At 34.7% G+C, this 72,089-nt stretch overlaps 4 protein-coding genes and 1 non-coding gene across 5 annotated transcripts; 3 read left to right on the forward strand and 2 right to left on the reverse strand.

The window, feature by feature from the left end:
- The first annotated feature begins 20,052 nt into the window (after positions 1 to 20,052).
- Positions 20,053 to 20,156, forward strand: LOC130947913 (small nucleolar RNA R71). Its single transcript, XR_009072860.1, has one exon. It is a non-coding gene; the product is annotated as a small nucleolar RNA R71 (small nucleolar RNA).
- Positions 20,157 to 30,499: 10,343 nt separating this feature from the next.
- LOC130963544 (nudix hydrolase 14, chloroplastic-like) lies at positions 30,500 to 35,200 on the forward strand. The gene is made up of 7 exons (XM_057889651.1): positions 30,500 to 30,801; positions 32,973 to 33,078; positions 33,241 to 33,318; positions 33,862 to 33,954; positions 34,050 to 34,142; positions 34,215 to 34,313; positions 34,787 to 35,200. Exons 1-7 carry the CDS (start codon positions 30,584 to 30,586, stop codon positions 35,021 to 35,023), a joined length of 924 nt encoding a protein of 307 aa, XP_057745634.1. The 5' UTR covers positions 30,500 to 30,583; the 3' UTR covers positions 35,024 to 35,200.
- On the forward strand, positions 30,913 to 33,311 carry LOC130963529 (pentatricopeptide repeat-containing protein At5g56310). The gene is made up of 3 exons (XM_057889633.1): positions 30,913 to 32,661; positions 32,973 to 33,078; positions 33,241 to 33,311. The coding sequence occupies exon 1, from the start codon at positions 30,956 to 30,958 to the stop codon at positions 32,585 to 32,587; it is 1,632 nt and encodes a 543-aa protein (XP_057745616.1). The 5' UTR covers positions 30,913 to 30,955; the 3' UTR covers positions 32,588 to 32,661; positions 32,973 to 33,078; positions 33,241 to 33,311.
- An 819-nt stretch (positions 35,201 to 36,019) lies between the features above and the next one.
- On the reverse strand, positions 36,020 to 39,317 carry LOC130963536 (copper chaperone for superoxide dismutase, chloroplastic/cytosolic). Its single transcript, XM_057889643.1, has 6 exons — positions 38,982 to 39,317; positions 38,867 to 38,896; positions 38,586 to 38,658; positions 38,201 to 38,335; positions 36,616 to 36,839; positions 36,020 to 36,484 (listed from the first exon to the last, which is right to left on the reverse strand). The coding sequence occupies exons 1-6, from the start codon at positions 39,216 to 39,218 to the stop codon at positions 36,221 to 36,223; spliced, it is 963 nt and encodes a 320-aa protein (XP_057745626.1). The 5' UTR covers positions 39,219 to 39,317; the 3' UTR covers positions 36,020 to 36,220.
- Positions 39,318 to 49,194: 9,877 nt separating this feature from the next.
- Positions 49,195 to 51,689, reverse strand: LOC130971007 (non-specific lipid transfer protein GPI-anchored 7-like). Its single transcript, XM_057897083.1, has 3 exons — positions 51,235 to 51,689; positions 50,688 to 50,732; positions 49,195 to 49,554 (listed from the first exon to the last, which is right to left on the reverse strand). The coding sequence occupies exons 1-3, from the start codon at positions 51,563 to 51,565 to the stop codon at positions 49,460 to 49,462; spliced, it is 471 nt and encodes a 156-aa protein (XP_057753066.1). The 5' UTR covers positions 51,566 to 51,689; the 3' UTR covers positions 49,195 to 49,459.
- Between the last annotated feature and the right edge of the window lie 20,400 nt (positions 51,690 to 72,089).

Consider the following 72,089-nt stretch of genomic DNA (forward strand, 5'->3'; position numbering starts at 1 on the left):
ATAGAAAGCTTTTTGGTTTTACAAAATAATATATACATCTAACTTTTTACAGATTTAAATATTCGCAGGAGAACTAGAAACAAAAATTAAAATTCTTAATTATTACTCTTTTTGTCAAAGATTTAAAAAAATTGTAATATTTGTTATTGGTTTTGCAAATTAAACTAATTTATAATTTCCTCCGAAAGTTTAAGTTGCATAAATAGATCTAGATCATTGTAACCATTAATAAAATTATGTAGTACTCTCTAATGTAAATAAAAATTTTACTATCGAACTGGATAACTCTATGGCATAAACGATACTTCAACATTCTTATAATAAAATTTAAATTTTAGTATTTTCGTACCTAGATTAACTCTTTCTTATTTAAAATGAAGTAAATTGATACTTTATTATTTTTTATAGAGAAATATTATTTTTAATGCCTAACACCATCAAGAACAATATGAATTATTTATACGACTCTTTATCCCTTCATCTTATTTTGCATAAAGTTAATATATAGATGTGATTATCTTATTATAAAAAATAGTTATAGGGAATTAATATCTTGTTATTATGTTATAATATGATTTATTTATCGTATTAGGTAGAATAGCGTTAAACTAAAAAGTTAACCATAAATTATGATAATCGTAAAAAAATTATATCGTACTAAAAAAGAGTATTAGTCGACAGCTTTTGGATAGACTTATAAATATCTTTTTTTTCAACTATTAGTTACAAATAATTGTAGTACTAAGAGTTGATTCAATTTTAAAAATCATCTAATAACTCAGTTAAAAACTACAACGAAAACCTTTTTGTCAGTCTTCATCTAAAAACAAACATGTTTGGGATTAAAAAATAAAATACAAAATAACTTATTATTCATAACCTATTTTTTATATCAGTCCTTATGTCTTAAAGTTTTTTTTATTGAACAGCGTAATTAAATTATTTATCCGTACTTTCCCGTAAAACTACCCAAAAAAAATACAATATGAAAAATATTCTTAAAAAATGGCAAAAAAATTAAACATTATTTCAAAAACTAACACTGAAATTTAATATTATTTTCTTTTCAATAATTATGTATCTAAAATTGATTTTAACTAATATTATCGAATAATATTTATTTTATCAAAGTGAACTTAGCATACATTGTTAAAAACATTCTATACAGTAACATTCTACAAACACGAGTAAATATAACATCTGTAAATATGGTAAATTCTATTATCGTACATAAATGTAAATACAAGATATATTCACGGTAAATTTTACAACTTTTTTTAGTTTTCTCTAACTTGTTTAAATATTTTGTAATAAATCGTACAATCAAATTTTTAGTCATCCTCAACTCTAACACTGTTTATCTATACTAGTTCTATTCAATTCAAACTTTACAACTTTTATTTTTACTTTTCTCTAATAACTTTGTAAAATTTTTCAAATAAATATCTATTTATATTATTCTTTCTGTTATTCATAATGTTATTCATTGTGCTAAATTCTATTATTATTTATCAGTACCACTTATAAAGAAAACAACTTTTACAAGTTTTGTTGTCTTATGTCTAACATCTATGAACATTTTGTAATAAAATAATTTTTTCTATTTCTGTTGCCATTGGCAAAGACAAATCCGAATCAATTGAAGTATTTATTAAATTATTGGCAATTAGTTGCTAAATTATACTGTTTAACTATATTTTCGTTTAAGTAGTATTGTTAATTAATTAAAACTCAATTTACATTTGCTTGCTGCTATGCGGTTAGATCTGAATTCATTACATTTGTTTTTTAAATAACACTAATTTTTGCCGGACAATTAGTTTAGTTCAAATCTTTAATAAAATTATTTCAAAAATTAAGCATTTTGTATTTTTAAATGGCGCATCTTTAGGCGTATAGTTTAACTATGTTATTCGTTTACATTTCCGCTAATTTAATTTAGACTTTCTTATTCACAAATCACCTTGTGCTAAAGTTAATGTTAACCATTCAAATTCGGTGAAAACTAAATGCTAGCAACCGTACTTTTAGTGGCTTACTACTAGGAAAGAAAAGCTCAAGTTCACGCCTTTATGATATCCAATTAATTACTACAAAATATATCAGATCGCACCACCTCTCCCCTTAATGAATGTCTTTACAAATCCAATGTCACTATGTCAGCCGGAAGCCATAATACAATCATTAATTACTCCTTTAAGGAGACACAATCCTATGTCCTCTTCAATGAGCGCGCCGCAACAACCTAACTGCTGCCCCTATGATCTTAAAGTAATGCCATTTCATACTTCAATAACTCCTTCCTAATCCTTACTACAATTTCCTATTAATCATGCTGTAATTCAAGATCAGGCCACGTGATAAACAACTTAACCCTACTTCGTTCATGCGCAAGGCCCTTCAACGAATACTTCCTAAAACTCCATACCCTTTAGTATAATCATTCAACCGATCCAACTTGGCGATAAGGGAATCGGATTCCCCTGCAAAGCTGTACATGCTAGACTCAGTGTTGCACCTATTTCAGTCCTTTGTCAACTTTGGCACTTTGACCAACTCATTCATCCACTCCAAGCACGTATATAGACCATATCACATATGACACTCAACACCACCCAAACCACCACAACCTACTCAGACATGGACGATAGAATTTCACCATATTATTACTGTGTCTACCAGGATGGGTGCTTGGGATATACACCTCCCATGAAGACTTCCTTGAACAAACACATAAGCACCAGTACTGCAGCTGGCAGAGGCATGACAATCTAGAAAAGGCTTTGGACGCATGGCTAGTCTACTTCGGAGGAAGGAACAGGGATGTTGGGAAAAAGCACATCGACGACGGCGAGGCGCCGGACCCCGTATAGCCAGATGATCGGTGTGAAAAAGAAAAGAATGCCTTGAGAGCCCTCCAGGCTAGGTACCATCAAGAGGAGATGGTTAGCCCACAACATACGGGATGTAAGTAGTGCATTGCATTTTTTATCATCAACATACTCAAATCCAGGCACATGTTATTTCTTATTTTTTCTTGATAACGTATAACCTAGCGCCTCCTCCTCTACACATGTCATGCAGTTGTTCCGAACAAGCCGCTTAAGGATCCTCTAATATACGCCGGGATCAGATCCTGGCTCGACAAGGTTTGCGACAAGCTTGACATACCGAACCCTATTTATAGGTGCCTAATGCAGACAAACCATGATGGACGCAGATGCTACCGTCACATTGTCTCTATCGTTCCCCCACCATCTTATGTGCCGTTGGTCATGGCTAGCCAGATCGCTTTCGATCTGGCTATAAGTTGGAAGGACGCTGCCCATTAGACAACTCTGTTCTCTCCTGGATACCTACGTTCACGATTATAACTATGACATTGTCAACAAATGGAGGGCCAAATACATAGACGTTGCAAGGCAAGTAACCACTTTGGAAGCTAGGGTCAAGCATCTCACCGACTGCAATGACGCCCTTGAAGAGAGGTTTTACTTGTAGAGGCAGGGAAGCCGAGGTAGGGGTTCTCGTGCCAAATCAACTAGTCGACGTGGCCGCTAGCGGGTAACTTTGCATCCATCATGTATCACACACGTTCCAGCTTTCTTCTCACTACCATTTTAACCATACTCTCTCTTATTACTTATGCCTTCTTCATCAGTCTTTACTCTTTACTTTCATTTTTGAGTAAACCACTGTACGAAAACATATGTAATTCTGTAACCAGGTAAGCCTTAAAAGGCCGCAAACTATCCATTACTTCCCTTCTTCCTGCTTGCTCATAGAATCCAAAACAAGAGTCAATGATCCGCTTACTCGTAAACTAATAAACAAAAAATCATTAGTATAGTGTCTAACTTATAGAATGAAACTAACCAAACCCGTATCATATCAACGTTACCTAAATTTTATCTTCCATTTCTTAGCGAATAAAATATCAAAACGAATTATAGTACATTATAAGCCAAAACCATTACACACTATATTTTTTCAGGTGAAAACTCTCTTTTCACTATAGTTTTTTCTTAAAAAAAAATTATACTTATGCCCTGAAATTTAATACTCTTTTAATCTTTTTTTTTCAGTACTCATTTTTTAGTACTTTACTTTTTATTTAATTTGGTCTTTTTGATGGATTCAATAATTCATATCATAAAAATTTAAGAACGATAAACGAAGTACACTTTAATTCAAGAACTCAAAATAAAATTTATACAACATCAAATAAAAATTATACAAAATCAAATAAAAATAACAAGAAAATGTTTCTTAAAAAATGTGTATTAGTAAAAATGATTGAAAATTTAATATAATATACGACTACTAAAAAGTCCATAAGAAGACAATACTATATATCACATAAGGATGCAAGACAAAATTCGCAAAAATAAAATAGATTCTTTATTTCACTTTTCCAACCATCACTATCGAATGCGCCACAATTTTTGGCTTCGATTAAGCCAGAGTTTAACGCATACAACCACTTTTGGGTTTACAAATAAAAAATAAAGCCAAACAACAAATTTAGATTTGCTACACAATTGAACGTGTAATTTTTAATTCAAACACTAAACTAATTACATCAATAATATTCAACTTCGTTGGTCAAAATATAGGAACAAAGACTTAGGCATTTGCTGAAATAGAGTTATTCTTTCCGATTAAATTACGTTCTACACCAAAGAGTGGTTAATAATTAAAAGTGTACATAAAAATAACCATACAAAAAATAGCACTAACCACATTTTAGCATACACATTCACAATCTAAATCATAATTTAGATTATCAAACAAAATTAACATTTTACCATTCAATTGATAAATCTTTTTTGTTTTCTTTGGTTTGGCAAAGGCCCACGTTTTTCACTTACAGACTGGTGGACGAAATTGTGATTCATACTCAAATTGTTGTTCGAAATTGATTCCCAGATAATGGCCCCAAAAACTTGGTGCTCAATACCATGGTCTAAACATAATTTCACAACTTCACTCAACTAATCAGCAAGTGTACTGGGTCGTCCAAGTAATAAACCTTACGTGAGTAAGGGTCGATCCCACAGAGATTGTTGGTATGAAGCAAGTTATGGTCATCTTGTAAATCTCAGTCAAGCGGATAATAAATGGTTATGGAGTTTTCAAATAATAATAATAAATAAACTAAAAATAAAGATAGAAATACTTATGTAGATCATCGATGGGAATTTCAGATAGGCGTATGAAGATGCTGTGCTCCTTCTGAATCTCTGCTTTTCTACTGCCTTCATCCAATCCTTCTTACTCCTTTCCATGGCAAGCTGTATGTAGGGCATCACCATTGTCAATGGCTACATCCCATCCTCTCAGTGAAAAAGGTCCAAATCCTCTATCATGGCACCGCTAATCATCTGTCGGTTCTCGATCATGTCGGAATAGAATCCCTTGACTCTTTTGCGTTTGTCATCATGCCCAACAATCACGAGTTTGAAGCTCGTCACAGTCATTCAATCCCAGAATCCTACTCGGAATACCACAGACAAGGTTTAGACTTTCCGAATTCTCATGAATGCCGCCATCAATTCTAGCTTATACCACAAAGACTCTGATCTCACGGAATGGAAGGCTCGGTTGTCAGGCGAGGGCAACCATGCGTCGTGCATCAGGAATCCAAGAGATACACACTCTAGCTTTCGCTTGTAGAACGGAAGTGGTTGCAGGCACGCGTTCATAGGGACGGATGATGATGAGTGTCACGGATCATCACATCCATCAGGTTGAAGTACGAATGGTATCTTAGAACAGGAATAAATCGAATTGAATAGAAAATAGTAGTAATTGCATTAAAACTTGAGGTACAGCAGAGCTCCACACCCTTAATCTATGGTGTGTAGAGACTCCACCGTTGAAAATACATAAGTGAAGGTCCAGGCATGGTCGAATGGCCAGCCCCCAAAATATGATATGAATTTGAAAATAGGGAGAAGGACCTATAGTCAAAAGACCGAATGGTCAAAGACACCGAATACAACAGTAAAAAGTCCTATTTATACTAGACTAGCTACTAGGGTTTGCAGAAGTAAGTAATTGATGCAGAAATCCACTTCCAGGGCCCACTTGGTGTATGCTTGGGCTGAGCTTGAACTTTACACGAGCTGAGGCTTCTTTTGGAGTTGAACACCAAGTTGTAACATGTTTTTGGCTTTCAACTCTGGTTCGTGACGTGTTTCTGGCATTTGACTCCAGAATGCAGCATGGAACTGGCGTTGAGTGCTAGTTTACATCGTCTAATCACGAATAAAGTATGGACTATTATATATTATTGGAAAGCTCTGGATTTCTACTTTCCAACGCCGTGGATAGCGCGCCATTTGGAGTTCTGTAACTCCAGAAAATCCATTTCGAGTGCAGAGAGGTCAGAATCCAACAGCATCAGCAGTCCTTTGTTAGCCTTTTATCAGAGTTTTGCTCAGGTCCCTCAATTTCAGCCAGAAATTACCTGAAATCACAAAAAAATACACAAACTCATAGTAAAGTCCAGAAATATGAATTTAGCATAAAAACTAATGAAAACATCCCTAAAAGTAACTAGATTATACTAAAAACTATCTAAAAACGATGCCAAAAAGCGTATAAATTATCCGCTGATCACAACACCAAACTTAAATTGTTGCTTGTCCCCAAGCAACTGAAAATCAATTAGGATAAAAAGAAGAGAATATACTATAAATCCCAAAATATCAATGAATATTAATTCTAATTAGATGAGCGGGACTTGTAGTTTTTTTGCTTCTGAACAGTTTTGGCATCTCACTTTCTCCTTTGAAGTTCAGAATGATTGGCATCTATAGGAACTTAGAATTTCAGATAGTGTTATTGATTCTCCTAGTTAAGTTTGTTGATTCTTGAACACAGCTACTTTTATGAGTCTTGGCCATGGCCCTAAGCATTTTGTTTTCCAGTATTACCACCGGATACATAAATGCCACAGACACATAGCTGGGTGAACCTTTTCAAATTGTGACTCAGCTTTGCTAAAGTCCCCAGTTAGAGGTGTCCAGAGTTCTTAAGCACACTCTTTTTTCTTTGGATCACGACTTTAACCACTCAGTCTCAAGCTTTTCACTTGGACCTGCATGCCACAAGCACATAGTTAGGGACAGCTTGATTTAGCCGCTTAGGCCTGGATTTTATTTCCTTGGGCCCTCCTATCCATTGATGCTCAAAGCCTTGGATCCTTTTTACCCTTGCCTTTTGGTTTTAAGGGCTATTGACTTTTTCTGCTTGCTTTTTCATTTTCTTTCTAAATTTTTTTTTGCCTTTTTTTTTCGCAAGCTTTTGCTTTTCCACTGCTTTTTCTTGCTTCAAGAATCAATTTTCATGATTTTTCAGATTGTCAATAACATTCTCTTTGTTCATCATTCTTTCAAGAGCCAACAATTTTAACATTCATAAACAACAAGATCAAAATTATGCACTGTTCAAGCATTCATTCAGAAAACAAAAAGTATTGTCACCACATCAATATAATTAAACTAAATTCAAGGATAATTTCGAAATTCATGTACTTCTTGTTCTTTTGAATTAGAAACATTTTTCATTTAAGAGAAGTGAAGGATTCATGGAATTATTCATAGCCTTAAGACATAGTTACTACATACTAATGATCATGAAGTAGAGACACAAAATATAAACACACATATAACATAAAAACCGAAAAATAGAAAAAATAAGAACAAGGAATGAGTCCACCTTAGTGATGGTGGCGTTTTCTTCTTGAAGAACCAATGATGTCCTTGAGTTCTTCTATGTCTCTTCCTTGCCTTTGTTGCTCCTCCCTCATTGCTCTTTGATCTTCTTTAATTTCATGGAGAATGATGGAGTGCTCTTGATGTTCCACCCTTAATTGATCCATATTGTAACTCAAATCTTCTAGAGAAGTGTTGAGTTGTTCCTAATAGTTGTTGGGAGGAAAGTGCATCCCTTGAGGTATCTCAGGGATTTCTTGATGAGGGAATTCCTCATGCTCTCTTGATGTGCAGTCAAATGCTCTTCTACTGAGCTATGGACCCTTGAGATGAATCTCTCCATCTCCCATGACTTGGAGGTGGAAAAAAAAAATTTTTGTCTTCCCTTTTCTCTTTTTTTTTTTTTTGAGGTTTCTCTGGTCTTAGGTGCCATCAATGGTTATGCAAAAGCAAAAAAAAAAAGCTATGCTTTTACCACACCAAACTTAGAATGTTGCCCGCCCTCGAGCAAAAGAAGAAAGATTGGAAGGAAAAGAAGATATGGAGGAGAGGGAGAGATGTGTATGTTTCGGCCATATGGGTGGGATTGGGTGGGAAAGATATGGATGGATGTGAGTGGTGAAGAGGGGATGGGGAAGAGGGATTAAGGTGATTGGTGAAGAAGAGAGAAGGTGAGTTGAGGTATGTAGGGATCCTGTGGGGTCTACAGATCCTGAGATGATCCTGTGGGGTCCACTATTCCTGAGGTGTCAAGGATTTACATCCCTGCACCAATTAGGCGTGTAAAACGCCTTTGTATGCAATTCTGGCATTTAAACGCCAGAGTGATGCTTGTTTTTGGCGTTAAACTCCAGTTATATGCTTGTTTTAGGCGTTCAACGCCAGTCTGCAGCATGTTTCTGGCGTTGAACGCCAGCTTTTCTCAGTGTGCAATCCTGGCATTTAAACACTAGATTGCTGCATGTTTCTGGCGTTCAACGCCAGATCCATGCTTTGTTCTGGCGTTGAACGCCAGCCAGATGCTCCTTACTGGCGTTTAAACGCCAGCAAGGTCTTCCTCCAGGGTGTGCTGTTTCTTCTGCTGTTTTTGATTCTGTTTTTAATTTTAGTATTTGTTTTGTGACTCCACATGATTATGAACCTAATAAAACATAAAAGAACAATAAAAGAAAAATAAAATTAGATAAATAAAAATTAGGTTGCCTCCCAATAAGCGCTCCTTTAATGTCACTAGCTTGACAGTGGGCTCTCATGGAGCCTCATAGGTGATCAGGTCAATGTTGTAGACTCCCAACACCAAACTTAGAGTTTGGATGTGGAGATTCAACACCAAACTTAGAGTTTGGCCGTGGCCTCCCAACACCAAACTTAGAGTTTGATTGTGCAGGCTCTGTTTGACTCTGCACTGAGAGAAGCTTTTCATGCTTCCTCTCCATGTATACAGAAGAACACCCTTGGGTCTTAAACACAAGGTAGTCCCCATTCAATTAAAGGACTAATTCTCCTCTGTTAACATCTATCACAGCTCCTGCTGTGGCTAGGAAAGGTCTTCCAAGGATGATGCATTCATCCTCCTCATTCCTAGTGTCTAAGATTATGAAATCAACAGGGATGTAAAGGTCTTCATCCTTTACCAACACGTCCTCTACCAATCCATAAGCTTGTCTTACTGACTTGTCTGCCATTTGCAATGAGAATATGGCAGGCTGTACCTCAATGATCCCCAGCTTCTCCATTACAGAGAGTGGCATAAGATTTATGCCTGACCCCAGGTCACACAGAGCTCTTTCAAAGATCATGGTGCCTATGGTGCAAGGTATTATGAATTTACCAGGATCTTATTTCTTTTGAGGTAAAGTTTGCTGAACCCATGTATCTAGTTCACCAATGAGCAAGGGAGGTTCACCATCCCAAGTCTCATTACCAAACAACTTGGCATTCAGCTTTATGATAGCTCCTAGATATTGAGTAACTTGCTCTCCAGTTACATCTTCATCCTCATCAGAGGAAGAATAGTCTTCAGAGCTCATGAATGGCAGAAGGAGGTTTAGTGGAATCTCTATGGTCTCTATATGAGCCTCAGATTCCATTAGGTCCTCAATAGGGAACTCCTTCTTGCTTGAGAGACGTCCCATGAGGTCTTTGGTGCACGAAATTGCAATCACACTTTTGCAATCCCGCACAACTAACCAGCAAGTGCACTGGGTCGTCCAAGTAATACCTTACGTGAGTAAGGGTCGATCCCACGGAGATTGTCGGCTTGAAGCAAGCTATGGTTATCTTGTAACTCTTAGTCAGGATATCAAAAATTATCAGGATTGATTGTGAAAAGTAAAAGAACATGAAATAAGTACTTGATTTGCAGTAATGGAGAATAGGTTGAGGTTTTGGAGATGCTCTGTCTTCTGAACCTCTGCTTTCCTACTGTCTTCTTCTTCAAACACGCAAGGCTCCTTCCATGGCAAGCTGTATGTAGGGTTTCACCGTTGTCAATGGCTACCTCCCATCCTCTCAGTGGAAATGTTCAACGCACCCTGTCACGGCACGGCTATCCAGCTGTCGGTTCTCGATCATGTCGGAATAGAATCTAGTGATTCTTTTGCGTCTGTCACTAACGCCCCACAATCGCGAGTTTGAAGCTCGTCACAGTCATTCAATCATTGAATCCTACTCAGAATACCACAAACAAGGTTTAGACCTTCCGGATTCTCTTGAATGCCGCCATCAATTCTAGCTTATACCACGAAGATTCTGGTTAAGGAATCCAAGAGATATCTACTCAATCTAAGGTAGAACGGAGGTGGTTGTCAGGCACACGTTCATAGGTGAGAATGATGATGAGTGTCACGGATCATCACATTCATCAGGTTTAGGAACAAGTGATATCTTAGAATAGAAGCAAGCATGATTGAATGAAAAACAGTAGTAATTGCATTAATCCATCAAGACACAGCAGAGCTCCTCACCCCCAACCATGGGGTTTAGAGACTCATGCTGTAGAAGATACAATGAAAAACGTGTAAAGTGTCATGAGGTACAGATACAATGTCAAAAGATCCTATTAATAGTGAACTAGTAACCTAGGGTTTACAGAAATGAGTAAATGACAGAAAAATCCACTTCCGGGCCCACTTGGTGTGTGCTTGGGCTGAGCATTGAAGCATTTTCGTGTAGAGGCTCTTTCTGGAGTTAAACGCCAGCTTTTATGCCAGTTTGGGCGTTTAACTCCAATTTTTATGCCGGTTCCGGCGTTAAACGCTGGGAATTCTGAAGCTGATTTGCAACACCGGTTTGGGCCATCAAATCTCGGGCAAAGTATGGACTATTATATATTGCTGGAAAGCCCAGGATGTCTACTTTCCAACGCCGTTGAGAGCGCGCCAATTGGGCTTCTGTAGCTCCAGAAAATCCACTTCGAGTACAGGAAGGTCAGAATCCAACAGCATCTGCAGTCCTTTTCAGTCTCTGAATCAGATTTTTGCTCAGGTCCCTCAATTTCAGCCAGAAAATACCTGAAATCACAAAAAAACACACAAACTCATAGTAAAGTCCAGAAAAGTGAATTTTAACTAAAAACTAATAAAAATGTAATAAAAACTAACTAAAATATACTAAAAACATACTAAAAACAATGCCAAAAAGCGTACAAATTATCCGCTCATCACAACACCAAACTTAAATTGTTGCTTGTCCCCAAGCAACTGAAAATAAAATAAAATAAAAAGAAGAGAATATGCAATGAATTCCAAAAACATCTATGAAGATCAGTATTAATTAGATGAGCGGGGCTTTTAGCTTTTTGCCTCTGAACAGTTTTGGCATCTCACTCTATCCTTTGAAATTCAGAATGATTGGCTTCTATAGGAACTCAGAATCCAGATAGTGTTATTGATTCTCCTAGTTAAGTATGATGATTCTTGAACACAGCTACTTTATGAGTCTTGGCCGTGGCCCAAAGCACTCTGTCTTCCAGTATTACCACCGGATACATACATGCCACAGACACATAATTGGGTGAACCTTTTCAGATTGTGACTCAGCTTTGCTAGAGTACCCAATTAGAGGTGTCCAGGATTCTTAAGCACACTCTTTTTGCCTTGGATCACAACTTTATTTCTTTCTTTTTCTTTCCTTTTTTTTTTCTTTCTCCCTTTTTTTTGTTTTTTTTTTTCTTTTTCTCTTTTTTTTTTCGGTTCCATTTTTTTTTTATTCACTGCTTTTTCTTGCTTCAAGAATCATTTTTATGATTTTTCAGATCCTCAGTAACATGTCTCCTTTTTCATCATTCTTTCAAGAGCCAACCAATCATGAACAACAAATTCAAAAGACATATGCACTGTTTAAGCATACATTCAGAAAACAAAAGTATTGCCACCACATCAAAATAATTAATCTGTTATAAAATTCAAAATTCATGCAATTCTTTTCTTTTTCAATTAAGAACATTTTTCATTTAAGAAAGGTGATGGATTCATAGGACATTCATAACTTTAAGGCATAGACACTAAGACACTAATGATCACAAGACACAAACATGGATAAACATAAGCATGAAATTCGAAAAACAAGAAAATAAAGAACAAGGAAATTAAAGAACGGGTCCACCTTAGTGATGGCGGCTTGTTCTTCCTCTTGAAGATCTTATGGAGTGCTTGAGCTCCTCAATGTCTCTTCCTTGCTTTTGTTGCTCCTCTCTCATGATTCTATGATCTTCTTTAATTTCATGGAGGAGGATGGAATGTTCTTGGTGCTCCACCCTTAGTTGTCCCATGTTGGAACTCAATTCTCCTAGGGAGGTGTTGATTTGCTCCCAATAGTTTTGTGGAGTAAAGTGCATCCCTTGAGATGAATCTCTCCATCTCCCATGGCTCTGAGGTGGAAGCTTTTGCCTTCCCTTTCCTCTTTCTAGAGGTTTCTCCGGCCTTAGGTGCCAAAAATGGTTATGGAGAAACAAAAAGCAACGCTTTTACCACACCAAACTTAGAAGGTTTGCTCGTCCTCGAGCAAAAGAAGAAAGAAGAGAGAGAGTGGTGGGGTAGGTGGGGATCCTGTGGGGTTCACAGATCCTGAGGTGTCAAGGATAATTCATCCTTGCACCAAGTGGCGAGCAAAAATGCTCCTACTGCCAATCCTGGTGTTAAACGCCGGGCTGGTGCCCATTTCTGGCGTTTAACGCCAGCTTGGTGCCCATTCCTGGCGTTTAACGCCAGTCTGGTGCCCCTTTCTGGCGTTAAACGCCCAGAATGGTGCCAGACTGGGCGTTAAACGCCCATTTGCTGTCTTTACTGGCGTTTAAACGCCAGCAAGGTTTTCCTCCAAGGTGAGCTATTTTTCTTTCTGTTTTTTCATTCTGTTTCTGCTTTTTCAATTGATTTTGTAACTTTCCATGATCATCAACCTATAGAAAACATAAAATAACAAAGGAAAATAATAAATATAACATTGGGTTGCCTCCCAACAAGCGCTTCTTTAATGTCCGTAGCTTGACAGTGGGCTCTCATGGAGCCTCACAGATGTTCAGAGCAATGTTGGAACCTATCCAACACCAAACTTAGAGTTTGGTTATGACCTCCCAACACCAAACTTAGAGTTTGACTGTGGGGGCTCTATTTGACTCTGTTTTGAGAGAAGCTCTTCATGCTTCCTCTCCATGGTTACAGAAGGAGAACCTTGAGTCTTATAGTTTGCACTGTCTGCAAGCCACGGAGCTTCCTGAATAGCAAATAATTGCTCATCCGGAAAGGCTTCAGAGATCTCAGTAGTAGGGAGGGATGCTCCTGCTACTGGTTCTATCCGGGACAGGTGATCAGCCACTTGATTCTCTGTCCCTTTTCTGTCTCTTATTTCTATATCAAACTCTTGCAGAAGCAACACCCATCTTATGAGCCTGGGTTTTGAATCCTGCTTTGTGAGTAGATATTTAAGAGCAGCATGGTCAGTGTACACAATCACTTTTGATCCTACTAAATAAGATCTGAACTTGTCAATGGCATAAACCACTGCAAGTAACTCCTTTTCTGTGGTTGTGTAGTTCTTCTGTGCATCATTTAGAATACGGCTGCCATAATAAATGACGTGCAGAAGCTTACCATGCCTTTGTCCCAGTACTGCACCAATGGCATGGTCACTGGCATCACACATTAGTTCAAATGGTAATGTCCAGTCTGGTGCAGAGATGACTGGTGCTGTGACCAGCTTAGCTTTTAGAGTTTTAAACGCCTGTAGACACTCATTATCAATAATAAATGGAGTGTCAGCAGCTAGCAAATTACTCAGAGGTTTGGCAATTTTTGAAAAATCCTTTATAAACCTTCTGTAGAATCCTGCATGCCCCAGAAAGCTTCTGATTGCCTTAACATTGGTAGGTGGTGGTAATTTTTCAATTACTTCAACTTTAGCTTGATCCACCTCTATTCCTTTGTTTGAAATTTTATGCCCAAGGACAATTCCTTCAGTCACCATAAAGTGACATTTTTCCCAGTTTAAAACTAGGTTGGTCTCTTGGCATCTTTTCAAAACAAGTGCTAGATGGTTAAGGCAGGAGCTGAATGAGTCTCCAAATACTGAAAAGTCATCCATGAAGACTTCCAAAAATTTCTCTACCATATCTGAGAAGATAGAGAGCATGCACCTCTGAAAGGTTGCAGGTGCATTGCACAGACCAAAAGGCATCCTTCTGTAGGCAAATACTCCAGAAGGACATGTAAATGCTGTTTTCTCTTGGTCCTAAGGATCTACTGTAATTTGGTTGTAACCTGAGTAGCCATCCAAAAAGCAGTAGTATTCATGACCTGCTAGTCTCTCTAGCATCTGGTCTATGAATGGTAAAGGAAAATGATCATTTATGGTGACTGTATTGAGCCTTCTGTAGTCAATACACATGCGCCACCCTGTAACTGTTCTTGTAGGAACTAGTTCATTCTTTTCATTATGAACCACTGTCATGCCTCCCTTCTTAGGGACAACGTGGACAGGGCTCACCCAGGGACTATCAGAAATAGGATAAATAATCCCAACCTCTAGTAACTTAGTGACCTCTTTCTGCACCACCTCCTTCATGGCTGGATTTAGCCGCCTTTGTGGTTGAACCACTGGCTTAGCATCATCCTCCAATAGGATCTTATGCATGCATCTTGCTGGGCTAATGCCCTTAAGATCACTTATGGACCACCCAAGAGCTGTCTTGTGTGTCCTTAGCACTTGAATTAGTGCTTCCTCTTCCTGTGGATTTAGAGCAGAGCTTATGATCACTGGAAAAGTGTCACCTTCTCCCAGAAATGCATATTTCAGGGATGGTGGTAGTGGTTTGAGCTCTGGTTTAGGAGGCTTATCTTCTTCCTGAGGAATTTTCAGAATTTCTTTTATTTCCTTTAGTTCCTCCAGATCAGGCTGAACATCTTTAAAGATGTCATCTAGCTCTGATTCAAGACTTTCAGTCATATTGACCTCCTCCACCAAAGAGTCAATAATATCAGTGCTCATGCAGTCATTTAATGTGTCTGGATGCTGCATAGCTTTGACAACATTCAACTTGAACTCATCCTCATTGACTCTCAGGGTTATTTCCCCTTTTTGTACATCAATGAGAGTTCGTCCAGTTGCTAGGAAAGGTCTTCCTAGAATGAGAGTTGCACTCTTGTGCTCCTCCATTTCCAGCACTACAAAGTCAGTTGGAAAGGCAAATGGCCCAACCTTGACAATCATGTCCTCAATTATGCCTGATGGATATTTAATGGAGCCATCAGCAAGTTGGAGGCATATCCGGGTTGGTTTGACTTCTTCAGTCAACCCAAGCTTTCTGATAGTGGATGCAGGTATTAGATTGATGCTTGCTCCAAGGTCACACAGGGCTGTCTTGGTGCAAGCACCTTCTAATGTGCATGGTATCATAAAGCTTCCTGGATCTTGAAGCTTTTCTGGTAAGCTTTTTATAATGACTGCACTGCATTCTTCAGTGAGAAATACTTTTTCAGTTTCTCTCCAATCCTTCTTATGACTTAAGATCTCTTTCATGAACTTAGCATAAGAAGGTATTTGCTCAAGTGCCTCTGTAAACAGAATCTTTATTTCAAGAGTCCTTAGGTAGTCTGCAAAGCGGGCAAATTGCTTATCCTGCTCCGCTTGGCGGAGTTTCTGAGGATAAGGCATCTTGGCTTTATATTCTTCAACCTTAGTTGCTGCAGGTTTATTCCTTACAGAAGTAGTTGGAGAAGCCCATTTTAGAGGGGTTACTATCAGCACTCTCAGGTGTCTGATTCCCTATTGGCGTTTGAACGCCAAGATTGGGTGGAAAATGGGCGTTTAACGCCAACTTTTCCCCCTTTTCTGGCGTTTGAACGCCAGAACTGGACAGGGAATGGGCGTTTAACGCCAGCTTTCCCCCCTTTTCTGGCGTTTGAACGCCAAGAGTATTCCTCTCTGGGCTCTTACTGTCCTCAGAGGGATTTTGGATAGTGGTTTGGCTATCCTCTGTCAATTGTTCCTTTATTGGCTTTTTGCTACTTTGAGCAGTGTTATTCACTGTCTTCCCACTCCTCAGTTGAACCGCTTGGCATTCTTCTGTTATCTGTTTAGATAGCTGCTGTTTTGCCTGATTCAACTGTGATTCTATGTTCTTGTTAGCAATTTTAGTTTCTTGGAGCATCTCTTTAAATTCTGCTAACTGTTTTGTCATCAGGTGTAATTGCTGATTAAGCTCAATCATCTGTTCTTGAGGACTAGGATCAGTGGCTACTGCCATAACTTCTTCTTTTGTAGAGAACTCATTGCTAGAGTACAAATGTTGATTTCTAGCAACAGTATCTATAAGCTCTTGAGCTTCTTCAATCGTTTTTCTCATATGTATAGATCCACCAGCTGAGTGGTCTAGAGACATCTGAGCTTTTTCTGTAAGCCCATAGTAGAAGATGTCTAACTGTACCCACTCTGAAAATATTTCAGAGGGGCATTTTCTTAGCATACCTCTATACCTCTCCCAGGCATTATAAAGGGATTCATTATCCTCTTGTTTAAATCCTTGGATGTCCAGCCTTAGTTGTGTCATCCTTTTTGGAGGGTAAAATTGATTCAGGAATTTGTCTGATAACTGTTTCCATGTCTTTATGCTTGCTGTAGGTTGGTTATTCAACCACCTCTTAGCTTGATCTTTTACAGCAAATGGAAACAGTAATAGTCTGTAGACATCCTGATCCACCTCTTTATCACGTACTGTGTCAGCAATTTGTAAGAATTGTGCCAGAAACTCAGTAGGTTCTTCCTGTGGAAGACCGGAATACTGTCAATTTTGCTACACTATGATAATGAGTTGAGGATTTAGCTCAAAGCTGCTTGCTTTAATGGGAGGTATACAGATGCTACTCCCATATGCAGCTGTAATGGGGTTAGCATATGACCCCAGAGTCCTTCTGGACTGCTCAATTCCACTTAGGTCCATGATGGGGAAAGGGAAATGATATGGATTACAAGTAGATTATTTATTTATTTATTTATTTATTTATTTTTAAAGTGACCGAAAAAAATATAAAATAAAATAAATAGAGAATAAAATAAAATTTCGAAAATTAACAGAAAATAAAATCAAAGCAAATTGAAGACTGAATCAATTAGTTAATTAAAAAGATTTTGAAATCAGCAATTGAAAAGATATGATTCAAAATTATTTTGAAAAAGATTTGATTTTTTTTTTGAAATGCGGAAAGAGAAAAACAACAAAATGACACCAAACTTAAAATTTTTAGAAAATCAAACACAAATTTTCGAAAATTTTAAAGGAAAAACACAAGGAGGACACCAAACTTAGAATTTTTAAAGAACAAGAAAGGACTAAGAACATGCAAATTCAAAAAAAATTAAAAGAAAACAAAGGCATGCAATTGACACCAAACTTAAAATATGAAACTAGACTCAAATAAAAGACTCTAAACCAACAAAAATAAAACAGTCCTAATCTAAGCAACAAGATAAGCCGTCAGTTGTCCAAACTCGAACAATCCCCGGCAACGGCGCCAAAAACTTGGTGCACGAAATTGCAATCACACTTTTGCAATCCCGCACAACTAACCAGCAATTGCACTGGGTCGTCCAAGTAATACCTTACGTGAGTAAGGGTCGATCCCACGGAGATTGTCGGCTTGAAGCAAGCTATGGTTATCTTGTAACTCTTAGTCAGGATAGCAAAAATTATCAGGATTGATTGTGAAAAGCAAAAGAACATGAAATAAGTACTTGATTTGCAGTAATGGAGAATAGGTTGAGGTTTTGGAGATGCTCTGTCTTCTGAACCTCTGCTTTCCTACTGTCTTCTTCTTCAAACACGCAAGGCTCCTTCCATGGCAAGCTGTATGTAGGGTTTCACCGTTGTCAATGGCTACCTCTCATCCTCTCAGTGGAAATGTTCAACGCACCCTGTCACGGCACGGCTATCCAGCTGTCGGTTCTCGATCATGTCGGAATAGAATCCAGTGATTCTTTTGCGTCTGTCACTAACGCCCCACAATCGCGAGTTTGAAGCTCGTCACAGTCATTCAATCATTGAATCCTACTCAGAATACCACAGACAAGGTTTAGACCTTCCGGATTCTCTTGAATGCCGCCATCAATTCTAGCTTATACCACGAAGATTCTGGTTAAGGAATCCAAGAGATATCTACTCAATCTAAGGTAGAACGGAGGTGGTTGTCAGGCACACGTTCATAGGTGAGAATGATGATGAGTGTCACGGATCATCACATTCATCAGGTTTAGGAACAAGTGATATCTTAGAATAGAAGCAAGCGTGATTGAATGAAAAACAGTAGTAATTGCATTAATCCATCAAGACACAGCAGAGCTCCTCACCCCCAACCATGGGGTTTAGAGACTCATGCTGTAGAAGATACAATGAGAAACGTGTAAAGTGTCATGAGGTACAGATACAATGTCAAAAGATCCTATTAATAGTGAACTAGTAACCTAGGGTTTTCATAAATGAGTAAATGACAAAAAAAATCCACTTCCGGGCCCACTTGGTGTGTGCTTGGGCTGAGCATTTAAGCATTTTCGTGTAGAAACTCTTTCTCGAGTTAAACACCAGCTTTTATGCCAGTTTGGGCGTTTAACTCCAATTTTTATGCCAGTTCCAGCGTTAAACGCTGGGAATTCTGAAGCTGATTTGCAACGCCGGTTTAGGCCATCAAATCTCGGGCAAAGTATGGACTATTATACATTGCTGGAAAGCCCAGGATGTCTACTTTCTAACTCCATTGAGAGCGCGCCAATTGGGCTTCTGTAGCTCCAGAAAATCCACTTCGAGTGCAGGGAGGTCAGAATCCAACAGCATCTGCAGTCCTTTTCAGTCTCTGAATCAGATTTTTGCTCAGGTCCCTCAATTTCAGCCAGAAAATACCTGAAATCACAGAAAAATACACAAACTCATAGTAAAGTCCAGAAAAGTGAATTTTAACTAAAAACTAATAAAAATGTAATAAAAACTAACTAAAATATACTAAAAACAATGCCAAAAAGTGTACAAATTATCCGCTCATCAGTCTTCCTCATTGGGATTCACGTTCTCTCCTTCCTCCCTAGGTTCGTCCATTTTGATTATGTCAATGGCCTTGCACTCTCTTTTTGGATTCTCTTCAGTATTGCTTGGGAAAGTACTAGGAGGAGTTTCAGTTACTTTCTTACTAGGCTGGCCCACTTGTGCCTCCAAATTTCTGATAGAGGACCTTGTCTCACTCATGAAACTTAAAGTGGCCTTAGACAGATCAGAGACTAAATTTGCTAAGTTAGAGGTACTCTGCTCAAAATTCTCTGTCTATTGCTGAGAAGATGATGGATAAGGCTTGATATTGCTGAGCTTATTTCTTCCACCATTATTAAAGCCTTGTTGGGGCTTTTGTTGATCCTTCCATGAGAAATTTGGATGATTTCTCCATGATGAATTATAGGTGTTTCCATAAGGTTCACTACCTCTGCCATTGCAAGATTCTCAGGATCATAAGCTTCTACTTCAGAAGATGCCTCTTTAGTACTGTTGGATGCATTTTGCCATCCATTCAAACTTTGAGAAATCATGTTGACTTGCTGAGTCAACATTTTGTTCTGAGCCAATATGGCATTTAGAGCATCAATTTCAAGAACTCCCTTCCTTTGAGGTGTCCCATTATTCACGAAATTCCTCTCAGAAGTGTACATGAACTGGTTATTTGCAACCATGTCAATAAGTTCTTGAGCTTCTGCAGGCATTTTCTTTAGGTGAATGGATCCACCTGCAGAATGGTTCAGTGACATCTTAGAGAACTCAGATAGACCATAATAGAATATATCTATCATGGTCCATTCTGAAAATATGTCAGAAGGACATCTTTTGGTCATCTGCTTGTACCTTTCCCAAGCTTCATAGAGGGATTCACCATCTTTTTGTTTGAAGGTCTGAACATCCACTCTAAGCTTGCTCAGCTTTTGAGGAGGAAAGAACTTAGCCAAGAAGGCCGTGACAAGCTTATCCCAGGAGTCCAGGCTATCTTTAGGTTGAGAGTCTAACCATGCTCTAGCTCTGTCTCTTACAACAAAAGGGAAAAGCATGAGCCTGTAGACTTCAGGATCTACTCCATTAGTCTTAACAGTCTCACAGATCTGCAAGAACTCAATCAAGAACTGATAGGGATCTTCTGATAGAAGTCCATGAAACTTGCAATTTTGTTGTATTAGAGCAACTAATTGAGGTTTCAGCTCAAAATTGTTTGCTCCAATGGCAGGAATTGAGATGCTTCTTCCATCAAACTTGGACGTAGGTGCAATATAATCACCAAGCATCCTTCTTGCATTATTATTGTTGGGTTCGGCTGCCATCTCCTTTTCTTGTTCGAAAATTTCAGCAAGATTGTCTCTGGATTGTTGTAATTTAGCTTCTCTTAGTTTCCTCTTCAGAGTCCTTTCAGGTTCTGGATCAGCTTCGACAAGAATGCCTTTTTCCTTGTTCCTGCTCATATGAAGGAGAAGAGAAAAGAAAAAGAAGAGAAATCCTCTATGTCATAGTAAAGAGGTTCCTTATTATCAGTAGAAGAAGAAAGGGGATAAAGAAAGGAGAATCCAAACACAAAGGTGAGGACAAGGGCAGTGATTTGAGATGAAGAGAAGTGTTAGTAAATGAATGAATAAATAGAATAAGATGAGAGAAAAGTTTTCGAAAACAATTTTGAAAAGTAGTTAATGATTTTCGAAAATTAAGATAAGAAATAAAATTAAAATTAAAATTTAAAACAATTAATTAATTAAAAAGAATTTTTGAAAAAGAGGGAGGTATTTTCAAAAATTAGAGAGAGAAAAGATGTTAGGTGATTTTGAAAAAGATAAGAAATAAACAAAAAGTCAAATAGTTAGTTGAAAAAGATTTGAAAGTCAAATTTAAAAAGATAAGAAGATAAGAAGATATTTTGAAATCAAATTTTTGAAAAAGATAAAATTTTGAAAAAGATATGATAAAAAGATATGATTAAAAAGATATGGTTGGAAAAGATTAAATTTTTTTAAAATTAAAATTAATTACTTGACTAACAAGAAACTAAAAGATATGATTCTAGAATTTAAAGATTGAACCTTTCTTAACAAGAAAGTAACAAACTTCAAATTTTTGAACCAATCACATTACTTGTTAGTTAAGTTTCGAAAATTTTGAAATAAAATTAAGAAAATATTTTGAAAATAATTTTTGAAATTTTCGAAAATCATAAAAGAAAAATTAAAAAGATTTGAAAGTTGAAAAAGATTTTGAAAAGATAAGCTTTTTAAAATTGAAATTTGACTTGGCTTACAAGAAACAACTAATTTTAAAATATTTTTTGACTAAGTCAACCCAAATTTTCGAAATTTTGAGAGAAAAAAAGGAAAAGATATTTTTTTGATTTTTGAATTTTTTAATTATGAGAGAGAAAAACATAAAAAAATGACTCACAACATGAAAATTATGAATTAAAACACATGATGCGTGCAATAACACTATGAATGTCAAGATGAACACCAAGAACACTTTGAAGATCATGATGAACATCAAGAACATATTTTTGAAAAATATTTGATGAAAAGAAAACATGCAAGACACCAAACTTAGAAATCTTTAATGCTTAGACACTATGAATGCAAAAATGCACATGAAAAACATCATACAACACGAAACAAGAAAATTTAAAGATCAAACAAGAAGACTTACCAAGAACAACTTGAAGATCATGAAGAATAGTATGAATGCAGGAATTTTCAAAAAATGCAAGAACAATATGAATATGCAATTGACACCAAACTTATCAATTGACTCAAGACTCAAACAAGAAACACAAAAATATTTTTTATTTTTATAATTTTATTATTTTTTGGATTTTATTTTATATTTTTTGAAAAACATATAGAAAAAGGAAAATAAGAAATTCAAAATTTTTAAAAAGAATTCCAAGAATCTTTCAATGTTAGCCTAAAGTTCCAATCCAAGTGTTGGACATGGCTTAATAGCCAGCTAGCTTTAGGATATAAATCAGTCATACAACAGCTGATATTTCAATTAACTTGCCTCTATGCTGATGGTTGGAAGCCTCAATCCAAAAGAATTTGGATATGGCTTTACAGCCAGCCAGGCTTCAACATGCTTCATGAAATACTAGAATTCATTCTTAAAAATTTAGAATAATTTTCGAAAACAGATGAGAAATACTTTTTTTTTGAAAAAATTTTTGAAAATAAAACAAAAAAAATTACCTAATCTGAGCAACAAGATGAACCGTCAGTTGTCCAAACTCAACAATCCTCGGCAACGGCGCCAAAAACTTGGTGGACGAAATTGTGATTCATACTCAAATTGTTGCCCGAAATTGATTCTCAGGTAATGGCCCCAAAAACTTGGTGCTCAATACCATGGTCTAAACATAATTTCACAACTTCGCTCAACTAACCAGCAAGTGTACTGGGTCGTCCAAGTAATAAACCTTACGTGAGTAAAGGTCGATCCCACAGAGATTATTGGTATGAAGCAAGCTATGGTCATCTTGTAAATCTAGTCAGGCGGATAATAAATGGTTATGGAGTTTTCAAATAATAATAATAAATAAACTGAAAATAAAGATAGAAATACTTATGTAGATCATCGATGGGAATTTCAGATAGGCGTATGAAGATGCTGTGCTCCTTCAGAATCTCTGCTTTCCTACTGTCTTCATCCAATCCTTCTTACTCCTTTCCATGGCAAGCTGTATGTAGGGCATCACCGTTGTTAATGGCTACATCCCATCCTCTCAGTGAAAAAGGTCTAAATGCTCTGTCACGGCACGGCTAATCATCTGTCAGTTCTCGATCATGTCGGAATAGAATCCCTTGATTCTTTTGCGTTTGTCATCACGTCCAACAATCGCGAGTTTGAAGCTCGTCACTGTCATTCAATCCCGGAATCCTACTCAGAATACCACAGACAAGGTTTAGACTTTCCGGATTCTCAAGAATGTCGCCATCAATTCTAACTTATACCACGAAGACTCTGATCTCACGGAATAGAAGGCTCGGTTGTCAGGCGAGGGCAACCATGCGTCGTGCATCAGGAATCCAAGAGATACACACTCTAGCTTTCACTTGTAGAACGAAAGTGGTTGTCAGGCACGCGTTCATAGGGACGGATGATGATGAGTGTCACGGATCATCACATCTATCAGGTTGAAGTACGAATGGTATCTTAGAACAGGAATAAATCGAATTGAATAGAAAATAGTAGTAATTACATTAAAACTTGAGGTACAGCAGAGCTCCACACCCTTAATCTATGGTGTGTAGAGACTCCACCGTTGAAAATACATAAGTGAAGGTCCAGGCATGGCCGAATGGCCAGCCCCCAAAATATGATATGAATTTGAAAATAGGGAGAAGGACCTATGGTCAAAAGACCGAATGGTCAAAGACACTGAATACAATAGTAAAAAGTTCTATTTATACTAGACTAGCTACTAGGATTTACAGAAGTAAGTAATTGATGCAGAAATCCACTTTCGGTGCCCACTTGGTGTGTGCTTGGGCTGAGCTTGAACTTTACACGAGCTGAGGCTTCTTTTGGAGTTGAATGCCAAGTTGTAACGTATTTTTGGCATTCAACTCTGGTTCGTGACGTGTTTCTGGCATTTGACTCCAGAATGCAGCATGGAACTGGCGTTGAGCGCCAATTTACGTCATCTAATCACGAATAAAGTATAGATTATTATATATTTCTGGAAAGCTCTAGATGTCTCTTTCCAGCGCCGTTGAGAGCGGGCCATTTGGAGTTCTGTAGCTCCAGAAAATCCATTTTGAGTGTAGGGAGGTCAGAATCCAACAGTATTAGTAGTCCTTTGTCAGCCTTTTATCAGAGTTTTGCTCAGGTCTCTCAATTTCAGCCAGAAATTACCTGAAATCACAGAAAAACACACAAACTCATAGTAAAGTCCAGAAATGGGAATTTAGCATAAAAAATAATGAAAACATCCCTAAAAGTAACTGGATTATACTAAAAACTATCTAAAAACAATGCTAAAAAGCGTATAAATTATCCGCTTATCACAGACCCAAACCCATTTTCTTATGAATTCACCTACACAAGTCCATTCAACAGCTAACTCTCCCTACAGGATCCATCCTCCACTGGCCCAATCAACCCAATCGCCTATACCCAATTAAGGCCCCACAACAGCATTGGCTCGACTGGCCTCGACCTCAACTGTGGCTAACCTTGCCTCTTACCGCCAAACATCAATGGAGAAAGAAGACATTTACACTCCTCCAGCAGAGCTCAATTGTTGGGCCTATTGACTGCCTTCCATACTTTTTACTCCAATGTGCTGCACGATAACTACAACTCCCTACATCTAGGCCATTCCAATAGTTTAAATTAAATCTCTACGATAAAAAGGCTTGACACACTACAATTCTGTAAAAGTATATCGGAACACCAGATTCGCTTCCATTAGTAATATAGATAGATAGATATGTCATTCTTAGGCATGGAACATGTCAGCCACACAAGATTTCACACTTAACATGCATTTTCTATAATGTAGTTAATTGTTTTGAGCTTAATCTACAAACTTGCTTTATTTGTTTTCTTAAATACTAAGGGTAGCCTCATATTCTATAGTCTAACCTAACGTGGCTTTAAATTTATTAAAAAGGCCTGATAGTTTTTTGTTTACCGAAAACTAAAATAAATAAAAAATGTTTCAAATATTTTATTTTCTTTTAAAAAACTAATTTAAATGAAAAAATACCAAAGTTAGTTTTTATGATAATAATATATCAATTTGTAGAATATTTTTACATATGTAAAAGTATTTATTAAAAACTATAAATATTTTAAAATTTTTGTTACTTTTAGAAGACTATTTATGTATCTATTTATATCTTAATAGGCCAAGCAACCTTAGTAGGTCTATTAGCCTAATTTATGAGTATGGATTTAGTCTCGCCTAATAATAAATTTTGACTTTTAAAACTACCTATGCATAAAATTATTTTATGACCGACCAAATTTTGGGAGCTGCATATTTTTTAGTCATACATTGTGGTTTAAGACCAAAATTTATGTGTTCGTGTTTTGGTTCATTAATCCTGTAATTTGTGTATTTGTCTTTTGGTTACTTTTGTCTTCTTATTTTAATTCATACAAGATTAATCTGCTTTTCAAAAATATATAATTGTAACTTATTTTATCACTTTTTGTTCTAAACTTTAATTAATTATATTGTTCCTTAATGTTATTGAAGTTACAACATAGAACGTTTTATTTTCATAGCCCTTCAAAACATCAGTTATTTTTGGAGATGATCCAAAACAACTAATCTTTTTTGGAATTAATTCAAAACATCTTTATTTATATTTTCTTTGGAGTTATCTTGCTTTTTTAAAATTGCCATCACAATAATAGAAGGAAAGTTATTAGGTTTGCTTCTCTTAATTAGCATTTTGCTTTTGCGCCACCTTTTAAAATTTTTACTGTCGTTGATTTACTTTTAGCGATCTTTACGCATCTAATCTTAGCCTCTATAGAACTCTCCTTTATTTAATTTATGAGAATATATTATATTTTTATCTATTTATTTCTAATCATTTATACCATTTTTATATATTTACTTATAATTTTATATATTATTTTATTATAAATTAAATTATTTTTTACTCACGATTCAACCGCTAAAATCTAAACCAATAAACATAAACTAGAAAGAATACTGTTTCATTGACTGGTTCGACTTTTTTTTTGTCTTGGTCAATTTTTTAACATGCTTGATAGCAACAGTATGAATCTTTGTATTACATTGGACCTTGCATCATACAAAACTTTCACCACATTCACCCGGCCTACCCATTTTCATAATTGGGCCTTAGAAAGTCCCTACTCATTCAACCCCAATAATCACAACACTTTTTAGATTTTGTCATGTTTTTTCTAGAAGATGCTGCTTTATTATCGCTTTTATCTTTTCTTGTAGGATATATTTCTTTCCTTCAGGAATTGACTGACATTTTTTAGGATAATTTTGCATCTTCTTCTGTTTATGTTCATGATTCTAATTACTTGAGTACTATTTAACAAGGTCAACATGAAATTTTCTGGGACATGACTAGGTTCAACAAAATCACAATGGATATACCAAATCTTTACCCAGAAATTCATCTACATGCCCTTAAGAGTAAATTATGACTTGAAAAGTTCTAGGAAGCCAGTGAAGTGGCTATGCCAATAGGGTTGGGCATGGTTTGGATTTTTAAAAATCTAAATTACATCCACTTTATAACCAATTTTGTAGTTCATAAAAAACAAAATTAGAACTGAATTAAAAAGGAGAACCGGTTCTAAACTGGTTTAGAAAAATAAAAACTGGCTTTTAAAATTCAAATTCAATTTTAATTACAAATCAATTTTAAATCTAGTTTTTTTAAAAACTCGATTTTAAAACCCTATTTTTTAAAAATCCAATTTTAAAATCCGATTTTCTTGAAAATCCAGTTTCAAAACCAGATTTTTTCTATTAAAAATCCAGTTTTGAAATTGATTTTTTGTTACAATTTTCTGTATGGCCTAGAATAACGTACATGCTTCCTGTTTAGTACTAGTTAATTCTAGTTTCATGGCTACACATTCATCATTTGATAACTCTAGTCTCTGGAGAAAGAAAAGAAAAGTGAAAATTGTACATACACAAATTTGAAAAGAAAGCAACTATTTACAAAATGAAAGAAGTACTTATGAATATCTTTTGCAACTCAGTTAACAGTTTAACATTGTCCAAGTGGCCTAAAATTCTATATTGCCACATTAATGTCTATCTTTGATCAATCATTGAATCTCTAAACAAAATTTTCCAAAGCTTACACATGTATCAAGAATGATTTGGCTACTACTATATTAAACAAGGTTTTGAAAATGATTTGGCTACTACTATATTAAACAAGGTTCTGAAAATCGGTTCGAATTGGCTGGTTGAACTAGTCAAACCGTAAACCAATGAAAATACCAAATCGGTCAGATTCTATAACTAAAAGATTCAAAAACCAAAGTTTGACTGTCGAACTGGTCGATCAAACTAAACTGGGACTCAGCCAATTTTTTTATTTTTGCCCAAAAGTCCAAAATGGCACTGTTTGGTTTAGAGGAGAGGAATCCTAACCTAAACGCACAGCAGCAGTACCCTCACCTCTCTCACAGTCTCACTCAGCCACTCTCCTTCTCCTTCCTCTCATCGAGCTCCTCCCTCACTCCCTCACTTTCGTCTAGCTACCGCTGTTGTCACAACTTCTAGAAGCTGCCTCTATCGCGCAGCCATCGTTTGAACTTTGAAGCTACCATTGTCACTACAACCGGTCTTGCCTCCTGCCTCCATCATGCAGCCACTGTCCCGCTGGTGCCAATTCTGTTCCACTGCGCTCCTGCTCTTCAGTCGCGTCAGCCCTTCCGTTGTGCTCCCTATCCCCTTTTGTGTTCAATCTGCTCTCTTCGAAGTATTTTTTAACTGTAATTGTTGTTAGTTAATCTATGAACTTTGATTTTTCATTACTGTGGTTTAGAATTGTGATAATCTTAAATAATTGTTGTTAGTTAATCTGTGAACTTTGCTGTTGTTAATTTTTTTTTATTTTGTAATTATCTATGTTGAGTTGTTGACTATTGAGATTACTGGATTATTGTGGGTTGTTGTAAGTCTGTGATATTATTATTGGATCGTATTGTTATTGGATTGTTGATAATTTTTAGATATGGATGAGAGTATCAACCAAGAAGCACCTAAGAATAATAATGCAGAGAATAATTTGGCTTCGAATGAAGCTTCTCTTCCTCCTGAATCTAACGATAGTGAATCACAAACTTCTAATGTTCAGGAAAAAACTGATCCATCTTGGAGATATGTTGCTTTACAAGTAATAAACAAAAATCATATTACCAATGCTTATTTTGTCTGAGTACTTTTGAAAGAGAAAAAATTAATGGAATGAAGAAATATTTGGCAAAGATAAGTGGAGATATTAAAAAGTGTTCTAAAGTTCTTTATGACGTAAAAAAGAACAAATGGAAGGTTTATTGAAAGGAATTGGGATTGTAACTTGTAGATGAATGGTAGAGGTTGTTTGGTGGTTTTGCTCCATGTTTACACAACATGGCAGTTCGCATTCTTAGCCAAGTATCTGCTTTTTCGGGGTGAAAAAGGAATTGGACTCTTTTTTATCAGATTCATACGAAAAGAAGGAATAAATTGGAGTATGATAGATTAAATGATATTGTGTATGTTACATACAATTTGCGCCTTAAAATCCGGGTAACATATCTTTCATATTTTCATTTCATATCATTAAATTTTGTGTAGTTAATATGTTTTGGGTAATGGACAAAGTTGTTGAGAAAGAGTATGATCTTCTTTGTAATGTTAAAAATTTATTTCATGAGTATTATAATTTATTTTCTGATAATTTATTACAATAATTTTAATCTTTAATTTATTACTAATATATTATATATTTCGTTAGATAATATTGACCCAAATAATTTTAAATATGATATGTAAAATAAAAAGAAACAAATTACATAATATTACTATACAATTTACATGCATGTTTGTAGTGTGATATGTTTAATTCTATCCAATAGATATATTAGCGAAATACGTATCATTGATAAACAAGTAAAAATTTATAGTCAACTTTAATAATATTGTGTGAATTAATATTTGGGCAGTACGAGTTTTTTTGGAGAAAATTCACACGAAACCAATGCAAAAATCTACCAATGGCTTGAGAAAAGAGCACATGATCATGTTAAAATCCAATTATATAATAGTAATATAGATAGATAGATATGTCATTTTTAGGCATGAAACAAGTCAGCCACACAAGATTTCACGCTTAACATGCATTTTCTATAATGTAGTTAATTGTTTTGAGCTTAATCTACAAACCTGCTTTATTTATTTTTTTAAATACTAAGCCTAACCTCATATTCTATAGTCTAACCTAGCGTGGCTTAGATTTGTTAAAAAGGCTTGATAGTTTTTTGTTTTACCGAAAACTAAAATAAAAAAATGTTTCAAATATTTTATTTCTTTTAAAAAACTAATTTAAATGAAAAAAAATACCAAATTTAGTTTTTATAATAATAATATATCAATTTGTAGTGTATTTTAAATATGTAAAAGTATTTATTAAAAACTATAAATATTTTAAAATTTTTGTTACTTTTAAAAGATTATTTATGTATCTATTTATATCTTAATAGACCAGGCAACCTTAGTAGGTCTATTAGCCTAATTTATGAATATGAATTTAGTCTTACCTAAAAATAAATTTGGACTTTTAAAACTACCTATGTATAAAATTATTTTATGACCGACCAGATTTTGGGAGCTGCATATTTTTTAGTCATACATTATAATTTAAGACCAAAATTTATGTGTTCGTGTTTTGGTTTATTAATTCTGTAATTTGTATGTTTGTTTTTTTATTATTTTTATCTTCATATTTTAATTCCTACAAGATTAATCTGCTTTTCAAAAATATATAATTGTAACTTATTTTATTACTTTTTGTTCTAAACTTTAATTAATTATATTGTTTCTTAATGTTATCAAGTTACAACATAGAACGTTTTATTTTCATGGCCTTTTAAAATATCAGTTATTTTTTGAGATGATCCAAAATAACTAATTTTTTTTTGGAATTAATTCAAAACATCTTTATTTATAGTTTTTTGGAGTTATCTTGCTTTTCTAAAATTGCCATCACAATAATAGAAGGAAAGTTATCAGGTTCTACTTCTCTTAATTAGCATTTTACTTTTGCACAACCTTTTAAAATTTTCACTACAACATGTTGTGAAATCACTCATTGATTTATTTTTAGCTATTTTTACCACTCAATCTTAACCAGTATAAAACTCTCCTTTATTTAATTTATGAGAATATATTATATTTTTATCTATTTATTTATAATCATTTATATCATTTTTATATATTTATTTATAATTTTATATATTATTTTATTATAGATTAAATTATTTTTTACTCACAATTCAACCGCTAAACCAATAAACATAAACTAAAAAGAATAGTGTTTCGTTGACTGGTTCGACCTTTTTGGCCTGGTTCAATTTTTTAACAAGCTTAATAATAACAGTATGAATCTTTGTATTACGTTGGACCTTGCGTCATACAAAACTTTCCACCACATTCACCCGGCCTACCCATTTTCATAATTGGGCCTTAGAAAGTCCCTACTCATTCAGCCCCAATAATCACGACACTTGGACACGTGTACAACAGAGAAGAGAAGTGATTCTTTCTAGCTGCTTGCCAGGTGTAGCTGTAGTAGGGGAAGCTTAAGCTGCTTCTTCAATGGCTGTGGCTATTCGCAGTGCCTCCGTCGTGTTGAAGAAGAAGTTCAGTCCGCTTGACGCTCATAATAGTAGTATTTGGAGGAAGAAGAAGGGTTTCATCTGCAAGATGTCGACCAGCGAGTCACCGAACTTGAGTCACAGTATCACGCTCCCCAATAAAAAGTCCGAACCCGTTCGCATACTAGCCGAACCCGGTGTCTCCTCTTCTGATTTCTGGTAACTCTCCCCCCCCCCCCCCCTTTTTCTTTTTCTCCTTTTTGCGAGCTTTTAATGTACCAAATATTCTAGGAATAGAGAGTAGTAGTACCTATTAATTTGCATGAGGTTGCTAGTTATTTTCTTTGTTGTTGCGATCCATATGAATTGATGAATGACTGGAATAACGTTGCGTAGTTCGAGGCAATTGAGTCGGGGAGGCGCAAGAGCAGAGCAGGCACGAGAGCTGCTTGGGCGTTGCTCAAATAAGAGGCATCTTTGCCAAATGCAGGCCGTCATGCTTACCACAGGTCTTGTTGAAGATGACATACTCCTCTCGCGATTCATATACGCCTCCGCGTCGCTTGGTTTTCCCTCGTATGCCTACTCCGTATTTTCCAACACCCACACGCACTGCCCCAGCATCTTTGTCTACAACAACATTATATGGGCTCTCTCTTCCTCCAATCCCCCTCTTGCCTTTTCAATCTTCAACTCTATTCGTCGCCTTAGCCTCAGGCCCGACTCTTATTCTTTCCCCTTTGTACTCAAGGCTGTCCTCTGCTTAGTAGATTCACCAATTGCCCTTTCCCTTGCTTCCCAAATTCACTCCCAAGCTGTTGCTGCTGGGTTGAACTCCCATCATGAAGTGGCTGCGTCCCTTGTTCGCGTGTATTCCTCTTGTGGCCGTTTGTCTTGCATTCGGAAGCTCTTCCATGAAGTCCCACTCTCTTCCAGGTATACTTCCCTGTGGAATGCTATCCTTGCTGCTTATGCCAAGGTGGGTGACATGACCACTGCACACGACTTGTTTGAGAGTATGCCTGAAAAGGATAGGAATGTTGTTTCGTGGACGACCCTTGTTTCCGGTTACTCGCAGAAACATAATCCTAATGAGGCTATCGCGCTCTTCCGACGAATGCAGATTCATCGTGTGCAGCCGGATGAGATTGCAATCCTGGCTGTGCTCTCCGCCTGCGCTGATTTGGGTGCTCTCGAGCTTGGCGAGTGGATCCACAACTTCATCGAAAAGCATAAGATGCATAAAATTGTCCCCCTGTGTAATGCCCTCATAGACATGTATGCTAAATCTGGCAACATAAGTAGAGCACTCCATGTGTTTGAGAATATGAAACATAAAACGGTAGTGACCTGGACAACAATGATTGCAGGACTTGCTTTTCATGGTCTCGGAAAGGAGGCCCTCCATATGTTTTCTTGCATGGAAAATGCTCAAGTCAAGCCAAATCAAGTGACCTTTATTGCCATCCTTTCTGCTTGTAGCCATGTTGGGTTTCTTGGACTGAGCCGCCGTTATTTCTCATCTATGAGGTCCAAATACGGAATTGAACCTAAGGTTGAACACTATGGCTGCATGATTGATTTACTTGGGCGAGCTGGCTATCTTCAAGAAGCAAAGGACCTGGTTTCACAGATGCCTTTTGAGGCAAATGCTGCAATTTGGGGATCCCTTCTTGCTGGTGCAACAAGATACGGCAATGCTGGGTTAGCAGCAGAAGCGCTGCATCATCTAATAAAGTTGGAGCCTCATAATAGCGGGAATTATTCGCTGTTATCAAATACGTACGCTTCACTTGGTAGGTGGAGTGAAGCTCGGATGGTAAGGAAGGCTATGCGGGACACAGGTGTGGAGAAGATGCCGGGTGTGAGTTTTATTGAGGTGAACAACAAAGTATATGAATTCATTGCTGGAGACAAATCAGGCATCTATTTTGTTGACATATGTGATGTCCTACATAGCATAAATGGGCAGCTAAAGATGGTTTATCATATAGTGGACAGCTAGATGTTGATGGCTGACATGGACTATTGTTCCTTTTTAGCTAGCACTCCTATCGATATTATTACTAATTACTAAAGGTTAGTATTGATGGTAACCTGACGTGTCCAAAGGCATGTGGCACTGCTGGCTTCCTCATATTTTTTAACAAAGCATTAGTTATGTGGAGTGGGATTGTTTCAGGATTTCAAAGTTCAGTGTAATTGCTTTTGATTTGTATCAAATTAGATATTGGAGGTTTCGTTCAATTAGATGCTAGGTTTTGACAAGTTCCCATGAGATGTAATGTTAGAGAATTGATAGGCACACAGTTTCTTCTTGTTATCATGCTATATAAAAAACATGTCTCAGTTGTGGTGGTTTGGTTTGGTTTTGATGTTTTCCATTGCAGGAATGCTATTGATTCCTCTTTATTCAAGCAATGGTTGCATAACTTGCAAAGTGAGACTGGGATTCTAGCTGATGGCACCTTGGCTCTGAGACAAGTTCTAATTCAGGTAATTGCATCATCAGTCTTAAAAAAGTGGATATGATTTCTGATAATTAGGCCTTGTTACGTGGTAATATAAGTAAATGACTAACCTGTTAGTCTTCGAGTCTTATTCATGTTCTCAAATCAAAATCAACGAAACTAGTTGGACTCCTTTTGGTGTAAACAGGGTGTAGACATGTTTGGAAAGCGCATTGGGTTTCTCAAATTTAAAGCTGACATTTATGACAAACAAACGGGGAAGAAGGTATTGGATGATTTACATAATAGGTTATATAAGCCAGTCTATGTTTCCATTTTCATGTGTTAATTTTAGCAAAGGGATATGAACTAGTAGACATTTTACCTGTTATGCTCTATATATATTATTCAAAAATAGCTTCTTGTGCTTCAATACCCAAAAATTGGATTCCTGACTATGGCAAGCAATGTATTAACAGTATTTGATTCATAGGCATACCACATTCTGAGCTATGTGGTATCTAAAATGCACAACTATTAGGATCTTTTGCTTCTTACCTTATGTTCTCAGGCATCATCATTCCTCTTTTGCTTGTATTTTCTTTGCACTTGCAATCTTCAACATCTGCCTGAGGTCTCATGTACATCAAATTCCTATATTCTTGAGATGGGTATCTCACATCCATGTGCATATAATTCCCACAAATCAAATATGCCTGGCATATTAGATGGCTGTGTACCAAATATCTCATTGTTTTATCTATTCACACTTTTTAACCTCGCACCTGATGCTGATTTCTTTCTTTATAATAAAGTAAACTGTGATTAGGTTCCAGGTATTGTATTTGCAAGAGGTCCTGCTGTGACTGTGTTGATACTTCTGGAATCAGATGGTGAAACTTATGCTGTCCTTACTGAACAGGTTCTTAGATGTTGGATCCTTGCAGACAGAACTATGTTCTTTTCAAACATTTTAACTAGAGTTCCATATTATGCTTATTATTTTTTATTTATCAGGCAAGGGTTCCTACTGGAAGAATTATTTTGGAATTGCCTGCTGGAATGTTGGATGATGACAAGGGTGATTTTGTTGGCACTGCAGTTCGTGAGGTCTCTCTCTGTCTGTCTCTGTCTCTGTCTCTCTATACAATTCTCTTCATGGCTTAGTTGTGCCTCTGACAGGTTGAAGAGGAGACTGGCATAAAGTTAAAACTTGAAGACATGGTTGATCTCACTGCTTTCTTGGATTCTTCAACAGGATGCAGATTTTTTCCCTCACCGGTATACCTTAAGCATTCTGCATCGACCTTATTGCTTTATTGGTTTTGCAGATAAATAATTTTGTCGTTTGAAAAAAGAGCTAATAATGCATCTACTGCTTTATAGTTGTGCAATAATTTAGTTTGGTATTTTGAGCGTAGTTTAGTTTCGTGTTATTGTACTTTTAGATTTGCATTTACCAATCAGTGAGCATTCAATTCAATTTCTGGCTATCCATGGTTCAATCTAACAGTATTTGATAATCCTCGCTTATGAGTATTATTTACTTGTATTAAACTGTAGTTTATTCTTAACTCATGAATTTTGTTATATGCACTACGTAATTTCCACTTTTTAAAAAATATAAAATAAAGTAGATTTTTAATTCACGAACTTCTGAATTTATCTGGATACTGGAATCATAATTTGTGCATTTCACATATAAAGTTTGCCCTTATTACTTCATTAGGGGGTGATCTTTTCACTTATTTTAGGGAGGGTGTGATGAAGAGATCAGTATCTTTCTGTACCGAGGGCGTGTTGACAAGGAGATCATCACACAGCTACACGGGAAAGAAACCGGCCTTCGTGATCATGGGGAGCTGATTAAGGTACGTGTAGTACCATACAAGAAACTGTGGCGCACCACGGCAGATGCCAAGGCTTTGGCGGCTGTTGCACTGTTTGAAATGGCTACCAAGGAGGGGCTATTGCCTCCTTCACCAACCTAACTTAGTAGCCTTTCTTGGTATACTGCTTTAGAAAACATAAAATGAACTTGGTAAAGCGCTTGTAGAAAGAATTTGGTTATCGTTGCCTTTTGTATGCAGTGGAGCAACGTCATACTTTGGAGGTTTTTTTTCCCGAATTGAATCAAGTTTCTCTAAAGTGAAAAATTGAAAATCTAATTACCCTTGAATCAATGGAACGAGACTTGTACTAATGGAATGAGACTTGTACTTATATTCAACGGTAATCATTTTTTTATTTTATTATTTTATAACTTTTCTCACTTTATATTTTTTTAATCTATATTGAGCCAGTTATGCGAATTATTGTCACTTCGTAATGTACCTACTCTTTTATATATCTTCAAGACCAAAAAGCCACCCTCTCTAAAGTTTGCTTACTCTTAAAAGGTGATCATTCTGGCACACCGTAACCAAAATGGACATGTTGACCAAATAAAACAAATCTCAGAAAATGAGGAGTTAAAGGCTTTGCTGCTATGATTGTAACTTGCTCACTATAACACAGCAAATCACTCGGGTTCTAGGGTTCAGTAGAATGAAGAAAACTAAAATCAAATGGCAAAAATATAGAAGTGCTATTACAATATTGATGTACCTACTCTTTCAATGTTTTTAGCACAATACGGAGTTATTTTCTTATATAATTTGCTTATCCAAATTCACAAAGGCACTCCCATCCTCGAGTCCTTAAACAAAAACTATATATTACCTTTCTTTTTTTTTCATGAAAAATAAAGGTTTTGCAGTAATCTTTCTACATCTTTCCCAGAAAACCTGTAGCATTCAAGGATCTTGAAGAGTTACATGAGATGTGCACGGATTGACTCAATTGAGTGAATACACACTGTAGTTTGTGACTACTCAGTGCACTCCCATTGTCCCATGATTACGCCTAAATATATTGCCTCATAACCCCACTAATACGATGGGCACGAAGAAATTATTTGAGTACCTAACCTTTACAATTCGTACACCTAAATATAAGTGTATAATTTATTATGAAAAATTGAAAAAGTATAAGCTCACAGAATGTTACAAACTTACAATGATGCACTAACCCACAAAACGTGACAATAGTGTACAAACCCTAAAAAGCATAAAGGACTAGAGGGTGAAGAGGCATCTGAATCGCAATCCGTTGGTTTTCACTTTTCAGGGAATTACTTTTATATGGATTCAGACCTTGCTTGTGACAAAATCTCTGTCACTTGCCTCCCAAATGGTGGTGCCATCACACGTACAGAGTTTTTTGTAGTTCTCTCCCACCCCTGCACTTCTGGCGATTACAGCAGCAGCTATACCATGTTCTGATTTGTTTTCAGTTGCATATACAACCACTGATCGTCCAATAAGATCACCTACCTTGAGCTTTTCTTTGACTCCAGTGTAGAAGGCTTCGCCCTTTTCGTTAGCTTCTAATATTCCCAGGTCGCCAAGTGGCTGAGGGTCAAACAAGCAACTTAAATTAGTGTTTACTAATATCTATATATCAGTTGTTAATCATTAAGAGATAAAGGTTTATGCCAAATATCAGGCAAAATATATGTCCACAGGTCATGTAAAAAGCAAACCTGTTTAGCATCTTCCCCGTCTGTTGGATTGTATACTTTACCAGTGCTAGCTGCACCTCTAGTCAGGTCCCCATACTCATTAATGGACCAACCATGCTTTCCTGGTGACAAACCACTGAAGTTGGCTTCAATCCTAGCTAGTTCCATGTTTACTTGAGCTAGGCGAACAACTCCAAAAATGTCTGGACCTTTGAATTCAGAAACAGCGGCAGATATTAAGAAGTCTGTAAAGCAAAAGAGAGATTTGGTTGAATCAAAACTGATGTCACAGCTGAAACAACAAAAAGGAAAGTAAAACATTGTTGGAAATTGCATTAATTGGACTAAGTTACTAATAACAATTCAATGACAAGATTATTAAATGCAAGGAGATCTAGGGACCTCACACGACAAAACAAGATCATCTGCAAGCCATTGTAGTGAATAGGCATAGAAAATGATCCAGCATGGGAGGATCATCAAGTTTAGCAGGCATTATATTTCTTAAGGAAACAAACTTGGACAGATGTTTACAACTGACAATCCTACTGTGCTGCTATATGTCAATTCATCAGTTTTCTTCATTTTCTTGTTTTGTTTTTAATCTTGTAGTTTTCTTTATTTTCACAAAGAGCTATTGATAATGCATGTATTACAAAAGGCAAATAGCTCCCATTTCATGTATGAATAAAATGTCTAAACACAACAAAAATAATATTTCTCAAAATAATAACTTCTTTTAATACAACAATAACAAAGCCTTTCCCCATTGGTTAGTGGTTACATGGAGCAAACAATGCCATTACATCCCATCATAAACAATATCTATAAATAAGTCATTCAAATCCAGATCACATAAGATCTACATCTTCAGAAAAATTTTTCAGAACAAAAGAAACTGATAAAGAATAGAAACGTTATCGGAGACAATAGTGTCCCAGATAAGATCATTTCCAATAAGATCATTTTCAATCATCAACCTCTTAACATATATATCTACAGAAAATGGGGTTTAGCAAACATATAAAATTAAGTCTTTAGTGCTACTGCCAAATTGTTAAGAAACTGTGTAAAGTGAGAGCCAAGTCTTCTAATGCATGCTTTAGTTCATTAGACTATGAATTCAAAGGAGGTAAAGACAAATACAGGCCAAACCTAGTGTGTCATGAAAATGGAAGCATTAACAATCCTATCAACAATAATGAGGGATAGAAGATGCGCCCCCAATATAGATGTATCAAGATCCATTTTTTCACCTGATCTAATAAGGATTGCTCAAGGTTGAGCCTGATAGGTATAACAGCTGATCATGTCCATCAACATACTAGCATCATTTCATAATTATCTTATTCTAGTACCCTTCCTAATAAGAGGTATTATTGTAATTAGAAGTTAATTGAAGTTTGTTATCAGTAGTTACTAGTTCAGAAGTTGGTTTCTCCAATATTCCTAAAGGCCTAAGGGTTCAGGGTTCATGCACAAAAAAATTACTTGACGCAAAACTGGTCATACTCATTATACTTGTTACTCAATACTCATCAAGTAGAATAAAGTGATAAAATTTCCACTGATAAATCATAACCAAGCGAGAAATCTACTAGCAAACCTTCAGGTGTTCCCTGTCCGATTAATCGGGCTTTTCTACCAGTCTGTTCCAAAGCTTCAGTCATGGTCTTCACCGGAGTTGAACCACGAATCCTAACTACCTGATTGCTCAAGTCCACCTCTACATCCTTCACTCCTGCAGAAAGTTGACAAGACCAGTTTGACATAAATGATGAACACTCCAGTGTTGGATGCCATAACTGAAATTTGTGAACTGATATATCTAAAATGAAAATGCATTTAGTAGTATATCCGTAGAAAAGAATAAATTCCAATTCATTAAATTACTCCAAAATCCAAACAGGTTGGTTACTTGTGAATAGAAATTAATTGCACGAGCCGATCCAGAGATTCAAAGAAAACATTCATCAGAACAGAACACGTACCATTGATGGTCTGCAACTTGTTTTTAACAGCATTAACACAACCTTCACACTTCATATCCACCATGTACTCCGTCTACACCAAATCAGAAGATCGTACAAATTAACTAAACCAATTCCATTACAAAGAATCTATTCCCAATCCCTAGTATATCTATAATAATAATAATTAGCTGAAGGATTAACCTTAGCTGAACCTAGACGAATAGATATCTATCCAAATTTGTACTTGCACGGATGCTAATACAAGAATAGCGAGAGATAGAGAAGATAACGAAACTGACCAGTAACTCCGGCAAGGAAGAATGATGGTTCTGTAAGAGAAAGATATAATGAATAATCAATAATTAATAAGTAAGATGAGGAAGATTCTAGAGAGATATTAAAAAGGGGGAATACCTGAGAAGAAGTGTTGTGGTCCATTTGGAGAGGGGAGGGCGGGGCAGCAAATGTTTTAAAGAGACCGAATCGGTTGGGGTTGAGAGAGAAGGGTGAGTTTGGCGATTTGGAAGATTGAGAAGGAGAAGAAGAAGTAGAAGAGGATAGAGAAGAAAAGGCAAAAGCAGCAGGAATAGCAGATGCAGCAATAGCAGTGGTAGTGGTAGTTGCCACTGTTCTCAGAAATGCCATATTCATAATTGATTATTTTTTTTCTTTATGTTCGCTGTCTCATACAACTATGCTTACGGCCTTCCAGGTTTACTCATCTCTCTCCTCCTTACCACTTCTAGATTAATCCACAGTCCACACCTTCCCTTCCATTCCATTCCATTCATTTTTTTTCCTGTTTTTAATTTATTTTTCACCATTTTGTTCTTTCTTTTCTTTTTTCCACTTTTAATTCAATCTATATATTTTTCTTATTGGGTAGAATTTTGGTGACGACTCTTGGTTAAATTTTGCTATTTATATCCATATTAAGATTTTTTGAAAAATAATACTGTAATTGATTGCCAATATTTATAAAAAATTTAAAATACATTTATTCAATGTTTAGTAATTTGTAAAATATACTTATAATAAAATTTTTCGTAATATGTAGTTTTTCTTAACTAAATACTCTTCTAATTTCTAAAGAATAAAGACATTTATTGGCAAGGATGGACATAAGGGGAGGCGAGTGGCGGTCTTGGTCCCAACTTTTTTTAATAATAATAAGTTATTATATATAGTTTAATTTTTTTAAAAAAATTATTTAGTATTTAGTATAGTATAAATAAAAGTTTAGTCTAATTTAAATATTAATAATTTTTAATATCTAAAAAGTAAGTAACAATATTAAAGAAATTTGAAAAAAATAGTATTACTAATATTTTTTAATTAAATAAAAATTTTTAAATCTCATATAGTGAATTCTTTTTCTTCTTGTGATCGTCCTTTTTTATTTATTTGGTATTAATTCTCTCTGTTTCTACTGCTACAATTAAAAGATCTTTTTTAACTATGAATATTGTGAAAAATAACTTAGAAACAAAATAAAAGACGAATTTCTTATTAATTGTCTTTCAATTATATTGAAAAAAATTACTGAAAATTTTGACACAAATTCTATTATCAGTGAATTTTATGATACGAAGAATCGACCACTTCGTTAGTAAAAAGTATACACATATTTTTTTACTTTAAAATATATTCTCTGTCGATATATTTTTGCAATACATCTTATATTATATAATTTTTTTTACATAATTTTTAATATTATATGTGTTATTGGCCCCCATAATATTATTTTTGGATTCATCCCTGCTTATTGAATTATTGGATATCAAAATGAAAACTTTTGAAGTTGTTTACTTTTCCATAAATTTAATTTCTTTTTTTTCCTTTTTAACTTTTCTTTATTAGTGCTTTCAGAATATTTGATATATACAAGAATCAAAGAGAAAATATTTCAACATATTTAAATTAATTAAACATGAAATAAAATTAAATAAATCATAATTTAACTAAATATTTCAACGAATATATATTAACACATATAAGTAAAATAACTAGTTTGACTAACTGGTAAGTTGGTGAGAGACAAAAGACTACTAAAAAAATTTTAAGCGAAGAGATTGATAATAAAATAAAAAGTTAATTATTATTATTATTCTAATGTTTTGAATTCAACCAAAAGAATTTTTGGAGTTATTTCCTTTCAAGAATTCTCCTCAAGTTTTTGCAAATTCGCCCATGCACGTGAACGGCCTATTTGATGACCAATTTATAAAAGAAAATTATATGGTATAGATCTAAATTTGTACAGATTTAAAGATATAATGATCTAAATCATACATCCTAAAGCTACACTTTTCACTCAAAATCATAACTCTTCACAAAGAAAAGCGTCACCTAATGGAAAAAAGTAAATTAGAAGATTTAAGAGAAGAAATAATTAAGTTATCAAAATTAATAGATCAAAAATTAATGATTTTAACTAACGTTAATTGTAATAACATCGAATTCTTAAAATCAATACAAAATGATTTTTCTCAAAATCTTTATTTTACTATAAGTTTTATTGAAGGACTTCAAAAACCTAAAAAAACTTATTTTTCACACGGAATTTCTAAAAAATGTTACCATGGAAATGATTCTCCACATCTTTATCATACCTTCAACCCACAATTAAATTCTATAGTAGATATGCTCGAAGAAATATTAGTATGTATAAAATTTCAAAGGGATAAGGAAAAAGAGAATCCCAAAGAAGAAAAACTTCAAAATATAATCAACATAACAGATCTAAAAGTAAAACCACCATTAAAATTATGAATATTGAAGAAAAATTAGAAGAAGTTACAATGCTTTTTAAACAATTAAAAATGGCTCAAGAAAATAATATTATGAAACATGGTTTTCAAATAGAAGAAGAGTTAGTTAATTCTGAAAATATAGAAAATGAAGAACACATTCTAGATTATTCAAGTGACGAAGAACCAGCAATTCCAATACAAGTAAAAAATGAAGCTGGAACATCTAAGGATAATCAATCTCAATTTAAATGGGAAACAGGTTTTGATAATTATGCTTTTAAAAAAGGGTTTATAAATAAAGATTCAAAATATACAAAAATACCATCAAAATACGTTCCTAAAATCTAGGAAATGGAAGGAGAAAGAATGCTCGATTTAGACGGCAAAAAGACCAAAAAATAAATTTTCGAAAACTGGTTAAATTCCTTCTTATTAGAAGCCTTTACTAATCCAAAACTTAGTGAATTGTCTGGAAGAGACATTTGGAATTACATAGGGTTTCATACTAAAGGAACTATAAGAGATTATATGACATCAATAGAAAACTAAATAATAGAAGAATTAGAAACAAAAACAACAGCTTATGATAAGATATTATATATAATGATGATTCTATATAAAGAATTTTTTGGAAAAAATATTATAGATCATAGACAAGAAGTCTATAATAAAGAATATCAAGAAGCAAAAAACCATTTAGCTAATATTCAGATATATGATTTATGTAATGTGGAATCTTATATATGTGAATATAGAATACATTATTACAAATTAAAAGAAGAAGATAAAAATCATTATCTTAGTATGTACATAACAAAACTTCCATATCCTGCTAATGAATTTATAATGGGAAGATTTATAAGAGAAATAAATAGAGGAACAATTGAAAATAATTTTGGTGGAGCAACCTCTGCAATAAGAGAGGAAATAAAAGAACGTTGTATGCAAGAAGCAACTCAAAAAAAGATTTGCAAATATAATCAGAATTTGCTGTCAGGATAATGAAGAGATACCTCAAAAATATGGTCTTAATAAAAATTTTCAAAGAAAAAGAAAATATCAATTTAGAAAAAGAAAATACTATCCAAACTGGAGAAAAAAGAGATATTTTAGAAAAGAAAATAACAATAAAAACAAAAGACAAAGAAATAACTATTGCCCGAATAAAAAAGAAAATTGTAAATGTTGGTATTGCCAAGAAGAAGGACACTACGTAAATGAATGCCCGAAAAAGAAGGATAAAAAGGATCTTACTAAACAAATAGAAATTGCTAAGTCTTGTTTTATGGAACTATTAGAAGAATTTGATGATAACTTAGACTATATTTTTGAATATGTCTCGGAAACAGACTCAGAGACTGAGTAATAATGTTACATTTATTACTATAAAAATAACAGAAAAGTTTATAAATGCTTTCATAGATTCTGGGGCAACACAATGCTTTGCTAGTTCAAATATAAAACTTGATTGGAAAAAATTAAAGAAACCATTAAGAGTTAGAATAGCTAACAAATCAATACATAAAATTGACCAAAAAGCAGAGATGATTGAAATTTTTATTCAAAATTATAGGTTCATTGTTCCATATATATATATGTTAGATTATGGAATGAATTTTATCATAGGAAATAACTTTTTAAAGCTATATCATACATTCATTCAAGAATTAACATATATAGTTTTAAAAGCCCCACACGATTCTTCAATAAATCAAAAATCAAAACGTATAAAAATACCAACTACTACTATAGATAAGATCTTAAAATTTAAAATATTTTCTATATTAGAAACATGTTATTTAAATTTATACTTTCAGATATATATTCCAAAACATAATCTTGAAATAAAGATAGAAGAACTTTTGGATGAAATTTGTGCTGAAAATCCTTTAGATATTAAAAATACAAATAACAAATTAGTAAGCATTAAATTAAAAGATCCCACAAAAGAGATAAATGTTCCAAATAAAATTCCTTATTCCGCAAGAGATAGAGAAGAGTTCTCATTAGAATGTAAAGATCTTTTGGAAAAAGGAATTATAAGATTAAGTAAAAGTCCTCATGCGGCTCCAGCTTTTTACGTTGAAAACAATAATAAAATTAAAAGGGAAAAACGAAGAATGGTAATAAACTATAAGAAAATGAATGAAGCAACTATTGGTGATGCTCATAAACTTCCAAGAAAAGATTCTATTTTAGAAAAAATCAAGGGAGCAACTTGGTTTTCATCTCTTCTTGATGCAAAATCAGGATATTGGCAACTTCGTTTAGACGAAGAAACAAAGAAATTAACTGCTTTTACTTGCCCAACAAAAGAATCAACAAGTGTGTTGCTTTATGAATGGAATGTATTACCATTCGGATTAAAGCAAGCCCCACAGGGGCGGAGCTAGATAAAATATTGGAGGGGGGCAAAAAATATTTACACAATAAAATAAGACTAAAATAAAATTTTAAGAGAGGCTAAACTGAAATTTACATATAATTTACATGTAAAAAATTAAAATTAGGGGGGCCATTGCCCCCCTTTGCTTGTACCTAGCTCCGCCCCTGAAGCCCCAGGTATTTATCAAAGATTTATGGAAGAAAATCTAAAAGAATTAAATAAATTTGTTTTAGTATACATTGATGATATATTAATTTTTACAAAACAGGATAAAGAAGATCATCTTCAAAAATTATTAATAGTTTTAGAAAGATGTAAACAGAAAGGATTAGTTCTTAGCAAAAAGAAAGCAAGAATAGCAAAACAAGAAATAGAGTTTCTTGGATTAATTCTATCCACTCAAGGAAAGCTAAAACTTCAACCAAATGTTCTAGAAAAGGTAAATTTATTTCCTAACAGAATAGAAGATAGAAAACAATTACAAAGATTTTTAGGATGTATAAATTATATTTCGGATCAAGGATTTTTAAAGAATATAACAGAATACACTAAAAGCTTATTTCAAAAAATAAGTACTAAAAAAGAATGGAAATGGGATGAAAAAGATAGTATACAAATTCAAAGAATTAAAGAATTATGTGAAAAACTTCCAGAACTTTATATTCCAGAAGAAAATGACTACTTAATAGTAGAAACAGATGCTTCAGACATAACCTGGTCAGGATGTCTAAAAGCTAAGAAAGCTATAAAAAGTTTGGAACAAGAAAAAGAATCACTAGATTCTAAATATCCCCCAAAGGAATTACTTTGCAGGTATATTTCAGGGACTTTTACTCCAACAGAACAGAGATATACCACTCATGAAAAAGAAACTCTAGCAGCAATTAAATCTCTTAAGAAATGGAAAATTGATTTACTACCCAAAGAATTTACATTAAGGACAGATTCAAGTTACCTAACAGGTTTCATACGATATAACTTAAAAGTTGATTATAATCATGGACGATTGGTAAGATGGCAATTATTTTTGTTACAATATCCAATAAAAATTGAATATATTAAGGGTGACAAAAATGTTATTGCAGATACATTAACAAGAGAATGGAGTTCGTCTACAGCGCATTAGATCAAGAAATTCAAAAATACGAACAAGAACTCGAAAAATGCAAGCATTGTCAGCAAATAAGGACACAGATCCAATCCCTCAAGAAGGCCATCGAAGCAATAAAATCAACACAACAACCAAAACCATCAGAGTTCAGCCAGCTAAGCGTGGTGGACAAATCAGGTGAAGAAAAAATTCCAGAAAATAAAACAATTGCTGAAATTATCAAAAAATTCACCCAAGATAAAAAATATTATGTAATTTATAATGGCCCCATGAAAGGAGTATATGATGCCTGGGAGAAAGCAGCACCATTTACACATCAATCAAGAATAATTCATAAAGGAGGGTTTTTAACACTGGAAGAAGCAAAAGAATCCTTCAGGGAATATGAAGCTCTTCATCCAGAGCAAACCCTAAAAAGAGCAGATAAAGCTCCAATTCAAACCCAGAGAACAGGGATAATAAGAAACATTCCTACAAGGGTTGAAATCAAGGAAAAGAAAAGGGTCTGTAGATCAAATCTCAGAGAAACCCTTAACATAGTCCTGAATTGGACTGAAGAAAAAAGGGCAATCTTGGGATATTATCCTATTGCCAAAGAACAGCTAACAAAGCTGGTTATATTTCCAGATGCTTCCCCATCTGACACCGATCAGTTTTTCCAGTATGGATTAATTGATACAATTTTAATTTTTAATGATTTAAAAATTATTAGTGAGTTTCCTGCAGGATTCGTTGATGCAGTAAAGAGATTTAAAAATATGATTGACAACGTAAATCCAAGGGATATATCCCTAAAATTTACAAACAGTCAACCTATTTTTAATGAAGAAGAAGAATGCTTGGTTCCAGCACACCAAGTAATATTCATGTCCGTCTTCCCAGAAAATTTTCAACCAATTGATCAGATACAAGATTTAACAATTTACAGTCATGAAGGAAGGCTAGCCAGTACATTAGCAAGGGTTTTTGAAAGAACTCAAAAAATAACAAAGGAATCTCACACAAGGATTAATTATAAAAGTAGAAATACTCTGCTTGTGTCCAGTAAAAGGAATGAAATTGAAGAAAGAGAGATGAGACTCTTAGTGGAATTTGAATCAGCATTCTACAACTTATCTGGACTCTTAGAAAAGCTCCCCGAAAGGATAAAGAGGAATCTCTGCTATTTGATAAAAGACAGAGAAGACCACAAGTGCCAGCTATGTGTCTCAGAGTTATCTGAAGAAAGCAATAATGAAACGGAATCAACCCACATGATAAAGGAAGAAGACAACGCATCTGAAGGTCACATGATGAAAGAGGAGGACAGCACATCTGAAGCATCTCTCAACATTATTGCATAGTGACGTAAGCACTTAGGTCATAAAACACCAACAATGTAGCTGGTGCAAGATAGCAAACAAGGACGTAAGCAATGACGTCATAAGAAGGGTAAAGATGAGAATTGTCCATCAAACCCAACTAGTATAAATAGGTTGCTTAGGCAATTGTAGAAGGATCAGACAATAGAAAGCAGGAGGCTAAGAGTACTCATATGCTAGGAGAGCAAGGAGGAAGTTGTCAAGGCGATTCTATAGTCTGAAGAAGAATTCCCTTAGGAAAAACCAATTCTAAACTCCCCTCTGGAGTTAGTATCTACAATCTCCCCTCTGGAGATAAAAACATCTTATGTAAATATTCTAAATAAAGGAAGTTTTTCTCCAGAAAGGTACGCCTTTATCCTAATCTCATAGTTATGAATTATTTAGAAAGTTTAGAATTAACGGAAGAATCTGATTATTATAGATTATCTGCCTTACTAGATAATGAAAAACAGGCTGTTCTAAAAACAGAATTAAATCTCAAATCAAATGAAAATTTTAATAAACAAAATCTTTTAAAAGAAGTTTTTAATAGAAAAAATATAATATACTATGGAAAAATTCAAATTGAAGCCCCTATAAAGATAAAATCTGCCAATGGAGAACTTGAAATAGCTTTGATAAATGATGAAGAATTGAGTAAACAGATTGAGAAAATTAAGGATCAACAAAAAAGATCTAAAATTGGATGGATTCATAGTACTATACAAGTCTTAATCAAATCTACATATATGAAAGGAATTAATTCACCAATAAGCTTAGCAATCTGTGACAAAAGAATTACTGATGACCCAATAGATCAAATAATTGGAATTGTTCATGGAAACTTGGCAAACGTAAATGTTAAATTCAATGCCCATCTTGGATATGCTATACCTTTATCAACTGAAAATCTTGGAAGATCTATAAGTTTGGCTTATAAATTTCACAGAAAGAATCTAATGGAACAAGACGATGAACCATTTTCAATTACATATGCAATAAATTATGCTTTAACAAATAGCCATCATAGTATAATATTTAAAAATAGAGAAAGAATTTATGTCGATGAATTATTTCAGAAAATTGTAAAGACAGAAATACCAAAATATAAAGCTATTGAAAACCCAGTTCTTTTACTAAAAGAACCATCAGGAAAATTAGTTTCATCAAATTTTCAAATAAGAGAATTCAAAATTAATAGCCCGTTAAGTTTATCTAAGTTAAAGATCAAAGAAGAAAATTCTGAAATAAAAAAATTAACAAAAAAGGTCGAAAAATTAAATGAAACCCTAAACACTAAGTTATAACAATAAATAAAGAAAAAATATATGTAACCTATCAAGACAAGAAACAAGAGCTCTTTGAAAGAGAAAATCGGTTGAATTATTTACAGTTTTCTGAAATAAATCAAAGAGCATTTAAAGCTCTAAAAATAATCTATGACAAATTGAAAGGAGAAGTTGAAGAGTTAGAAAAATTAATAGAATCTCTAGAAAATAGTGATGAATCGATGATAGAATTTGCAGAAATTCTAAGATAAATAATGAAGTATACAAAGATTGAAAGACCAGAAAACAAAATAAAAAGAAAAAGGGCGAAAAAATTAAAAAGTAAAATAAAGGAGTATAAAAGGGAATTAAATAATCTTCAATTCGAAATTAATGACCTTATAATAAAAAGGATAGAAATAAGAATAAATATAAACAAGTTGGAGCTAAACTTAAAAAATTTATAAATGCCTGGAAAACCATATTATGACTTAAAAGAATTAAAGCTGTTGAAAGAAAAAATGGAGAATGAAGTTGAAAAATTAAAAAGATATTTAGAAACAACAGAAAGTGTAGAAATAAAAGAGGTTTTTGAGGATTTGAAAAATTATATTAAAGAAAAAGACAAACAGATAAAAGATTTTATATACAATAATCCATGCAAAAAAGAATATTATAAACTAAAACAAGATTTAAAAACTATAAAAATGAAATCAGAATTAGTAATAGTAGAAATAGTCAATACTTTTTATGAAATTGTAAACTATAAAGTACCACCAACCAAATCTGTACAAATTATAAACTTATTCGAAGCAAAATATGAAGAGTTAATAAAAATTTTGAAAATAGAAATTTTGAAAAAGAAATTACATCTAAAAATTGGTATCAGAGCCAAGTTAACGATTAAGGGTAACACTTTCTCTTTAAGCAACACTTTTAGTGACACGCTTTTAACTAAGTCAATCGATTAATTATTTATTCGATTTAATATTTTATCAAGGCCGATTATATCGGCTGAATAGTTTTTCAGTTAAACCAATCGATTCTCTGATTTTAATAACTATTGTATTAATATTAAATACTTTTTATTTTCAAGAAAAAAACTTTTATCTTTAGTTTCACTTTACTTTGTGAATTTTCTTTTGAACATTTTTTTAAATATAACTAGACTTTCTTAAAAGATTAAGACATATTTCAAAAAGTTGTATTCTTAGGAATATTATTTTCAAAAACTGAAAAATAGTATAATTGAGTATTATACAAAAAAAATTGTTTCTTTAGTGCAACAAATAATTGGAAATTATTTTTAATAAAATAATGAATATGAGTTCTAATTTATCTTTTTAATTATTCTCCGAATACTTAAGTAATTACAAAATTAAATATATGTATTCTTTTTTAAAACAACAAAAGAGTAAAAATTCAAAACTTTTTTATTTAGATTGAAAAAGTTAAGATGAAATAAGAAAATTCTTTGACAAGAAACATAATAATTAAATAATTAATAATAAATTCATATTTTACTTTTCGTTTCTTCGTATTGAAATATCAATCCACCTTTTTTTATGGGAATAAAATTTTATATTCCAGACAAAAAGTTACTCTTAAAAATAAAATACTTTTAAGAAAAAAATTTAAATTTTTTAATAAACATAAAAATAATATTTTTCCTAAAATGGATATATTGATGAAGTATATTTGTATAGGACGTTGACCTCAGTCAATTCATCGCGGAAGGGAGAAAAATTTGTTACATATTTCCGGGATGAGTCTGATAATAATACCATTCATAAATCATTAATAACTATGATGCAATCAGAAGAAGCACAAATAGGTCTATGAACTGAATTTTTCTCTGCCTCGCTCCCTAAACAAATGTACTCAAATTGAATCAGGGGTTTCCAAATTAATTAAAAAAAAAAAAAAGAACCCGATCGCAATTGAATAGCTGACTAGCCAACATAGGAAAATACATAGATATTAAATCGAATATATAGTGGCGGTTTTCCAAGGGTAACCCCCTTTCCTTCTCTAGTTAAACAACATAGATGCCCAAAACAAGGCCAAGAAAGAAAATCCAGTTACTGCAACTCTTGCTGCACTTCCTTTGTCACTTCCGGGTGTAGCTGCAAGGGTAAACATGTACTTTTATTAGATAAGTTAGAATAATGTAATTAGCAGCTTCTGTGAGTCGATGAATGTTTTGTTAGATTGTGTATTTTTATGCAGAGTCTGAAATGCAAATTTTGAAATATTTATTTTTTATTATCTTTTGAGCAATGCTAGGGGCCAGCAACTTTTGTGATTGGTAGCCAGCAAATAACCATCAATGATAATTTAATGGTGTGAGATTGGTGTAAAATTTCATCCAATGACTCACATTTCTCTGCTGGTTACATGCTGGCCAAAATTCAACAAAATTGCTGGCCCCCTAGACTTTTCCTTATCTTTTATTTTTAATAAAAATTTCAATTTTTTAATATTTAAAAATATAACGTATATATTTAAATTTTACAGGTTCAAATATTAAAAATAAATTAAAACTTTTCATTGTTACTCATCATTCTGGCTACTACTTATACTTGAATTTTAGGTTAGATAAATAGTTTAATTAAATTATTTTTTTAAAAAAATATAAACAATAAATATTTATATTTAATTTTTTTAACTTTTTTTATAAATATTTAAATAATTTTTTAAAAAATTATAATTTAATTTTAAAAATGATATCAAATATTAATATTATAACTTTTTATAAATTAAAAATAAAAAAAAATTATTTATAAACTTGCGCAAACTGCGCTTATGATACACTCTTCATCGTTTATCTATTTCAGCTCTAATTTGAGGTTAAGGGACACCTTTGACAATTCTTGTACGCGCAATAAAGGCTAATAGTTATTTGAATACTCTGTTCTTTCAAAATTAACATACGCGTAAACTCAGATTAAAGAAATTCAAAATTGGTGGGAACGAAAAAGATAAGATTAAAGAAATTCAAAATTGGAGGCGGAGACGCGCAGTTACGAGTTTTTCCCGACCTAATTTGAAGATTAGTTCTTTCATTCATTTAAAAAAAAAAATAAAAGATAATTAGCTGGCCTTTTTGATAAGAGACGATTTCGAAGTGACAGATTTTGGTTTCTCTTAATCTAATCGAATTGGCCGTGTATTTATGCATAGTCGTCATGATTAAGCAATCGGTACAGAAATTAAATGTTTTCCTTTTTATAGTTTATCAAATTGAGGAACTGCTTACCTGGTGGAGTTGTCGTTGAAGATGAAGATGGAGATGGAGCTGATTCTAATAACGAAAAAAAAAAATAATAATAATGATAATTAATAAATGTAAGAAGAATATAATATTTAACAAAATTGGAAATTTGTGGATAAATAAAACCAAAAAAGAGTTTTTAATTATTGATACCACAACCACTTCACAATAAAAAGAGTTCACAAAAACATGGCCTATTATTCGTTGACTCATAACAGGGACAAAAACCAGGAAATCAAAATCAAATGTATATTTCAACAATAAAAAAAAAAAGTTAGATGATCATAATCTGTCACTTACTAATTAATCAAAGATCTTGCCTACCAGTAGTGGACTAGCGGTGGTGTTGTCAGAGCTTGTGACAAAACAATTTTCCTTTTTATCTCTATTGAAAATTGAATACTAACTCTCTTGCTAAGAATTTGACTAATTCGTCACAAAGTCAGCGAAGAAAGCCAAAAGTACTAGTATTTAGATCTAACAAAAAAATGGGGGATAAAAAGGTAAATTTGGCAAAAATAAAGAAGTGTACCTTTGCAGCTGCTGATGCCTTGGGTGATACCGCAGTTACGACTAAGTTCAAGAGCCTGAGTGACGTTGATGTGGAAACTCTCAAGCAAACCGGGAGTATTGAAAAGGTTGCAGAGGCAGGTTAGTTGCGTCGCAACGGTTTGTTTGAGTGGCGTGCAGCAAGAACTTGGTGGCTTCGTTGAGTTCAGATAATCGGCACATGGAATCAGTTGAGAAGCACAAGAGTTGTCACTGCTGCTTGATGCTGCCTCACTCGAACCCATCATGCCACTCATCATTACTACCACCAACACCAAACCAAACATAGAAACATGCATCTTGCTCAGATTCATTTTTTCAGATCTTCTGGGTTTCTTTTTTCTTTTTCTTCTGTTTTGGTTGGTAAGTATTCGCTTAATTGCTGGGCTTGCTCTTACTGTATGAATGTGAAATGAATTTACTTATAGGTGCAATTGCCTGCCTAGGTAGCCAAATTTATTTAATTCAGCTTTTTGGTGCGTTGAATAGGCCCACGTTCTATCCTGCGCGTGACGGCGTGACCTCGCTGCCTTTTTCGTTAAGAATTTTATACGTTAAGAATTTTATACTAATAGGGAAAATTAAAACCACCTTACATGTGTTTTACTTTTATAAATTTGTGAAAAAAAATAGTGAGAATAATAAAATTTTGGAGTAAAGTATTTTATTTTATTTTTTAATTTATTAATAAAATAGTATATTTATACAAAAATCAATTATTATATATTTGTGTATATTTATATATGTTGTTTAACATATTTTTAATATATTTCATATTTTGTATAAATAACTAATTAGTATTTATTTTTTTATATACTTTTCCTATAGTTATTTTATTAAAAATTTAAATTTATTTCTAGTGCATGTTTATGTAATTCACTTTTGTTTCTAATATTTACAATCAGTTTTAATTAACATTTCATATTTCATTATTTTATAACATGAAGATAATTTGGGATGGTTTAGCCAATGTGCTGAATTGGACAACACACTGTTTTCTACAAATATGTGGTGTTTTTCTTCAACTGTGCTCTTTTATTTATTCATTTTTCCATGATTTTCTTTTTCAAAGGTGTGAACTAATCACAAAATAGAATAGTGAGTATTACACTTAACAATCCAAAAATATCAGAGGGATTAAAAGGGTCATACATTCTCCAGCATGAGGCCAGAACGCATCCAACCAACTAAATGATAGCTTCTGATATGTGACAAAATGAGCTGTATTATCATTATTCAGCCAGTGATCCGTTGGCCATAATGTATTTTATATGGCTAAAATTCGATATGCTGTAATTAATTCCGGTTGAAAAATACATAGGCAGTTTTAGTTAAAACACGAGTTTCAGTTATTGTTATAACACATAAATGTTATGGTAAAATACATAAATTTTAGTTACAATATATATATTTTTTCTTTATTTTTTTTATTTTCTTCTTTTTCATCATCCTTCTTCTTCTTTTATTATTAATGCAAAATAATTTATATGTCTTTCTATGAAATAAAAAATAAAAAAGAATTAGATTTTAAGTTAAATTGTACAAAAAAATAACTAAAAAGAAAAATAAAAAGTTGAAAAACATTATTTTGAGCTATGTGCAAATTTTGAAGAGACAAAAAAAAAGGAGAAAAAGGAGGAAGACTTTGTTATAAAAATAAGAGAAAATGATAAATAACTCCTTGACCTTTTAATCGGCAGACATTTAAGTTTTTGAGAATTTAAAAATACATTTAAGTCCTCAATCTTTTTAAAACCTAGACATATCAATTCTTCATGTTTACTTGGGTTTGTCAGATTCAATAGAAATATCAAACGTGACTCCTATTATACTAACTTGGTTGATACATTGCACACACATAAGAAAGTTTTTAAAATCACAAAAATTAGATCCAAATATTAAAGTGTTCAAATTTTGAAAAAGTTAAAGACTTAAATATATTTTTTAAATTCTCAGGAATTTAAATGTCCACGCTCCAAAAATTTAGAGATCGATTTGTCATTTTTTCTAAAAATAACTTAGCAAAGACTCACGTACAGTATTTTTATGCAAAGTTATCAGTTAAAAATTGTTAGATGATTTAACATATTTGATTAAATTATTATCTAATAATTCTCTATTAACAAATCCCATAAAAATAAATTGCATGTGAATTTATACCAAATAACTTGTTTATCAAATATTTTTTTATTTGACTTTTATAAAATGAAAAAAAATGATATGTAACTTTTCACATGTTGCATTTAAATTAAAAGAAAGAAGAACACACTAATTGATTCACACAACTCTCTCCACGGTCATGAATGATTGACTAAATAATACTCATGTGAAATATAATAAAAAAAAAAAAGACACGAATTCGTCGAAAATTGTATTGCCCTACTCAACATAATATATATAAATACATATATTATTTAACAAGTATTTTTGTACCAAATATTTTTGCAAAATTAATTCATGACTAATTTTTCATTTTGAAAAACAATGTTACGTTTTAATTTTTCTTTATACCATCTAAGACTAATTATGGCTAACATTTTAATATAGTACAAACTAATATATCATATTAAAATTATTAAGGACTAAGTTAAAATTTTATACTAAAATTAATTATCAAAATCAATTTTTATGTATTTTTGTATTTTTATATACTTATACAAAGTTAATACAAATCAACCATTTATTTCTTAGGTCATGCACCTTCCCTTCCTTTTCAGGTTTTAATTTGCTATCTTTCTCGGACCCTCTCTCCTTCAATCCCTCGCCTCACCAATTACCATCGTCCCATTTCTAATAGCTTAGAGCTTATAAAAAAAGGGCTAGCAACCATACAACATAAGCACATTACCATACAATATAGAATACATTTAGAAGTAGTTTTAGGGTAGCTTAGTTTAGGTTTTTTCTCAAATTTTCTTAGATTTAATTAGAGTTTGTAACATTTTATAGTTTAATTTTGGTTTTGGATTTTCCATCTTATTGTAAGTTGACGAACGGATTTCTATTGGTAAAGAAATTTAAAAATATAATCGCGTTGTAAGTATAGTTTCTAAACTAACGGAGAATCCTTTCGTGCAAAAGTTTTGGTTGTCACAAGTAACAAAATCCAATAAAATTTATAACCGAAGTATTTAAACCTCGGGTCGTCTTCTCAAGGAATTGCAGGGAGGTATGATTTATTATTGGTTATGGAAAAAGATACACTTTTGGGGTTTTTGTATAAGATAAAAAGTAACAATAGTAAATGGCAAAAGAAATAAAATAATAACAATAAAAAGCCTTGATTAGGAGAGATTAATTGGAAGTTCTATCCTTGTTGGATTTCTCGAGATTAACAGTAATAGGTTGTTGTTTCTACTTGGTTATCCTTTACTAAATAAAGGAAAGTTAAGTTGGGAGCCAACTTCTATTCACAAGTCCTAATCCTCTCCCTTGGAAAGTATTAGCGTTAGTGACTAGAGATCCAACCAACAATAAACCCAATTATAAATTAACTCTTGAGTCTTCCAACTCAAGGGTCTCCAAATATTAATCCACTCCAAAATCAAGTTGGGAGCCTACTCCATTGACATGGATACCAATTTTATAAACCATAAAAGGGAATAAAAAGAGAACATGGTAATTAAAATTCAATTGGAAACAATTAAACAAATAATAGATTTAAATAGAAAAATACTATGGAATAAATGAAAAATATAAGAATCTTAAATTAAAAGAACATTGAACCTGGAATGAAGTAGTAATCATAAAATAGAAGAAATCTTGAATCCTAAACCTAAGAGAGAAGAGAGAGCATCTCTTTCTCTAAAACTACATCTAAAAAATCTAAAATTGTGATATATGAATGTCTCTATTGAATGGATGTATTCTCCCACTTTGTAGCCTCTAATCTGTATTTTTTGGGTCGAGAACTGGGTCAGAAACAGCCCAGAAATCGCTGATTGCAAATTTTGTCACGCTGATTTTCGTCACTGCAACGCATCCGCGTGGAGCACCCGTTCGCGTCGCTTAGCTGTATGGCCACTATAGCAAATTATATATCATTTGGAAGCCTCAGATGTTAGCTTTCCAACGCAACTGGAACCACCTCATTTGGACTTCTGTAGCTCAAGTTATGATCGATTTAGTGTGAGAGGGTCAGGTTGACAGCTTTGCAGTTCCTTCAATTTCTTGTATTCCTTCCACTTTTGCATGCTTCCTTTCCGTTCTCCAAACCATTCCTGCCCTGTAACCTCTGAAATCACTTAACACACATATCAAGGTATCAAATGGTAATAAGAGAGGATTAATAATTAGCAAATCTAAGGCCAAAGAAGCATATTTTCAATCAAAGCACAGAATTAGGAAGGAAAATGTAAAACATGCAATTAGTATGAATAAGTGTGCAAATACTTGATAAAAATCACTCAATTGAGCACAAGATAGACCATAAAATAGTAGTTTATCAACCTCCCTACACTTAAACATTAGCATGCCCTCATGCTAAGCTCAAGAGAAGCTATAAGAGAGTGAAGGGGAATGGTAGAATGTATAAAATGCAACCTATGAATGCAACTAAATGCAGAATGCTTTTTTTCTACTTGGTTAAAAATAAAAAAATCCTTCAAGAACAAATATGAACTGGATTTCACTAATTCAAATCATAAAATAAAGTACAAGTAAACTTGCAGAAGAAAATAGCTCATGAAAGTCGGGAACAAAGAATCGAGCATCGAACCCTCACTGGAAGTGCATACACTCTAATCGCTCAGGTGTTTAAGGTTCGATTCTCTCAATTTTCTACTAACCTTGCTTTCTAAGACTTGCTCTTCTTCTACCAATCAACAAAAATTTAATGCACAAATACACAAATCAAGAGGTCTTTTAAGGGTTGTAATGGGGTTAGGGTCAAGGTAGGATTGTATTTGTCCAAGTGGACTAAAATCCGAATTCTTAATTAACTTAAACTTTTTCCACCTAACTTAAGACAATCCATGTAATCACAATACAAAACCTAACTATCCATTAACCATGTTTTCCACATATTCATGCATCCGAATTTGAGTACCACTCATATGCATTAATATTATTACTTAACTTGGGCCATTTTGTCCCCTTTTATTATTTGCTCTTTTTCTTTTCTTTTTCTCTTTTTTTTATTTTTTTTATTTTTCTCAATGCATATGATTAAGATATTGAATGCAAGAATACATGCTCAACTATTGTTTTGCACATTTTCACAAGAATACACAACACCCAATTCTCAAACCAAATGTTTTCAATCCCAATTTTCCACACTTAAATCATGAACACTTTCACTAGTCTAAGCTAACCAAGGATTTAAATTAAGGACATTATTGTTTTCTGCTTAGAGTTAATGATGTGCTAAAATAAAGAACAAATGGGGTAAAATAGGCTCAACATTGGTTTGCAAAGGATAATGAAAGGGTAAGGCCATATGGGTATGTAAGCTCAGTGAAACAAAGGCCTCAATCATATAAGTGCATGCATACATCAAACAATGGAGATATAGAGTTAAGCAAGACAAAGATCACAATTTTAGAGAGAAAAAAAAATACACACCAAAAATAAAATATTGGTTGATAAAATACAACCAATCAAATAAGCTCAAAAATCTCACAGGTTTTGTGTGTTCGAGCTCTAAACCATGTTCCAGAATATTATTTCTTCAAACAAGTTCAATAAAATTTTAATTGAAATTAGTGAAATGCTATAAAAAATTTCTTGAAAAAGAAAATATTATTTCAACCAAGTGGTAAAATATGCACAAAATCAAACAAATATGCAATCAAACATGCAAATGCAACAATGAACAAACAAAAAAATAAAACATTGCTGTTGAGAAGAAGGTAACTAACCCACGGAAGTCGGTATCGACCTCCCCACACTTAAAGATTGCACCGTCCTCGGTGCATGCAAAGCTGTGCAGGTGGGCGGGTTTCTCCAACTGACGCTTTTCTCCAAAGATTGTGCAGATAGACTTGGTTGTTTCTCCATTAAGAAGTTTTTCCTCTTTTTCCTTCTTCGGTGGCCAGCCTGAAAGAAGAGAAAAAGAAGAACAGGAACCCAAAAATAATTATAGAAAACAAATAAAATATGAGTGGGTAATGCCAAATAAAAAGGATCTTAATTACATGGTAGCTACAACATGCAAGAGAGAAGACAATAGGAGCAAACGGCATATCAATAGTGCAAAAATTGCAACAATGGGAAAGAGAGTATGGGTAATGAAAGACAGTGTAAGTTCATGTCAATGCAAAAGGAATGCAGGTATTATAAAAGATTGACATTGACAGAAAAATAATATCACCCAACATTGTAAAACAAGTCACTAAGCACCAAAATAATACCAGAAAAGATATATAGTTGAATAAGAAAATTTAACACCAACGAAAAAATAATAAATTTAAAAAATAAAATATGCATAAAATTAAAATGCAATGAATGAAAGTATGCAAATAAATTAAATAAAATAGAATGGAAGTGAAGAGGGATGAGAGGTTTAAGGGATGAAGAAGTAGAAAGTAAGAAAGGAGGAGGAAAGGAGAGAAGAAAGAAGTAAGAATTTAAAAACGGGGCGCGACGCGCGCGCGCAGGGCACGCGTGCGCGTGAAAACCGCATTAACCATGTGACGCGTAAGCGTCGCCCACGCATACGCGTGGCGGACAGAATTTAAAAATGGCGCGCACGCGTCAGTGATGCGTACGCGTGGGTGATTTTGTGCCTTGGGCACAATGCCCGCACTAGGCCAGCACAACTTTCGGCCTAACACCTCTTTACGCCGATTTGTAGGGTCACGCGTACGCGTGGGGGATGTGTACGCGTGGAAGGCTGATTTTGCAATTGACGCGGACGCGTCAGGGATATGTTCACGTGGGCGTGTTTGTGCCTGAGGCACGCGTCCAGCCACGCTCCCGCGCAACTCTCTATAAGGTTTTGCGTCGCATGTGACGCGTGCGCGTGGTTCACGCGCCCGCGTGGGACGCGTTTTTTTTAATATATGCAAAATGCAGAATGCAATATGCAGATGCTAATGCAAACATTATGAATGACATTAATAAAATAAAAAAATAAAATAAACTAGAAATAAAAGGAACGATTATACCATGGTGGGTTGTCTCCCACCTAGCACTTTTAGTTAAAGTCCTTAAGTTGGACATTTGGAGAGTCCTTTGTTATGGTGACTTGTACTTGAACTCATCCCGGAATCTCCACCAATGTTTGCAATTCCAATATCCTCCAGGATCCCACACTAGTTGTATAAAGCCTTCAAGCAAGTTAAAGCAAGTGACAAGGCCCCAAGAGTGTTGATTGCTGGAATGAATTTCGGGGTCCCAAACCTTGCTTTTGCACCCGTCTTCTTGTTGATCATCATGATCCCATTCAGGTGGCAAGCAATCTGAATTCTCACTGAAGTGTCCAAACAACTTCCTAGACCCATTCAGTTGAGCTTTACACCAACCTTTACATTTAAACTTTGAGCTTTCCACCATATTTAATCTTGCATGACGACTCCTACCACTAACCATCTTCCTCTTATTCTTAAAGCCACAAAGAAGTCTAAGCTGACCATCTGTCTTAAGTAAACCATATTCAGGTGGAAAAGTAAAGGTCAATGATAAGAATTTTACCCACTTGAATGTTGTATTGGATGGTAATGGATTTGGGAGAGGTGTTTCTAATGATCTTGCAAGCTCCACTCCCTTGTGCTTTTCTTTGAATTCTTCCACCTCCTTGTAAGCTTTTTCAATTTCAACCTCTTCCTCTTGGTAGCTTTCTTCCAATCCAATCCCCTCTTCATTGTTTTCCAAGGGCATGGGAGGTTGTGCTTCTTCTTCTTTAATCTCCATGTGAAATCCAATGGGAGAGGATTCAATTGTAGATAATGATTCATCAATGATTGAATCCATCTCTTGATCATCCTCTTCAAAGTCTTCAACCAGGCTATGCCTTGGAGGTTGTACACCCTCCTCAACATCAATTTCAAATGTCTTTGAAGGAGGCTCTATGACTGGGCTTTCCCATGGAGGTTCTGCATCTCCTAAATCTTCAACCACTTCTTCCTCTGCAACTATCATGGCTTCCTCTACTTGTTCCAATACAAAGCCATGTTCTTTATTATCCACCGGAGTTTCTAGTGTCTCCTTCATGCTACGCTCTTCTTTTGATTCTCCATATGTAGCCATGGGAGTACTTTGAGTGCTCAGATGTTGGGAAGCTAATCAATTTACTATCTCGGTTAAGGCAGTCGCAAATTCTAGTACATCCTTTTTCATCTTTGCTTGCCCTTGAAGAAGACCACGAAGGATGTCATCCATTGGAGATTGGGGTGGATATGTGGGTTCATTACTTGGGAGGAAGGGCTCATGATAAGAGGGTGGTTCCTCATGATAAGGATGTAGTGGTTCATCATTCTCCATCTTTTATACTTGTTGCACAACACACTTCAGTTTCTTGTTCTCAAATTGAGATTCTTTAGCCATGAGAGCTTCGGGTGCCATTCGGCTTACCGCTCGGTCCAATTGACGAAGGGTTGGTTGAAATTGATCCATTGTTTTCTTGAGATGATCCCTTGACTCTTGTTCTGCTTGGATACCATAAGTAGGATCATAGTGCTCTTGGATTGATGGATATGGAGATGGTGAATATTGAGGTGGTGGCTCTAAGTATGGCTCATAATGTGGTTGGTATGGTGGATATGGGTTAGGGTCATATGGGGTGTTTGGTGGTAAGGGGCTTGTGAGTATGGTGGTTCAAAGCTATGTTGAGGAGGGGGTTCATAGGCGTATGGTGGTGGTTGTTGATAATCAAAAGAGCACTCACCATAGCCAGTATCTTGATATGCTTCTTCGAATGGCTATTGGTCATAGTATGTTAGTGGAGGCTGTTGCCAAGAGGGTTGATCAAATCCCTATGGCTCCTCCCATCTTTGATTTTTCCAATCTTGATGCCTGTTCCTATTAGAGCTTCCATTCCCTACAACAACATTGGAACCAAACCTGAAACCAGAGGGGTGAAAATTCATAGTAGCTAAAGAAATTAAAATAAAAAACTAATAAAAAAATTAATAAAAATAAACTCCTAAAACTTAGAAACATTGACAACAATATAAGATAAAGATTTCAAAAAGGTTTAAATTTTGGAAAGGTTTGATTTTAAAAATTTTAAATTTAAATTTTGAAATTTGAATTTTGAATTTTAGAATTTTAAATATTGAAATTTGAAATTTGATTTTGAAACAAGATACGATAAGATTTTGAAAAAGATATGATTTTTGAAAAAGATTTGAATTTTGAAATTTAAAACTAAGATAAGATAAGATAAAAATTTTAAAATAAGAATTTGAATTTTTTTTGTAATTTTCAAAAAAATCAATTAAAATAAAGAGAAAAGATATTTTTGAAATTAATGAGGAAAGAGAAAAACAATAAAATGATACCAAACTTAGAATTTTTAGATCAAAGCAAAGAAACCAAATAAGAAAAATATTTACAATAACCAATAATAAGGCACACGTTTGCAACTCCCCAGCAACGGTGCCATTTTGACGAACGGATTTTTATTGGTAAAGAAATTTAAAAATATAATCGCGTTGTAAGTATAGTTTCTAAACCAACGGAGAATCTTTTCGTACAAAAGTTTTAGTTGTCACAAGTAACAAAACCCAATAAAATTTATAACCGAAGTATTTAAACCTCGGGTCGTCTTCTCAAGAAATTGCATGGAGGTATGATTTATTATTGGTTATGGAAAAAGATACACTTTCGGGTTTATTGTATAAGATAAAAAGCAACAATAGTAAATGGCAAAAGAAATAAAATAATAACAATAAAAAGCCTTAATTAGGAGAGATTAATTGGAAGTTCTATCCTTGTTGGATTTCTTAAGATTAACAGAAATAGGTTGTTGTTTCTACTTGGTTATCCTTTACTAAATAAAGGAAAGTTAAGTTGGGAGCTAACTTCTATTCACAAGTCCTAATCCTCTCTCTTGGGAAGGATTAGCATTAGTGACTAGAGAGCCAGCTAACAATAAACCTAATTACAAATTAACTCTTAAGTCTTCCAACTCAAGGGTCTCCAAATATTAATCAACTCCAAAATCAAGTTGGGAGCCTACTCCATTGACATGGATGCTAATTTTATAAACCATAAAAGGGAATAAAAAGGGAATATGGTAATTAAAATTCAATTGAAAACAATTAAACAAATAATAGATTTAAATTGAAAAATACTATGGAATAAATTCAGAATATAAGAATCTTAAATTAAAAGAACATTGAACCTGAAATGAAGTAGTAATCATAAAATAGAAGAAATCCTAAATCCTAATCCTAAGAGAGAGGAAAGAGCCTCTTTCTCTCTAAAACTACATCTAAAAAATCTAAAATTGTAAATTATGAATGTCTCTGTTGAATGGATGCATTCCCCCACTTTGTAGCCTTTAATCTGTATTTTCTAGGTCGAGAACTGGGCCAGAAACAGCCCAGAAATCGCTGATTGCGAATTCTGTCACGCTGATTTTTGTCACTGCGATGCGTCCGCGTGAAGCATGTGTTCGCGTCGCCTAGCTGTACGGACACCATAGGAAATTATATATCGTTTCGAAGCCTCAGACGTTAGCTTTCCAACGCAACTTGAACTGCCTCATTTGGACTTCTGTAGCTCAAGTTATGATCGATTTAGTGCGAGAGGGTCAGGCTGACAGCTTTGTAGTTCCTTCAATTTCTTGTATTCCTTCCACTTTTGCATGCTTCCTTTCCGTTCTCCAAGCCATTCCTGCCCTGTAACCTCCGAAATCACTTAACATACACATCAAGGCATCAAATGGTAATAAGAGAGGATTAATAATTAGCAAATATAAGGCCAAAGAAGCATGTTTTCAATCAAAGTACAGAATTAGGAAGTAAAATATAAAACATGCAATTAGTATGAATAAGTGTGCAAAGACTTGATAAAAACCACTCAATTGAGCATAAGATAGACCATAAAATAGTGGTTTATCATAAGTATTCCTTAATTTTCTCTTTTATCACATTACTTGTTCCACACTTTCATATATTTTAATTTCCTTTGTTAATATATATATAGTTTTGCAATTTTGAGTTTTGGTTAATGAATTTGATATTTGATAGTTTTTATATGTTTATTGGATTGCCTTTGTTGATTTTGATCATTTGGTTATTCATAGCTTTTTTCATTTTCCCAATTTTGTCATGTTTTATGATTATGCCCTTTATGTATTTGATGAAATGCCAATTTTGATTTTGGGGTAAATTTTCACCCCTTGTCTTGGGAAAATGAGTATATAGATTACTAGAGTCATAATGTCCGACATTTAGTGATAATTTTTGGGTTGTTAGTTGTTATTGTTTCCACTAACGCTAGTAACTTACTAAGGTAATTAGTATGTTAGCTAGGATTTGTGGATTAATAACAATTATACTCACTTGACTTACTCTTCGATGTTAAGGGTAGACTAAGTAAGATTAATCCATCATAATTATCATAGTTGTGGTTATGGCAAGGAAGGAATTCCATAACTCATCCCAAGTCAAGGTTCCATTTATGTTTTGAACTACATTTCCATCAATTTTGAGTCTTACTTGTTTATATTATATACATAGTTCCTTTATTAGTTTATTAATTGCAATTTTGTCTTGTTTTTTTTATCTCTTTATTGCTTGCTTCTTTATTGAAAACACCCTTTACTTTCCAGAACCAAAATTGTGTGCTCTTAGGCATTAGTTCCTAGGAAAGACGACCCGAGGTTCGATTTCTCTCGGTGAATTTGAACTAGAAATTTTAAACTTTGATGGTGGGAGTTAGTTGCCGATTTGGTCTATACTTGCAACGGAAGTTATCTTAAGTGGAAAAATTCAAACCGGTGCAAAATCCCACATCATCAACGACCCAACTCCTGGTATGCCATGGTCATACAGGAACCTAAGTGTCACCGACTTGTTCTCTTAATAATTATCTAGTATTTAATATATGAGCGTGAGCCTTTTTAGAGTGTTACCAATTTTACAAGTAAATTTTTTCTTTTTAAAGCGTCGGGGCAAAATAAAAGATTAAATATAAATAAACATACACAGGTAGAAATGTAAAGGAACGTAAAGAAACATACAACATAACTGATAATGTACATCATATACAATATATACAAATCATGTAGCGTTTACAAAAGATCAGCTCAGTATAATCCTTGTTAACCCTTATATAGATAATATATACATGACACCCCGGGGCCTGGCCCATACAAAAGCCACTAAGTTGACTCCCAGGCTAGCCTAACAACTCTATAGCTCCTAACTCTTGGGTGTACTAACATAAGAGACTAATCATAAGTTAATGTTAAACTGGAGTGTCATAAAAAAGAATGCTCCTACTACTATCAGACTATCATCATATGTGGCCATTAGGTAAGTCACCGTGGTACTCACCTATCTCTTCATCCTTCTCTATCTCCATGTTGGATCCTCTTCTTCCTCATCGTCAGGAACTACAGCAATACCCTCAAAACCACCAGAAATACTATTATCCCTACTCACAAATCCGTTCGCGAGCACAGGTCCGTAATGTACTTACATTTTTAGTTATTTTTTCTTTAGAATTTCATTCAATAAGTCAATAGTTCTCGTTTTATGAGCAATAACTCATAGATTAGTGAACAATACTTTGAAGTGTTTTGAATATTTTGGTTTCAAGAGATTCTAAAAGAAACACAAAACAAAACAAGGATCAAGAGAAGCAAAAAAGAAGCTTATGATTCAAGTGACATACCAAAGTCGACAAACCAAAGTCAGCAAACCAAGCCTAGTTGAAACCCAATGCAACCAATTTGTCTAAGTTTGTTGTTAAGCACCAATGAAGTGCCGTCCAATGATGGAATGAGACAGAAGCCAATTTGTGCCAATTTTTGGAACTAAGATGGATGCCGCCCAATGGCAAATCCATGGCGTCCAATGGAAAAGAGGGCGTCGTACGTATGCACCTCATGCGTGTATGCACAACCAGCACCATAAGGGACTCGTGTGTATGCATCTGGTGTGCGTACGCACAATGCTCAATTCGGGTCTAACGATACTCTTATGCCGTCCAACGGCTAAGGAAAATAGAGATAATTCTTGGGCCAACATTGAAGCAAAGAAGATGTGCTTTTCAACGGCTATGTTGGGCCGTCCAACGACAACTCTCAACAAAAGCCAATCTTGGAAGAAAGCTACATGCCATCCAACGGCAACCCATAGGCGTCCAATGGCCAAGTCTTATAGAAGCATTGTGGGCTGATTTCTGGAGCTAGAAAGTGTGCCGTTCAATGGCCAAAGCTAAGCATCCAACGAAAAATCTAACAAAGGCCTAAAACTTGGAGAAATGAGCTCGCCATTGGACGTGGCTGCCTCGGTGTACAACGGGTAACATTGAAACCCCTTCCACTGCTCTATATGCTTCAGTAATTCATCAATTCATGAGGCTTTTGATGCATGAGCATCTTAGCTAGTTTAGCTAGCTAATTTAGTAGTTTTTAGTTTATTTTCATGCAATTTTAGCTAATAAATAAGCGAGTTCATGGAATATGTTAGTATATCATTAAACATAGAGTGAATTTGTGAATCTTTTATGAATATACAAGTTGAATTTGGTACAATAGAAAGCACTAAGTGAAGTTGTCATCATAAGCATTGTAGTTGCAATTGGTATGTTAGTTCATCTTGTATATTACTTTGATGAACTATGTTTAATACTTGATAGGTAGTTAATGAGAAAAGCATGCAGAGAACTGATAAACCCCAATTTTGTGGTTTATCTTGTGCTTAATTTAGCAAATTTTATCAACTTATCCCACATTTATTCAATGAAATGGCATGGTTTTGTAGTTTTCCATAAATTTGTGCTTAAGAGTGAAAACATGCTTTTTAGGTGTTAAATTTGCTAATTTTAATTCACCTTTAATTCCACTCGATATCTTGATATGTTTGTTAATGAATTCAGGATTGAAAGGGCAAGGAATGGATCAAAGAGGTGAAGAGAAAAGCATGCAAGATGGGAAATTCATGGAAAAACAAGGATTTGGAGCGCTTAGAGCGACGCGCACGAGTGACAGACGCGCACGCATGAAGAGGAGGTCGTCCAGGCGACGCGCGTGACATGATGGGTACGCGTGACAAGAAAAAGCCAGACGACGTGTATGCGTGACCCATGCGTACGCGTTACAATCAGCACGTGACCTCATTAAAGTGAAAACGTTGGGGGCGATTTCTGAGCTTTCCAGGCCCAAATCCAACTCATTTCTGAGGCTATTTGATGCAGAACTCAAGATGGGTCAAGGGGGGAGCAATTAGATTAGGTTAACATCATGTTGTAGGTAGTTTTCTAGAGAGAGAAGCTCCCTCTTCTCTCTAGAATTAGGTTAGAATTAGGTTAATCTTTCTTAGATTTAGGTTTAAATTCTTGTTTTCATCTAGTTTTCTTCATAATTTCTTATTCCTACATCTTTGATCTTCTTAGTTCTCTTGTTAATTTTCCCTTTTATGCCTCTTTTTATGTGATGAACTCTTGTTGGATTTGGATTTTCTTTAATACAATTTATGTTTCCATGTATTTTATTGCTTTCTTAAGTTGTTAGTGTTAATTTCTTGCATTGGGTAGTAGTAGATTTTATTATTCTTGCAATTTTATGATACTTTTATTTTATGCCTTCCAAGTGTTTGATAAAATGCTTGGTTGGATGTTAGAGTAGTTTTTGATCATTCTTGACTTGAAAAGAGAAATTAGGTAATCTTGAGTCATTAATACCCAATTTAGATTGGTGATCTAGAGTTGTTAGTTAATATTATTTCTATTGACTCTAATCTCTTGCTAATTTAATTAGTAAGTTGATTAGGACTTATAGATTGAGATTAACTAGTCTTATTTGACTTTCTCTCATGTGAAGATAACATTATACCTTCTTCCATTGTTGGAGATGACTAAATAGGATTAGCTCTTGTTACTTAATGTATGATAATTAGTGACTAGGATACTAAGCCTATATTCTCAATCCTTGTCATGGATGTCTCTCTTTATTAATTCCTTTCCTTATTTGTTTACTTTATTTTCTTGCCATTTAATTTCTTGTCCTCTTATTTGCAAACCCCCTTAGATACTATAACCAATAATATGCATACCTCACTGCAATTCCTTTGAGAGACGATCCGAGATCTAATACTCTCGGTATTTTTATTGATTTGCACTCGTGACAAACAAATTAAACTTTGATAGAGCATTACTTGTCAGTTGGGAACTATACTTGCAACGAAGTTATTTTCTTCTTAACGAGAAGAAATCCCTAAACAACGATTTTACTCTTTCAAGTTTTTGGCGCCGTTGCCGAGGAATTGCAATGTGTGCTTGTTATTGGTTATTGTATATATGTCAATATTGTGAATATCTTGATTTTTGGTTTGTTTGCTAGTTTTTCTAGTTGTAGGACTTTGGTTTCTTTGTTTATTGTTAGTTTTTGTTTTAAATTTCCTCTAGCTACTATGAATTCTCACCCTTTTGGCTATGAGTTTGGTTCAAATTATGTTGTAGGAAATGGAAACTACAATGATAACATGCATCAAGGATGGAACAATCAAAGATGGGAGGAGCCTCAAGGAATTAATCACCCTTCTTGGCAACAACCTCCTCCAGTTTCTTATAGGTATAATCCAACTCCTAATGCATACCAACCTAATGGATGTGGTGACCTTCATTGTGATTGTCAACCACATGCACCATATGCCTATGAGCCACCTCCTCAACATAGTTTTGAACCACCATACTCACAAGCCCCCTACCACTAAACACCTCATTATGACCCTAACACTTATCCACCATACCAACCACATTATGAGATATATGAACTATACATAGAACCACAATAATTCCAACATAATTACTCCCAAGAACCACCTCGATATACACCATCTCCATACCCTTTCCAAGATGAACCACCTTCCAACTATGAACACTTTCTCCTAAATAATGAACCCTCTCTTCTACCACCGCCTCCAATGGATGAAGCTTTCGATGCTTTCATGCTAGAACAACAAAGACATCTTAGCTCTTATATCCAAAGACAAGAAGAGAAGCAAAAGGAGCTAAAGAAGCTAGAAGTCATGGTTGCTACCATGGCAGAAGCCGTTAACCACATGGCCTCCCACCTAAGCTCATGCATCCCGAGTACTCCTATTGATGAATATGGAAGATCAACCAAGGAGCATAATGAGGGAGTGAACTTGAAGCTTCAAGGTGAAGAAGAGGAGTTGAGGCAAAAATTGCAACAAAGGGGAGGGAGTAGAGACAATTAAGCCAAAAAGAGTGGTTAAAGATTTAGGAGATGTTGGAAGTCCGTAGGAATGTAGAATTAGAGAGCCCTCTCCCAAGAAGCTTGATATTGATGTTGAGGAGGGTGTACAACCCCCAAAACATATAATGGTTGAAGACTTTGAAGAAGTTGATCAAGAGATGGATTCAATCATTGATGAGTTTCTATCTACAATTGAACCTTCCCCATTGGACATGAAATTGAAGTCATAGAAGAATGTGCACAACCTCTCATACCCATGGTAAGCAATGAAGAAGAGATTGAATTGGAAGGAAGCTACCAAGAGGAAGAGGTTAGAATTGAAGAAGAGGTAGAAGTTGTCAAGGAAGAACACAAGGGAATGGAGCTTGCAAGACCATTGGAGACACCTCTCCCCAAGCCATCACCATCCTTCCTTTCATTCAAGTGGGTAAATCTCCTATCTTTAAGTTTTATTATCCCACTTGAATATGGTTTGCTCGAGACGGATGGTCAACTTAGAGCTCTTTGTGGCTTTAAGAGCAAAAGGGAGATGGTTAGTGGTTGGAAACATCACTCTAGGTTCATGATGGTTGCATGTTCAAATTTTGATTGCAAGGTTTGGTGTAGAGATAGATTGCTTGGGTCTAGGAGGATGTTTGGGTGCTTAAATGAGAATTCCAAGGCTAAACCACCTGGAGGGAATCACCATGATCAACTTGAAGATGAGTGTGAAAATAAAGTGTGGGATTCTGGATTACAAGAAGAGGATCAACTTTGGGAGCTCATGGTTTGTGAAGAACTCCATCAAAGCTTGGAGCTATTAATTTTGAATGATGGAGCTTATTGGAAGTCCAAGCATTGGTGGAAGTTCAAGGATGAATTCAAGCACAAGCCACCTTGATGAGAGCTCCCCATAAGTCCAACTTAAGGACAATAAACAAAAGTGCTAGGTGGGAGACACCCTACTATGGTAAAATCTTTTAATTTTTGTCTTTTGTAAATATTGGTAAAATAAGTTTAATTTCATGTTTAGTTTTATTTGTTTGGTTTATTTAGTAGTCTAGTATGTTAAATAAGGTTTTATGGTGTTTCGGTAGCTATTTGGAGGTTTGGAATGCTTGGTTTGGTGCAAGAACTTGGAAAAATTTTGAAAAATAGAGCACCATGCCACGCGTATGCGTCACCCATGCGTACGCGTGACCCCAAGTTTTCAACCACTCATGCGTACGCCTCATCCACGCGTACGCGTGACATCCAAATTTTCCAAGGCCAGTACAAAAACTAGAGAGTTACGCGTGGAATGTGCTGGAATTGGGCCTCTGGAACAATTTTCACCCACGCTTACGTGTAACACCCTACCATACAGAGTCTTATGCTTAAGTCATAATTCAGAGATGGCAAGGTATTACGACCTCTAAAATAAAAATTTAGTACGTATAGTAGTATGAATGATTGATTATAACTAGGAGCCTTTGTAGAAAAAGGGGTAAACAAAAACCGCAACTCAAAAGCGCAACACTCCGATCGTTAACGGAACGAACAGGGATAACCCAACGCGAGATTATATATATACAAAGGAGTGTCAAAAACAGGAATATCAAGGCTCAAAATCCGGCTGCGAAGATAACCGGTCCGAGCATAACAATATATACATATGATAAAATAAGGAAAACCCCAAAGGAAACCCAAAGGGACACAAATACATAAAACCTATTCTCCAAAATCTCCCATAAGAGGAGTCATCACAGTTTGTATTATTTAATGGAGATAAAAGTATCTAAGCAAAACATATAAACTAAACAGAGTCCCCAAGAACAAGGAATCTTCGCAAATCTAGAAGTCTCCAGCATGCCTCAGCGGGAAACCTCACGTCCTGTATCTGAAAACCACAAAATCCGCATGGGTGAGAACCAGAGGTCCCCAGCATGGTAACAGCTTCCACATATATAATACATAATAATAGAGGAAAGCCAAAGGCAATCCTAGTACTTCCTCCAGATAATATCAAAGCTTATAAACAAGCTAAACCATATAAGGGCATCTGACTAAAGATTCTTCAGTCTAACTAATACTTCCCTTTCCAATTCCTTCAAACCTCCCAACCACCAGCAGGAGTATAATATATCAAACACAGTTATATCAGACAAGGAATATACAAATAGGAGCAGTTAAGACATTTAGACAATTAGCAAGTAATATGCAGTCAAATAGGCAATCTCAAACAATTCACATAGTATGCATATGATGAATGCCTGTCCCTAGTGGCCGATGATATCATCTTGTCGGTTATAGAGCCAACCCGACAAGTCCTGGTCGCTAACCATTGGACTGTCCCTCTGTCGCGCATCCCCAACTCGAGTTATACTCGTTATAAACTTGATCATAAACATGATCCATATCCATCACCCTCACTGGTGAATATTTCGGGGGCGAGTTCATCCGGGTCTTTCACAGTGCCCGGCCACACTTACGACATAGGGTCAACAGAGTATCAAGTCTCAACCTGGAGCACGTGGTGGCTAGCCACTGCTACTACCCAGGGAAACTCGTATCTCTGATAGTGGAAGTGCAAATCACAATTATCAATAATTCAGCATAAACATGCATGAATCCTCATCCATGGATCAACATCCATATCAGCCATCCGGCTCACGGTTCAGTCCAGAACCAGCCAATATTCATAGCATACACAGCTATTCCGGCTCACGGTTAAATCCATAACCAGCCATTCCATTAACAATTACAGCCTTTCGGTCCATGGCATAACAAGCACTTCCACCACCATCCTCCGCATCTCACATAATCATCTTGATCCTCATTGATCATTCATTTTTCCCTTGCTTCACTCGCAAGTTGCTTCATTCACTAGCCTCTTTCTAATAGCTAGGCATGTCATAATGATTTAAGACATAAATGGTGAGATCGGAGGCTTAGAAGTATGAGATTTGGCTTTTAAAACTCAAAAATCAACTTTGGGATGAAAACAGGGCCGCGCGTACGCGCACGCGTGGATGGCCTCAAAAACTTATCGACGCGCAAGCGTCATGCACGCTAACGCGTGGATTCAAAATTTGCCAATCGACGCGCACGCGTCAACCACGCGTACGCGTGGGTGTTCTCGTGCCCCAAGCACAACACTAGCACAGTTCTGGCATAACTCTCTGGAAAATGGCTGGGCATTGGGTGCAGCACAATCGGCGCGCCCGCGCACATCACGCGTACGCGTGGATGGCACTTTTCGGAAGATCGGCGCGCACGCGCCAGGTGCGCCCACGCGCAAGGGGTCATTCTGCTAAAAATTTTCTAAGTTAAAAGCTGCAGAATTCACAGATTTACACCCTAATCTTCCAACGGACATAACTTCCTCATTTTAAATCGTTTTTCACCCGTTCTTCGAACGGCATGGACATCCCGGATCCAATTTCATTTCTAAATAGATTTGGTACAAAACGGAGATCCGTAGTCCAAGTTATGTCCCGTCAAAGTATGCCCAAAAACCATATTTTCATACAAAACCACAATATGCCATTTTCAAAACAAACCATTTTCAACTCTTTTCAAAATCAATCAAAACATGCCAATTTCATCCCTTTTCTTTGAAATCAATCAAATGCATCAAATTCAACATCAATCCTCCTCAACTCACACATTGACACATTACCACAAATTACCAAAATCACTATCTCATCATTTTACCCCACTTCACCCAAGTGGCTCAAACTCAAACACATTGACATATCATATACTATTCCTCATGCCAATTCTCAACAACACCAATTCCAATAAATCATTATTGTACACAATCAACATCATACTCACCATCAACATGGTTCAACCCACAATTCAACCATAACCAATCATCAAGCATATATCACAACATGCATATTTCTCATACATCATACCACCAAGGCATCAATAATCATCATCACATATATGACCACATCATATATCTCAATCATTCAACAACATCAACAATTCAATGCCTATCTTAGGGCCTCTAGCCTAAGTATTTCCTACCACATTACATATTAGATACGGGAAACCGAAACCATACCTTAGCCGAATTTTCCAAGCTCCACCGGAGCACTTCCAAATCACTTATCCACAAGCTCTCAAGGCCTCAACACCTCCAAGAACAGATTTTTCACCACCAAACCCTTTCCAAGCTTTTCAATATCACCAATCAAGCTCCAATATCCACACATACACAACCTAAGCCACAACCATCATACCCATACACAACATCTCAAAATCCAAACATCATAAAATCACAAAATCACACTAGGGTTGAGAATCTTACCACACCCAAGGTCCAAGGAGACAAGATTAACCTTCTTCTTCAAGAGAGTTGGGTCCTATAACATCAAAGAACCCAAAATCTCAACATTTTACCCATGAAACTCGAAAATAAGGGCTGGAATTTCGAACAGAAACACGTGGCTTACCTCAAGATTAGTTGTATGGGTTTTGTAGAGCTCTCCGCGGTGAACGCGTGGCCACAAACGGAGCGGCAATCGGAGCTC

Source organism: Arachis stenosperma, chromosome 1, assembly GCF_014773155.1.
Source record: "Arachis stenosperma cultivar V10309 chromosome 1, arast.V10309.gnm1.PFL2, whole genome shotgun sequence".
In the NCBI taxonomy this organism is placed as follows: Eukaryota; Viridiplantae; Streptophyta; class Magnoliopsida; order Fabales; family Fabaceae; genus Arachis; species Arachis stenosperma.

Bases quoted from the DNA above. Each gene is read 5' to 3' on its own strand.
- LOC130963544 (XM_057889651.1), top strand. From the start codon at position 30,584: ATGGCTGTGGCTATTCGCAGTGCCTCCGTCGTGTTGAAGAAGAAGTTC. The intron at 33,319-33,861 runs GTATTGGATGAT...AACTGTGATTAG, and splicing joins ACAAACAAACGGGGAAGAAG to GTTCCAGGTATTGTATTTGC. The intron at 33,955-34,049 runs GTTCTTAGATGT...TTTATTTATCAG, and splicing joins ATGCTGTCCTTACTGAACAG to GCAAGGGTTCCTACTGGAAG.
- LOC130963536 (XM_057889643.1), bottom strand. From the start codon at position 39,218: ATGAATATGGCATTTCTGAGAACAGTGGCAACTACCACTACCACTGCT. The intron at 38,336-38,585 runs GTACGTGTTCTG...AACTTTCTGCAG, and splicing joins CAAGTTGCAGACCATCAATG to GAGTGAAGGATGTAGAGGTG. The intron at 36,485-36,615 runs GTTTGCTTTTTA...TTTGACCCTCAG, and splicing joins ACGGGGAAGATGCTAAACAG to CCACTTGGCGACCTGGGAAT.
- LOC130971007 (XM_057897083.1), bottom strand. From the start codon at position 51,565: ATGAATCTGAGCAAGATGCATGTTTCTATGTTTGGTTTGGTGTTGGTG. The intron at 50,733-51,234 runs GTACACTTCTTT...TTTCGTTATTAG, and splicing joins AGGCATCAGCAGCTGCAAAG to AATCAGCTCCATCTCCATCT. The intron at 49,555-50,687 runs GTAAGCAGTTCC...TTACCCTTGCAG, and splicing joins TTCAACGACAACTCCACCAG to CTACACCCGGAAGTGACAAA.
- LOC130963529 (XM_057889633.1), top strand. From the start codon at position 30,956: ATGACTGGAATAACGTTGCGTAGTTCGAGGCAATTGAGTCGGGGAGGC.